This window comes from Micromesistius poutassou (genome assembly GCF_964030765.1).
Source record: "Micromesistius poutassou genome assembly, chromosome: 3".
Taxonomy (NCBI): Eukaryota; Metazoa; Chordata; class Actinopteri; order Gadiformes; family Gadidae; genus Micromesistius; species Micromesistius poutassou.
Window position 1 is genome coordinate 12,231,176 of NC_140273.1, and position 62,467 is coordinate 12,293,642.

Below are 62,467 nucleotides of genomic sequence, written 5' to 3' on the forward strand. Positions count from 1 at the left end.
TACCCCAACGTATTCTCTCCAAAGGCACAACTTACCCTGCACCGGGGGCAAGTTGTGCCACGAGACCACTTTTTTTCTGAAAGCTATATTTCTTAAACAGTTTATTTCAGATCCATAGTTATTGTTGCCAGGGATGCACCACATCCTGAAATATACATACATATTTCATTTGGAGACATTACTGTCATGGCCTCACTTTAAAGTCACTTTGGGTAAAAAGTGGCACTACTCACCCCACTCTCCCCTATATGAATTAGGTCTACAACCTAACCAATCAAACGGTAGGGAGGGAACTACGTCATCTCTTGGCACTCATACACTTTATTACAACTGTGGTGTCGGTGTGTACTGTGCTGAATGATCATTAGACTAGGACCATGGCTGAAGCAGAAAACGATGCGTGTAGGCTACCTTTAAACTTTTGATCTTTAATCATAATGTTCAATTTGGAACTGAATCTTCTTTCATGAACAATTAAGTATAGTAATTGATACAATTGACTGTTTGTGATATAGATAGACCATCATATTTTCCTTATGCGAAGGAAAACATCGAAAACTAAAGTTTTGTTCCCCACTGACAGCAGATGTTGCTCCAGACAGCAAAACGTCAACCGACAATGAAGGTGAGTGACATTGTTATACAGCAGGAGAACATGTAGTCAGGGCTGAACTGCATCGGGCTTACCGCGTTCCCGCTGGGCTAACAGCTCTCGGGTTGAGACGTGCAGAATGCTTTGGAGACGTACCGCGGCCGCACGCAGGCGGAGCTGAGCGCACTGTGCTTGGCCAATGGAAGCAATGGAAGGTTAAGCCCTAGCTCTCCTTTCGGACCAGTCATTTTGGACTTTGGACTAATCCTTAACTGTATAGCGTGGACAACGTCAATTGCCTCTCATCGTCATAAGATGGCAAGCTGACAGTGGCGTACGTCGGCCAGTCTGGTTGTTTAATTGTGGATTTAAGGGTGTTTAATTCTGGCACTGGCAAGTGGTAGCAAATGAATGCCCACTGAAAAGCTATTACTGTTTTGTGGGAAAGCGGGCTGTTTAGGTCTGTTCTGGGTCCAAAAAGTACCAGACCTGGTGGTCAATGGGGATCATTGATCAGTCCAGGGATTTGTCTGGTGGCCAGAAACAGTTTTATTTCTATGTTCATTTTTTATGGTTGGGGTTAGGATTCGTGGTTATGAAACTTGGGAATGGCTGTAAATAGTTATGTTTCTTTACCTTTAAGTACAGAAATAAATATGCGTGCGTTAGCAACCCCAAAACAGCGCCCTAAAAGGGTGCTGCATGGCATGCGCATTAACTTCCTCAAACCTCAGACAAAAGTTTAGCGAACGGAGGCGCAGATAACTGCAGGCCAAAAACAAGACACGACACGCACTTCAGGCAGATGTGTGGTAGATAAACCGCATTTAACACTATAACTTAAATAAGAGAGTTCAAGAATGACAAAAGACTTTATTTTTACTCGCGAACAAGTAAGAGCAAAGCCGAGTTGGTTTGACAAAGAACTGGAGAGCTAGTCACGGGCCCCTCCTTATATCTCCCTTTCTGTCCATCGAGGATGTTGTTATTTACAATATCTCCTGCACACACCATGTTTACAGGTACGACACTAGAATGGGGTGTCCGGCTTGTCCTTGCCCCTAGACTAGCCTCAGGTCACCTTGATCCTTGACCTCTACGTTAGTGGGTAAACACAGATAAGTTAATCAACAGACCTTATGGCACCTTCCATGCCACAGCTAAGAGGAGTGGTGACTTCTTAAGTCTTCTTCGTCTTCTTAAGCTTTTCTTTACCATTATTATTTTATATAGCATATAGGCCAGATGAAAAGTATATGTTAGCATAATAATGTAAGGTAAATTTTCTTCTATATTTCTTCTACTTACCAAGTCCCAATAACATATAACAGTAGTACATTTCTATCAATTAATCTATAGGACATTCTGTCAGCCACTAGACAAGTCGGCATCACATTTGGTTATCAGAAAAAACCTAGCCTTAGTCAGGACTCGCATCCTGTAAGGCTTTTCAGGGTTTTCAACCTGTTTTTAGGTAAAAAAAAAGATTACCAAATGTGGTACCTCATTCAAGTAGTGATCCCTGTAATTTGTACACACAATTTATAAAACCCGTATAATCATAAGAATACAATGTTCAACCTCAGTCCATTCAGCGTACAATTATATCAAAAATGTATACGTAAAAGTAAGAATAATAATCACAACTAACGTAAATATGTGTGATGCAAAATTGAATATCTTCAGCATGCATTTAGAATTAATATTACAGAGTAAGAACAGTAGCATAAGAATACATTTGAAATTTAAATCTCCTTCAGGCATGTGCGGTTTTGAATGGTTCAGGTGATCTTAAACAATACTATGCAATGACAAACATAACCCTCATTGGTTGTTTTCAAGTAATAAAACCATCATCATTCAAATAGACCAGGTATATTGATTCTCTTAGATATAGGTGCTGAACACCTTTAATGACAGGTGGTTTTACTCGCAGTAGTTTCCGGTTGATATCGTATCTTGTGATATTCCAAATTATTTCTCATTGTTCCTCTGGTATACTGCCTACATCGCTGGTATCCTTGCTTCCTTCGTCGTTTTGGTATCATCCTAATCCCTCCTCTATTTGGAAATCTGTTCCTATTGGCATTGTCACTTCGCATTGCTCTTGATAGAGTTATGTCCATTTCTCAACATCTTTTCATAATTTGGTTCAGAGGATTTCCTTCCCATTTATCTTCAAAATATATGTTGTAATTGTAATTGTAAAAACTCAATCCTAAGTATAATAAACATTGCATTGAACATACAACGTGCCTACGGGGAACAGTACCTTCTGTTCGTGTTTTATTTGAATTGACCTGTTGGTTATCGAATTGCTGCTTCCACTCGTCTCTGCACAATTCCCAATTGTATTTAGTATTTATTATGTACAATGCATTCAGATAATTTTTATTGCATAAATAACAGTTATCTGCCTCTATCTGTTTCCCCGTGTATTCCACCCATTTATACCAACTATTATCTTTTGCTTGTTTGAACGACTGGTCTGTTGTTTTCACCCTAATGCGTCCAGAGGGGTCAGGTTTATACTGTTTTAGGGATCTTGTTGTTGGGGAGCGCCCAATACTTTCAAAGTTCTTACTATCCTCAGAATTGATTGCCTGCGCTACAAGAGTCTCTTCAAGAAACATGGGTGTTAATGTTAAGATTTCAGCTGCAATAGTTTCAGACGCAAATGCCGATATTTTGATCTCATTTATCATAATTTCGGAATTGACCATTGATATTGCAGTTGCCAGTGTTTCTAAGTTATTCTCTGCTAGCATTGTTGTTGTCTATTTTGTCTTACTCTGAAAGGTAGCTGCTGTACCATTTGTTTCTAGTGTGGTTATTGGCTCATTCATGATTGTTGTTCCTTCTCTGATGGAAGTTACATTAGTGATTGAAGGTTGTGTAAATTCCTCGATATTAGAAGTTTCGTTAATCTCACCTGCATCTAGAGTCAAATTTAATCTAATAGCGGCTACTAGTGGATCTTTCCCAATATCTCTAACTGGAGCTTGATCTGTCTTATCGGTGGTTATAGTTGTGTTTACTTTTTCATTAGCTGGGGTTTTTTCTGACTCGCTTTGTTCAGGTGCAACAATCTTACCCAGTTGGCTTTTGGTTATACAAGGGGCTTCTGCAATTAGTGTCAAATTGATTGTCATTGCTGACTCTATTTTAGGAAACAAATATTTTTCCATCGTTAGTTTATACTCGCCACTGTCGTAGTTCCATGGTTTTTGTGATTCTACTGTCAAACACCAGTACATTGGTTCTTTCTGAATTTTCACTTCACATTGATTTTTCCCCAAAGCTAATCGACCATGCTTCTGGTGGAAAGCAACTGCGCATAGCATTACGTTACCTATCATGACAGAAAAAGTGATTTGTTCATTAACCTGGTTCAATCTTTGCGGTGGTACCTGAGCGTGAAAGTTCTTCTCTCTGTCCCCTGAACTATTCCTGAATGTCTCTGGGCTGGACTTTCCTGTGTTTCTGTCACACTTCCTTCAGTACCACCCGCTGCTTCTTGGCTGTTCCAGGTCTGTCCGGTTTCTGTAGTTTCATTCTTCCTCTGGATCTGTCCCTGCACCAGCGGAATCTGGCACAACCCGTAAAGGATCAGTAGCAGGCACACCATCTTCAGCATCGTTGTGTGGCTGTTGCTCCTGGCTCGGCTGGGTCTGGTCCTGGGGTAGTTGGTCAGCTCCGGGCGTGTCTGCATCTGGCTCCTCCTCACGCTCCTCCCTCGTCCTTGGTGGAGCAGCTCTGGTGCAGTGGTTGAGGTGGTACCATGTGGCACTTCCTTCCACCTGGATGGCTGTTGGTGTTGCGTTGGTGACTTTGTATGGTCCTTCTCTCCTGGGCTGGTTCCACTTTCTCCGGAACACCCTCAGGTACACCTGGTCACCTGGCTCCACCCCTCTTGGTGGTTCCTCCTCTGGCTCTGGAACTTTGTGTTTCTCTTGGTGGAATATAAACTCATGTACAGCAGTTAATTGTTAAACATATTGTTCTTAATCCTATTTCTAATTGCTCTAACGGAGGTCCCTTATGGGGCCATTGAATGATAGGTGAAGGCATGGGTCGACCCGTAAGTATTTCATGCAGGGTTAGATGTGTCATTCTGTTAGCTTGCATGCGATGACTCATTAGTGCTAGTGGTAGTGCATCAATCCAATTCAATTTAGTGCACAGATTTTGTTGATTTTTTTTTTCTGGAGCGTCCCATTCACTCTTTCCACCATACCTTGTGATTGAGGATGTTAGACGCAACCTAACCTTTGTTTGACATGCAAATGCTGAATCACTTGTTTGAGTGTTTTCTGAATAAACGCTGCACCATTGTCTGAGCTAATCTCAGACGGAATTCCAAACCTTGGCATGACTTCTCTAGTCAGAAACTTGATTACTGTAGCTGCGCTTTGGTCTTTTGATGGGACTGCTTCTATCCATCTGCTGAACCTGTCAATGATAACTAACATGTACCTTTTACCACCTACACTTTTAATCATGTCAACATAGTCCATGACCAAATGTCTAAATGGTCCTTCAGGTGTGGGAATGTGTCCCAACGGAGTAGTAATTGTTTTCCTTACACTGTTTTTGCACATACTTCACACTCATTTAGCTGGTTATCGATCATTGTCTGCAAGTATGGTGAAGAAAAATCTTGTTTGTTAATTCTCCTCAACACCTCCCCCCTTGCGCAATGGTCAAAACCATGCGCATTAGTGATGAGTATCCCCAACAGTGCTGTAGGTGCCAACATCATCCCGCTATGGGTTCTCCATAACCCTGTGGAAGTGCGTACAGCACCCCTCTTCAGCCACATGTTTTGCTCATAGACACCAGCTTTCTCCTGCATGCGGACAATATCCTCATTAAATGATAAACAAACCTAACAACGCCGTTGGTGCAACCACCTTTAAGGTCCCTAACCTTAACTATCTTTGATTGAAACCAATCTATTGGGAAGGGAATTCAAAGCCAGTATATCCAAAACCAAAGGTTGATATTGGTGGGTTTGCCCTCAACCGCCTTAAAACCACACTGTTCCCGAGTTTTAACCGAAAACGTCACATGAGTCTGTATATACCGTGAAAGTCTTATGAACGAAAACGTGACATGCCTCATTCTAAGTCCACTGCTTCTGCTGCCTGAGCCGACATTTCTGACTCCTGTTCCTCCTCCACCTTTCACCTCACCCGGCTCTTCCTATGATGGTTGCAGCTCGTCACTTCATGATCAAGTGAGTCAGTGCTCACAGTGACTCTGCCAAGTAATCGTGACTGTGCCTGCCTTAGGTTGTCCCTGGTTTCAAGGTGGGATCTTACCCGTCGTTGGCTAACCAGCCTTCCATACTGGCTTATTGCAGGATGCCGGGCCTGGGATACAATCAGTTTCCACCCATTAGGTGGTATGGATTGCAAAGTGGAGGAATGGAGACAGATTCTTCTTCCCCAGCTACTCATGCAGCCAAGTGTTTGCGAAACAGAGACACAGCAGGGTGCTTATCCTGTGTGTGTGTGTGTGTGTGTGTGAGGAATAATGGGGCGAATCAAAAAGTAACTTTCTAACAGAGTTAAAAATATTATATTATCAAATGCTAACATTTTATCAAAGCGTTCCAGCAGTGGTATTGGCATTTGAAAGGTAAACCCACTACTTCTGAATGTAAATTGAGAACCTAGCATGGAGGAACCCTTCCCAGCAGATGTAGCGCTAATCTACTAGTTGTTCTTGATTCTATATTTTAATTGATGTATTTTTACTTTTTCAGTTTATTAAGCATTCCAGCATTTTGCATTCCAGTCTTATTCTTATCATACCCATATCTATTCAATTACCTTTTTTAGTGTGATTATTATTATTTATATTTATTTATTTTAAATTTAGAAAACACTGATCACAACTTAAACTTCCTTAAATGCATGACACTTATTTTTTATTCATAATTTTTAGGTTAAATCACTTGGTTAATTGCAACACTGTCTTTAATTGTCCTTATAACCTCCTTTTGAACTTTGATGTTCATCCATGAATGATAACTGTTGTCCTAGGAAGACTAAAACTAATCAAAACTGCACCTGAAAAAGAAAAATAATTAGGTATAATATGAATATCTGAACATCTTTTATAAGTTAGTAATTGGTTGACAAGAATGTAATCATAATCAATTATAGTAAAGACCATTTCCTTGTTAACACTATTGTTTATCTGAAGTATGCTTTCAGTATCCCGTGTGTCTTCCCCCACTCTGAGTAGAGGAGTAACCTCCCTTATTTCGGCCCTGACATACACAAGAAGACAGGCTCACACTCAAACACCTGGTTCTTTCCTCCCCCACTCTTCCACCGTGGACAACATGAATTAGAAATTTGGATAACATTTTATCTTACTTATTTAGTCTAATTGTAGGTATTGTCGATTATCACCTCTAATTTATGTCATCACTTTTTAATATGACGTCTGTTATTACCGTAATTCCTCAAGAAATATTTTATTTGTGTTATCTTTTTGGTACTTAAACCTCGTCAGGTCTGTTGAACTGTGCATTAACTCCGCCCTCCCCGAGTCCTTTTAGGGCGGGTCCTTCTGCTCAGATTGGTGAGAGAGGATTTTCCCTGAACTCTTAGAAAGAGTCCCCAGCGCTGGTTGACCCCTGGACTTCTGTGGAGGAGCGGTGTGCATGCTATGGACAACTTTAAATGCTAATTGTTCATGTTATGGAGTCTAGACAATAACCCCTAGTATCCTTGACCCATAAAGGGTCTTGCCTGTCCCCAGTTGTTGCTCCCTTGTTTTTGCTGTCCCTGGTAGCTGTTGCCTTGCTGTGGTGGGAAAGAGGGGTCATTTAAACACTCTTTTCTAATATGTCCTTCCTGGTTGCATCCATAACATATTAGAGGGCCTTTGCGCTTTCCTTGGAATCCCTGCTGCTGATTGTATCTATACTGTCCTTGGGGTCCCTGTTGTTGATTGTATCTATACTGTCCTTGGGGTCCTTTTTGTTGATTGTATCTATACTGTCCTTGGGGTCCTTTTTGTTGATTGTATCTATACTGTCCTTGGGGTCCTTTATACTGATTCTGCCTATATTCATTTGTTGGACCCCCATTACTATGTGTGTACATGTATGACAGGTGGAGTCTAGACAGGAATCCCTCCAAGTCCTGTGAACTCGGGTGCTCTCTTCTCCCTTTGCGATCTCCTAGGCTCCTCCTGTGACTCGAGTTCTAGGGGGCCTTGTACTGATTTACTACCACTGGCCTGGGGCTCCTCCTCTTCTCTTTCCTGACCCTCAAAGAAGCTCTTTTCCCTAAAGCTGCACTCAGCTCTCATCTTCCTCTGACTCTTTTTTGACTTCTTTCCTCTCCTTTTTTTCTTTTCTACCTTCTTTCTTCCTAGCTTAGGCCCTTCACTAAATTGCCCGTTATCAATTTTCCCATCTTTGTCCCCGTTGTCACTGTCACTAATACTATTGTTATCACTATTTAACTCTCTCCTTGTTTTCCTAATTCCTTCATAACAGTCCATGTGTATGGGTGGGCCTCTCCCTCCCTGTGTGTCACAATCCTTATTTTCTCCATTTAATGTGACCTCCCCTTTTACATATACTGTGCCTGTTATCAATGGGTACAGTCCTATGTTATACGGTGGTGGCTGAGCCCTCGCGGGTAAAGACTCAGTTTTCTCATCTTTATTCACTATTTCCCTAGCTGTTCTCTCTTCTTTCCTCCATCTCTCTCCTTCCTTTTGAAACAAGGCTAGCACTGACTTCTCCCATTTGTCAGAGATCTTCTTTATCTCATCTTTAAGCAGTGGACAATCTCTACCCAAAATCTCCACTGCTGTAGGTGCCATATTAATTTTCTTAGGTGTATAAACACTATTTTTAATACAATTTGTTTGAGTTTATTCTACTCGTTAGTTAAAACTTTTATCTCTGCTGATTGGAATGTGCTCCCCTCCCACCTTTGTCGATTCTTACTTCAGCTCTGCTCTTGGGCTTTTTCCCCCCACCCTTCCTGTTCTCTAGCCTCTCCTTTTCTCCTGATCTGACAAAACCAGGGGGGGTTTACACATCTACTTCAGACAAATCAATTATTACAGATTATATTTATTCCTACTATCGAAGTGCTTTCTATACGCTTTTCCAGCACTTCTCTGTCTTTCTAATTTATTTGTGACAGAATAAAATAAAAGAAAACGGGCTGCACAAGTCTCCGAGGTGACTTAACCCTACCACGGCTTGAATGCAGAAAGAAAACGACTTATACAACTTTTTATAGTTTGTCGGAAAACGGTCAAATTTGTTGCACAAGGTTCTGAGTGGAAATCACTAACTCGCCTTTAATTGCAAAAAAAAATTTGACCAGGTGTTATAGCCAGTCTTTTGTTTAAAACAGGAACGGCCAAATATACAAGGTTCTGAACGTCTTCAATACAGATCGATAGGGCGTTTTTATAGCCCGTCAAAATTTAGATCAACATAAACAAACACTATATGCGCAATTATATAAGGTTCGAAAATATTGCCTACTCTAACATTCCAATTTTCAATTTTGGAATTTTAACTTAATTTAGAATTTGTTTTGTAGTTTGCCAATACTCAATACTCCGCTGCTTCATTAGCTAGGCATAAAGTCCTAGGCTTCTCTACCGCTTGATTCAGTTCAGCTTAGCACAGAGGCGATATCCAATTTTTATACTCCCACCTTTTACTAACCAAGTAAGCTTATCTTATATTGGCAGCATCCGTAGAGTTGGTTCTAGTGCCCCCACAGAACCGATCTCTGACCCTTACTACACGCAAGGTGATATACCTGAGACCTTTAAGCTTTGACTGACATCACTGTCCCTCTCTAACAGAGGCGGTGCCAGCAGGCAGCCCACTTCTCTCCGTCCTCCTTAACTAGAAACTAGCTGTTTTAAAACCAGGGCTAAGGATCCGAAACCTTGATTACCGGAACTTTTACTAAAAAACCAGGATATAGAATCCACGACTCCGACCAACCAGAACTTTTCTCAAAGAACCAGGTTCAAGATAGCAAAACTCTTAATCTACCAGAACTTGCTCAAAGAACCAGGTTCAAGAATCCAAACCTCTCCCCAGCACCAAAACAACTAATTTCCTTAAGGCCGCGACTGAGGCACACTACTGACCCTTAACTCCAATTAGGGTTGGTCAGAAGCAACCCTACAATTCTATCCCACAACAGAATCTGATTTCTGGGGGTGACCTGCGGGCGCTGTCCTATCAGAACCTTCCCACTAATTTGTTCCTCTAGCCGACAGTTCACAGGAATTTCAGGCCTATTAAAATACTGCAACAATAACTATCAATTCAAAACCACAGATCCTTTGAGTTAGTAAACCACAGAGCATGTATGGTTAGTGCGCGCACGTCATTCCTCCGCAGAGCTCCTCTCCCTCTTTCTCTCTTTTTCTATAACTAATGGTTCGTTAATTTGAAGAGTCACTTTACCTGCTGCTTAGCGTTCGGACAGGGCAGGAACAGATCACACAATCTTTCCTATGTAATGATAAGAACGCAGCTTACCTTTTTAAGATGGTGGCCACTCTATTGTGTGATCCGTCCGGACCCCGTCCTGCAGCTCAGCAGCTGGCGTGCCTCTGTTCTTCAATCCTGTTTGTGACGCCAAATATGTGGTAGATAAACCGCATTTAACACTATAACTTAAATAAGAGAGTTCGAGGAGACCGGAGCAAGAATGACAAAAGACTTTATTTTTACTCGCGAACAAGTAAGAGCAAAGCCGAGTTGGTTTGACAAAGAACTGGAGAGCTAGTCACGGGCCCCTCCTTATATCTCCCTTTCTGTCCATCGAGGATGTTGTTATTTACAATATCTCCTGCACACACCATGTTTACAGGTACGACACTAGAATGGGGTGTCCGGCTTGTCCTTGCCCCTAGACTAGCCTCAGGTCACCTTGATCCTTGACCTCTACGTTAGTGGGTAAACACAGATAAGTTAATCAACAGACATTATGGCACCTTCCATGCCACAGCTAGAGAGGAGTGGTGACTTCTTAAGTCTTCTTCGTCTTCTTAAGCTTTTCTTTACCATTATTATTTTATATAGCATATAGGCCAGATGAAAAGTATATGTTAGCATAATAATGTAAGGTAAATTTTCTTCTATAGATGCAGGCAAATTTGCCAAACTGACTGATATGTTTGCTGCAGCACCTTCCGCAAAGGGGCCACGGCTGCTGTAGTACTTCAGAGGGCCCTTCTGGTCCTGGCTGACAGGCTCCTCCAAGCCGGGCGCGCTTGCCGCTTTGCGGGTGCACAAAAAACCTGTGCACACGTGTGAAAGGTTAGGCAGGGCTGGTCGAGGCCAAAATGCCAGTGCCGATTTTGTCCCGGTCCATCCCTGCATATGGTAACACAATATAGTGATAGAAAGGTAACACCGTTTTTGGTATACGCGAGAATCCAAAACGCATCAGAGAAAATATGACAGACAGTAAAAAATACATGCTATTGACTTTATTGACTGAAGAAAGTTGGTGGTGTGATATTTTAATTCATGCTTCATACCTTTCATACACTGTTCCGGCAACCGAACAGAAGTGGATTCCGCTGATGGCAGGTAATATGTTTATACATACATACATACATACATACATACATACATACATACATACATACATACATACATACATACATACATACATACATACGTTGTTTACTAGTAGTTCTGGCCTGATCTCCTTGGTTGTAGTTCTCATCTCACAAAATCGTATTCTGATACTAGTATGTGCGTGTGTGTCTTCGTCTGTGTTTGTGTTTGTGTATGTCGGTGTCTGTGTGTGTGTCTGTCTGTGTGTGTGCGTGTGTGTGTGTGTGTGTTGTCTCATGGTCACTGTAGTGACTTCATTCTGGAGAAGTACAAGATGAATCACAAGCGACGCGGCCTGGCGCTCATCTTCAACCACGAGAACTTTCTTAATAAAGCCAGTCGCCGTGGGACACAAGAGGACTGCAACAAGCTGGAGGAAAGGTTCCACGTCTCTATTGTTTATTATTTGCCTTTTGATTAAAACACAAATTGCCAAAGGGCAGTGGTGGTTGTAGTTCTATTATGTTAAACTTCTTTGGCCTGCGTTTAATTTCTCCACTGTACACTTTCGTGTCATTTTTGAAGCATGTTTGCTGGTTGGCACAATGCAGTAGATTGTTTGGACGACAGGTGGAATACAAACATCTGTACACGGATGAGATCAGGCTGAACCAACTAATTACAACCAGTGTAATGTTCAGAAATCCAACTAATTAAATGATCCTCAGTTGTCGTCTAACAATAAAACAGCCTGGGGGGGTTCCCCCCGCACTACAGGATATTGGATCGTAAATATTGAACATGTATTGATAACAAATATTTGCAATTTTGAATCGGGGAGGTTGTATGTCAGATTTTGGCATACCTTAAATATAATGAGGGGGGGGGGGGATGTCATCACTATATACACACTACAATAAACTAGACTAAACCACACACACGGCTGTGTGTGTGTGTCTGGGTGGGGAAATCCTTTCCTTTTCGTAGATTTAAAGCGTTAAACTTTGAAGTCCAAGCCCATCAGGATCTGAAGAAAGTTGCCGTTCTGGAAAAGATTGGCGCAGGTAAGACACACTTGCTCCATTGCTAACATCAATGAATTTGTCTCGTCTGTTGAACAGCTTCTTTAACTTAAAGCTAAAATGTGCTCTTCCACTAGCGGCAAAGTCTAACCACGTGGATGCAGACTGCTTCATGTGCGTCTTCCTGAGTCACGGCGAGAAAGACAAGGTGTTGGCGTCCGACAAAGAGATTAGCATCGACGAAGTTACTGCCTCTTTCAAAGGAGACAAGTGCCGAAGCCTCGTTGGGAAGCCTAAGATCTTTATACTACAGGTATAATACTCAATAATACTGTAAACATCACTCAATTATACTGTTTATACTTCTAATGTATATACTACTATAATATACTGTATATACTACTCAATAATATTGTATACACAACTCAATTATACCATATCTTGGCAAAAGACTAAACTATAACTTTGAACGTTGGGAACTTTGATTGACAACACTGAGCTAACAGTTTTGGTTTCACTTTTACAAAGTTGTGTAAAGTAACAAAACTACAAAAACTTAATTACAGTACTTAGTAAAGTAAATATTTGCACATATATAATATTTCTGTCAACATTCACTTTTATTTCACTACATAAAACCAATAGAAAAGGTGCTTTTACTCCAATACAGCAGTTGACTCATCATAAGGCGTTACAAAATGGAATCTGAAAATATTTGTCTAATCATGATAATAGCTTATCCTTAAAGACTTCTTTACTTTGTAGTGTTTTGCGTCAATTTAATTTGAGCTTTACCTCAAGGGATTTTATATATATATATGACTTTAACTAGTGACTCTAGTAACCCGTGTCCCTTTCAACTAAGATATCTGTACTTTTACTCAAGTATGTCTTTCAAGTACTTTATACACCGCTGCTTTTACTCCAGGATGACTTTACCTGCCTTTTTCTCCTATATGTAATTGAATTGAATGCTTTGGGCCCTATTATTAATGATGAACATGACCAGTTAGAGAGTTCACTGTACAGTTCCCAGTTCCCATTTCTAAGCAATTAGTATTTTAACTGAAGTAATCCGCATTGAATCCATATAGAAAAAAATCTAATCAAACCGGGACCAGGTGAATAGCTATCCAATCACTAAGTGATACCCAGCCATATTAACTGACCCTGTCTCTGTCCAGGCCTGCTAACAGACCCTGCCTCTGTCCAGGCCTGCTAACAGACCCTGTCTCTGCCCAGGCCTGCTAACTGACCCTGTCTCTGTCCAGGCCTGCTAATGGACCCTGTCTCTGTCCAGGCCTGCTAATGGACCCTGTCTCTGTCCAGGCCTGCTAATGGACCCTGTCTCTGCCCAGGCCTGCTAATGGACCCTGTCTCTGCCCAGGCCTCCTAATGGACCCTGTCTCTGTCCAGGCCTGCTAATGGACCCTGTCTCTGTCCAGGCCTGCTAATGGACCCTGTCTCTGTCCAGGCCTGCTAACTGACCCTGTCTCTGCCCAGGCCTGCCGTGGGTGTGAGTTCGACCTCCCTGTGACTGGCATGGCCGGGGACAGTGACGAAGAGGAGGACCAGGTGGTGGCAGACGCTGGTGTGTTCCACACACTGCCTGCTGGTGCTGACTTCCTCATGTGCTACTCTGTGGCCGAAGGTGAGACAGAGTTTGAATGACGGCCGGGGGCTAGCCTTTCCGATGTGGTTGGGGGATATTAAAAAATATCTAATATCTAAAAGATTGATTCGCTCCCGGAAAGTTAATGTGAAGAAAAACTATTCATCATTAGTCTGAATTCTTCCTGCATTAAAAGTTCTTGACCCTATCAAACTCTAGTCTGTGTACAGCTCATTCAAAAGGATTTGTTCACCTCACTCCCACATGAACCATACCTCTGGTGATAGTGGCTTACGTTTCCCCACTTGGCAAACAAGTAAGCACACACAATGCATCCCCTCATTGTTCAAAGGGGAATTGAACAATGAGGGGATGCAGGAGTGCTTACTTGTTGGTCTGGACTCTGTTTTTAACTTTGTTCCGTTCATTCAGAACACCATATTTTATCTTTAGCATAAAATCAGCGGCTGCCATCTTGGCTGTTTTATTCAATACCTCAACAGCGCTCCCATAGCCATCATACCAAACCTGATTTCGACCTGTTCACCCAAAATTGGCAGAAGTCACACACATAACAAACAAATTTGCAAATCAATGTCCTTTGAAAATGAAAGCATATTTTACTCTGATTTGTGTGTCTATGTGTATAAAACTCAAATCACAATTTTGTGATTTACTATCGCTTTCATACAAAGACAGGTATGACAGTTGACTTTGTGTGTGTGTGTGTTCAGGGTATTTCTCCTTTAGGGATCCCAATTATGGCTCCTGGTACATCCAGGACCTCTGTGAGACCCTGCGCCGGTGCGGAGGTTCCCTGGAGTTCACAGAGCTGCTGACCCTGGTGAGCAGTAAGGTGGCCAAGCGGTGCGTCGAGAAGAGCCAAAACAAAAACGCCATCGGGAAGAAGCAGATTCCCTGCTTCGCTTCCATGCTCACCAAGAAGCTCTACTTCCGACAAAATCAGTAGATGTCAGATCGATAATCCCAAAGGGGTACCTGTGATTGTATAGCCCAGCTTTTGAAAATGTTCAAAATGTACAGAAGTTTTCTTTTTTGAATGATTCGTGGGTGAGTGGGGTTTTATTATCCTGCCTGAATCATTCCCATCATTTGGAACTAATGTGTTGGCTATAATTACAATGTACCATCATATTGAAGTCATAAAGTTACATAGTGCGGAATCAACAATTATTAAGCGTATATTGATTTCCTAAAGGTTCAAACAAACTATATGAAGGCAGAAAGATAAAGTCAATCACTCAAAAACTCAGGAACCATGTGTACCATCTACTCGCCACCATGTACCTGTTCAATGTATAGTTTCTCAACGGTGTCTTTGAAATAAAACCTTATGTTCGATCAAGCTATGACTTTGTGTATCAGTTGCTGAGATTGATTGGGAGCCAGAAAATGTATTGGAGTTGGGGGGAGAGATCATTCTGGTGAAGATCCACAAAGGTAAGACTCACTGACTCTGCTTTGCTTATGTTGCAATTTTTTCGCATCTGTTAAACAGTGTCTTTAATGCGCTGGCTAGCGCAAACCTAAAACTTTCCATCGAAGGGGATGGAATTTTAGAAACTGAAAGGATTCAAAAATGAAAGCTCTGAATGGTATTTCTCAAGTGAAGTAAGTCATAAGTCCGCCCCTTGTCAACATATGTTGCTAGGAGACTGAATTATATATTTGTACTTTGTCATCAGCTTTGGTTTCACTTTCAGTAGTTTTCAAGTCATTTTATCGCCAGCCCAATTGGTTCCAAGTCACAAACGGTGGTACAATCTGAAATAGCTGTAGGCCTACAAACCAAACAAACGATTGCGATAACATTATATACAACTGGTTAAATGATTAATGAGAAATTTTGAACAGATTTTACTTTTACACCTGTAGGATTTATGTATGTAGCCTACGCTACTAAAATATACTGTGTATATGGTCCGTGTACAAAGTATAATTCATTTACAGTTGTTCATGTTGTATAATGAAACAGGCCAGTTTAGGGGGTATTGCCTAATTTCATTGTCCGAGACGTGCAATGCAATTCAGCGCGATAAATATATATAGCCTAATATAGTAGAATCAGGATGTAAGTAGGCTATATATATATATATATATATATATATATATATATATATATATATATATATAGTGGTGTGTTATATCTAAATCTAAATCTTAAATTCATATGTAAATGTTAAATCTAAATGTTAAATCTAAATCGAAATGTTAAATGTTAAATCTAAATGTTAAATCTAAATGTTAAATATAAATATAAATGTTAAATATAAATAAATATAAATGTTAAATGTTAAATCTAAATGTTAAATGTTAAATCTAAATGGGTCGCCAAGTATAAAGCTAAATGTTTAGAAAATATTCAAATTCCCAAGGAAACCACGCCCACTGCAGTGGCTTCAAATCGTACGGCAACGATCGCACGGCCCCGCCCCCCTCCCCCGGACTTGTGGTGAAAGGCAGGCGGGCATGGCCGGTTCTCTAATGCCGCTTTTCCACCGCCAGTACCAACTCGACTCGACTCGACTCGCCTCGACTCAACTCGGTTTGGTTGCGTTTCCATCTAAAAAAGTACCTCTTCAATGTGGGCGGGTCGTAGAAAAGAGCCTCTCCACCATGGGTGGGTCGTCATTAGGTTTTAATCACGGAAGACGCGATTCCCGGGAAATCTGAATCTGATCAAGACTATTTCCTGATTCCCGGGAAAGGTTATGATGGGAAATAAAATAAAATAAAAAGCGCAATGACTGCGCGTCTATTGTTGTCATACGGTAACGTTGATCAAGGCGAAACTTGAGCCCTAGGAAAGGAACGACACTGAAACGAAACAGCGAAACGCTGATCCTCCGGAGCCGGTCCGTGGACTCCAGCCACGCCGGACACACACAACCACGCCCGACACACATAACGACGCGCAGCCTAACTCTAGCCCCGGGAAAGGAGCGACACACACGGCGAAACGCTGATCAGTGTCCCCCTCGGGAGAGGGTTCATGGACTCCAACCACGCCGGACACAACTTAACTTTGAGTGATTATTCCTGTTTACACTCTGCTAGCCAATCAGTGGCCAGCAACCTGTTTACGTCACACAAAAGTACCTACTCCTCTCGCTTGGAACCTCGACGGAGGTAGTACTAAAAAAAAGTACCCGGTACTAGGTACCAGGTACTTTTTTTGCCAATGGAAACGCAAAAAAGGCGTGGCGAGTCGAGTCGAGTCGAGCTGGTACTGGCGGTGGAAAAGCAGCATAATGCCGCTTTTCCACCGCCAGTACCAATGTGCGTGGATGATCAGCTGGTCTGACGAGCAAGTGACGTAGTTCCCCCCCAGACGCGATTGGCTGATACGTTTTGCAAAACGTTTTGCAAAACGATTTGCAAAGTGTTTTGCGGATTGAAATGTCATTTGAATTTTGCAACACACGGAGCGTGGCGAAGTGCATTGCAATCACGGGGACGCTATAGCTTTTCAATTTGAATAAAGGAACTCAAAAAATTGGACAAAATGTTATTCTATTTTTATTGTTATAACTTTTGCAAATTTTATTGAGGATTTCATTGTCACTTTGCATATTAAAATACACTTTGAATAACGTATTTACAAATTACATTATTAAATTGCATAATGAATTGTCAATTGCACAATGTAATGACTTATTGAATTGCAAATTGCAAATTGCATTGCCATTTGAATTTTACTACATATATGCTTCCATAGTACCCTGACGGTGTCAATGACAATCAATCACGAGGAAAACTAGTTAGCACTATCAAAAATAATCACACTGAAGACATGACCAGCCTACTCGGCTTCGGTTACGTTTGCAAACAACATTTTCACCGGAGAAAGAGGTAAAAGCTTAGAAATAAAGCCAACGACATAATCACTGTCACTAGATATAAAGAAAACGTTGACTTTCACTCGATGCTATTCACTGACAGTAAAAAAAAAAAGTTGTTATTGTATGCACTACTGTTCATAGACTACTAGCTCCAGCGCTCCTTGCTGCGTTTCTAAATAGCTCACTCGCTTACTAACCAAAAACTACAAAAACTGGACTTTAACACCATTTTGGAGACATTTCTAACTTTATATACATATCTTGAGTGCTTTATGTACCCATTAATCGACAGTGGTGTTTAACCTGCACATTGGCCTTTAAACAACTTGCAATACGAGAGTCCTGGTTGCACAACGATAATAACAAATTAAGTGAACAAATGAATGATATAGTTGGTTGCATGGTTGAAACTTTTGAACAACTATATTTAGGCTATTTGTTTATTTATTTCGTTTAGCTCTCCTTAAATTAAATTCAAGCTTCAAAACGCACGACTTTTACTTCTAAGGCGAGCTTTACTTTGAAGGCGAGCTGTCTCTGTTTCCGGCTCTCGACTTCCTTGTTCAAATATCATTGTACAACTTGGATAATGGAACAAGCTGACGCTTTGGCGCGCTGAATTGCATTGCACGTCTCGGACAATGAAATTAGGCAATACCCCCTAAACTGGCCTGTTTCATTATACAACGTGAACAACTGTAAATGAATTATACTTCGTACACGGACCGTATATATATAGTACTTGATAATACCATACACACCACTCAATTATACTACAATATAATGTATATGCTACAAAAATTACTGTATATAGGCCTAATACTCAAATTTACCTTACACACTGTTAACATTTACTGTATATACAACTCGGTTATACTTAATGCGACTTAAATATTCAGTATATAATATTAAGATATACAGTATATTTTGGTGGACAGATTTATCCAGATTGTCTCCAGATTGTCACATGGGACAAATCATAATCCAGATACATATGGGCAGGGAAAAAAACCTAGGGTAAGAAAAAAGCTGCAGCTGCCGTCATAACCTCGCTCTTTAGCCATGACAAATGTGTGAGACACACCATGAACGGTTTAAGAACAGTAATTTATTTAACAAAAGGCAATCAATTTAACTAATTAGATTACATTAGATTAGATTCAACTTTATTGTCACTAGCAGAGTACAAGTACAGAACCAATGAAATGCAGTTGGCGTCTAACCAGAATTGCAAAATAAGGTAAACATTGCAGGTAAGCATGTAGTCATTTAAAAGTGCAGATAAGCAGGTAGTCATTTAAAAGTCCAGTGCTAGACAGTGCAGTAATAAGTGTAAACATTTATACAGTGCAAGGCAGTATAAGTAAACAGGTGAACATTGCAGAAAGTGAGATGCAACAGGTAAGCAGGTAACCATTTGAAAGTCCAGTGCTAGACAGGGGGTGGGGGTTTATTCAACAGTGATACAGCCTCTGGAAAGAAGCTATACTTGTGCCTGCTGGCGTGGGAGAGCAGGCTCCTGTATCGCTTGCCAGATGGGAGAAGGGTGATCTGGGTGTTTGGGTGGGTGTCATCCCTGACAATGGATTTGGCTTTGTTTAAGCAGCAGTCATGGTATGTGTTGTGGATGGGGGGGGGGGGGGGGGGGGGGGGGGGGGGGGAGTAGACAGCCAATAGTCCTCTGGGCAGAGTTCACTACTCTTTGTAGTGCCTTGCGGTCGGCAACATTGCAGTTACCGTACCAAACAGAGAAGCAATTTGTAAGTATGCTCTCAGGGGTACAGCGGTAGAAGTCCGATAGAATCCTAGGACAAAGCTGTGCTTTCTTAAGGGTCCGTAGGAAGTGAAGACGCTGATGCGCCTTCTTCACCAGACTGGAGGAGTTGAGGGACCAAGAAAGATTATCTGTGATGTGGACCCCAAAGAACTTAAAGCTAGACACACGCTCCTAATATGGAGGGGGGTGTGTGCCCTGCTCCTGGTTCTCCTGAAGTCCACAATGATCTCCTTGGTGTTGAGTTCCAGGTTATTGTTTTTACACCACGTAGTTAGATGTTGAACCTCCTCCCTATATGCTGTTTCATCCTCATCTCTGATCAGGCCCACCACAGTGGTGTCTGCAAACTTGATTATGGCATTGGAGCCATAAACAGCCATAATCATTAACAAGGTGTGGAGTGTGGATAACAGTGGAATCAGTAGTGTAAGGTGTGCATAAGGGATGATGTTGTAAGGTGCATCCCAGAGGTGGGTGTTTATGTAAAAGCCCACGACCATGTTGATGGAGTAGTGCTTGTTAGCCGCCACAATGAATCAAATCCCAAACCGGTTTAACACCCAGGAGATGGTGTGCATCAGATACACCCAAACCGGTTTAACACCCAGGAGATGGTGTGCATCAGACACACCCAAACTGGTTTAACAACCAGGAGATGGTGTGCATCAGATCCCAAGTTCGTGGAGTGTCTGCAATTGAAAGGAACCATGAAAGGATACATCTAGTGATATATAATTTTGTCAACAAATTCCATGAGAAGAAAAAAAACAATAGATGAGTGATCCTACTAACAAGTATTAGTTCTGTAGCCAAAGCCTGGTGTGGCATAAACATGGACACAAAGCATTTTCATATATATTTATGAATAAAAATAAATGTTCACCCACCAACCCATGGCCCATTTATTGTGAAAGCCCTGCACAGAGCTGGCAGAATTGAGAGCAGAAGCCAGGGTGCGAGTTCTGAGTAGATGCCCTGCAGCCCCCCTCTTTTCCCCTTTCCTGCAGCCTGTTGCTAAATAAAAACAGTCCTTGTTAGAGGGCCCCCCTTTATTTTCTATGGATTATCACATTGAAGAAACCCTTGGAAGTCTTCTGGTCAGTATTCTACCCATAGAGATACTCACTGTAAGGTTATATTTTTGTGTCTCTTGGGTTTATTTCTTGTAATTGCAATGTTTACTTGTGTCAGTTTTGACCATCATCATCATTATTGCCTTATGGATGCCCATGGAATAGGAATAATTGAGTTTTCCAGTACTTGGTCAACACACAGTTTTAAAACAAACAAGCATCTGGCATCGTAGCAATACCTGAAAAGAAGTACTCATTACATTTCCATGCAAAATTTGCCAAACTGGAACATGTGCATCTTTTAAATCATGGTTTAAAACAGTGAAGATGCCATTCACATCTTCACATTACCTTCCCCCTCCTTTAAGCTTGCAAACAGTTAAGCAGTAGATAAAAGGTAAAATATTGTGCAAGTCATTAGTGCTAAATAAACAGTTCAAAAAGTCTATGGTGACCTCCAATCTTCATTCCAAGATCACTCCTTCTTGGCCAAACACTGCACTCTTCACAGTACAGCACTGAGACTTCCTCCATCCAGACCACCTGCAAAATCCGCTCAGGCCTCTGCAGTACCAGCAGATAACTGGGTCTCCGAGCGCCGGCCCTTTCCCTGGGCCACAGACTGGTCCTCATCAGGAAGTCCTCAGTCATTGCTGTCCTCTGCCACTGCTGTTCTGTCAAGGCTTGGCAATAGTTCCCCACAAGGCTGACATCAGCAACAAGGAGTTCCCGAGCTATTCCTCCTTCAGGCTCTGGCCAACCCCACAGGACAGCAGTTCAACTCCACCAGTGATCTCTTCTCCCAGCAGGTCTCGTCTACCTGCTCACCTTTCACTGCGGTCCACCTTGAAGCTCCTTAAACAATGTTTTTTGAAATGTGGGTCCCCTCCACTCAGCTAGAGGAATCATCCCACCACTGCCACCAAATGTGAAAAAGAGTTTCCTTGATGTGCAATGTTGTTGGTAGAAAAACTTATTTTTACTTACAAACAGCACCACAACAGTCATTTCGCTTGCACAACTGCAGTGTCCCTCCAGTGTAGAACTCTGGCCATTTTAAGGAGCACCACAATGGGTGTGGCTCAATTAACGTATGTGTCCCAGCTGCAGACTATTACATCAACAGCCAAACTGGAACATGTGCATCTTTTAAATCATGGTTTAAAACAGTGAACATGCCATTCACATCTTCACAACGGCATAATTATTTATTTGGATTTTGACAATATTTGACTGACAATTCGCCTTTGCAAATAACTTAAACTTACTTAAACGTAAACAAATATAATACATTTTAATAATTTAGATATTGCAATAACAACCAAAACGGCTACTATAGTATATAACTGTTTATTGTAAACGTGTATTGCAACAGGTTGACTCATATGCGGAAGTCGTCGCAAATATGGATGGTATGACCGACAGGAGTGAGCACCAATTGAGTCTCCAGGTGTTACAACCTAACCAATGAGATATTAGAGGTGGGTGGGTCTATGTTTCGTTTTTATATGTTTACTGGACAACGCTAGTTGATTTACAACTCCGTCTCGGTGTGTGCTGGTAACTAGACTACAAGTATGTCTAACGCGGAAAAGGGTGGCTGTAGAGGTAATGTTGACATTTGACTCAAAAACTATTCAAACCGTATATCCATAATGAGCTTGTCGTACCCAGTGATAAAGTGCCGACACAGATTACATTATGCCAGATCGCCAATTGAGTTGTATTTACTGTCAACCTGCCTATCATGTCTGTACCTGATGGGCAAGGCGAGTTTACTCTAAATATCCTTTTACATGAGGGGGGACTCTCATTATTGAATACGTCCAAGTTGTGGAGACGTTGGTTTCTGAGGTTATTTCCCTGTTCGATAAGTTGGCTATGACTTCTTTGGAGAAAGTTGATATCCAAAACGATCCAACTGTTGCGATTCAAGTGCACGCCTTCATGATATCAAAAGCAACCTATATTCACGTCCCGCAGTGCAAGTCAACACTGCCTTGTTGCGCTGATGACTGTCTAGATTATTTATCAATATATGTATTATGTGTTCATATATCAGATGCGCTTATTATAGGTAGGCTATATACGTGTAGTTTACTATGGATTATGGATGCAATAAGAGGAATGTGCGTTGAGAACCATAAATGGGCTGTTACTTCCGCCATGTCCTACAACATATACATTGACCATGGTGAATGTGACAGAGACACATGATTGTGATTGGTTCAACTGATATATGAGCTGGCTAGAGACGTAAAAAATCGACCTTGATACGGATACAATTTAAATAAATGAAATAAGATTTTCGCCAAACTGAAATCTTTCCGTATGTGTATAGTCCCATTCAGATCCACGATATGTTATTTTATTGACGTGGGAAGAAATACTAGTCGTGGACAGCATGGTATTTCGTGACATTAACACATTTTCCTTATAAGAAGAAATAACTTGTTGTTCTTACATATTGACAGGAGGTTTGGCTACAGACAGTAGAAAAGCACCTGGCCGAGCAGGTGAGTGACATTGTTTCTACAGGACCATTTGTATGCATATTGTTACTGAATAAAGTGCTTTCTTGTTTGTCTTTGTTAGGTAACATATATAACATATAGATATATAACGTAAAAAACTAATCTCTACAGAGGGCTATAGATGTGATTAACATAAAAGAGAAGATGCGTTATAAAATAAATACGAGAAGGCCTACCTAGCTTTCTATTGTTATTTATGTTAACGTTGGTTGCCTATGCTGAGCACCCATGTGGATCTTCAATCATTACAACCACTAGATCAAAAGCAGGCCTAACTACCCTCTTAAAGAAAGCCCGCTCTGAGCAACCATACACGACATCAAAAGTTTTCGGTGCCTCTCCTGCTCATCATATCGTAACTCTACGATGTACCCCAATGATGTGACTGTATTGGAGGAAGAAGGTCGCCCTGCTAGGGTGTGGCTTATTGCTCGTTTTTTTTAACAGCATGTTCCATCTTTCTCTGCCTGTCACTGAGCTATTGACCGTGGCCAGGGCTGTGTGCGAAGGCAACAATGGCTGCTTGACCCCTCGGAAGGGTGGAGCAGTCTGCACACCTGCTGTAGTTAAACAGTTTTTAAACAATTGGTCACCCAAAAGGTCAATCTGGTTTTCATGCATTTCTGACCATTTATATTGGATGCTGTGGCGTACACAATCAAGTGGGTTAATTCACACCTCATGTCTTTATGCAACGTTTAGGCAATCTAACAGAAGTGGATGCCTTTTATGGAAGGTAAGATTATTGTTTATACATACTTATTTGTTTGATGCCAGTAGTTCCTGTGGGATTCCTTATTGGTAATTCAGTTTTTCAAACGACAATTTGTGTTTACTTCGGCTTAAACTTTTGTGTGTGTGTGTGTGTGTGTGTGTTTGTGTGTGTTGCCTTATGGTTTCTATCTAAAGTGGCATCTCTTTGGACCCTGCAGAGGAGTACAAGTTCGACCACAAGCGCCGTGGCCTGGTGCTCATCTTCAACCAGGAGAACTTTTTCTGGCAGCTGGGCTTGAACCCGCGCTACGGCACCAATGCTGACCGCTTCAACCTGGAGAAAAGGTATCATCATCGCCTTCCCTCAACCACCCCTGTCTCCCCTTTTATCCATGGGTAGAACCTGTCTAAGCTGGTTTAGTCTGTCAAAGTAGATGTCTATACTCTATGGGATGGTTGTTAACAGCTATGCATGTGAAATTCTTGTTGTAGATTTGAAATGTTGAACTTTGAGGTCCAAGCCTTTGACAATTTGAAGAGGGAAGAAGTTTTGGCGAAGATCACTGCAGGTAAGACACATTGGCTTCCATTCCTCTTGTATGTTCAAAAGCTTCTTTAAAGGTATAATGTGTAACGTTCCCATTTTAAAATATCTTAAAACGACTAGACCTATGTTCTATATTTCGTTTTTAAATTTTTGTAACATAATCTCAAACGTTGCCAACAATTTTCAAACCTAGATAGATACATCGTTTTATGAAAGGGGACGTGTGTCATTTGGTTGCCTGTCAATGCCATCATGTCCCGTTTACCCCTTGACTTCTGGGCAAACCCTGTAAACAGTAATCCATTAGAAAACGACTATTGATAGGATATTACTATAGCAATTTAGCTTACTACGATAGGCTACTATGACATTTGGCTCATGCCAGTCACCAAGCTTAAGCGTACGTTAAACTTCTGAATGGTACAAAAACGTTCCAACACTCATAAAGTTGAACAAAGTTAAAAAAAATTTTTTAATGTTATTGTTTTTACCATGGTTAACAGCGCTAGGCTACCACACAATTTAAATTGCAGCAGAAAGTTAGCTACTGCTATATGGTTAATCGACTCATCTAATAGTTAGTTAAGTTAACGTTACTTTTTCTAATGGCACTTGCAGGAATTTCATTAGAAGGAAATTACATTATGTGAATAAACGTGACCAAACTCTTAAATACATTACCTCGTCCGTGAACATGATTTAACGTTTTATGAGTCACGTCAGATTTTCTCCGGCAATGGTGGGGAAGACAACTCCCAGACAGACGACAAACCCTGTCTTTCTTCTTTATAGGGCAACCCTCACAATCTGCATACACGTTGTGAAAAAATAGTTGCTTCTGCAGAAAAATAGATTAGAAAATAGCAGAGTGTGACCGTCCCCTTTAACTTAAAACATTTCTGATCTTCCACTAGCGGCAGAGTCTAACCACGTGGACGCAGACTGCTTCATGTGCGTCTTCCTGAGTCACGGTGAGAACGACCATGTGTACGCGTACGATGGAAAGATCAGCATCCACGATGTCACCGCCTTGTTCAAAGGAGACAAGTGCCGAAGCCTCGTCGGGAAGCCTAAGATCTTTATACTACAGGTATAATCCTCAATAATACTGTAACCATCACTCAATTATACTGGTTGTACTACTAATGTATATACTTCTATGATATACTGTATATACTCCTCAATAGTACTGTAAACATCACTCAATTATACTGTGTATATTTCTAAAATATGTTCTGCAGACCTGCAAGACCTGCAAGACCTGCAAGGCCACATGCTTGTAATCCAAACCCCTATAGGGAGTCTTTGGGTGTTGTCTCCCAGATAAAATGTTTGTGATTTTAAACATGTAAATGGTGCACACTGAGAAGAAAATAAAGCAGCAAAAGACACAATGTGGAACCTTTTAAAAAGGGTTAGGGGAACCCTGTTTTTAGGATTCTAGGGCCACACCAATGTAGGGCTGCCCCTGATTGACTGAATCGACTCTTAACTTGTCATTTCAGTGGTTAGAGTTCCAGGGCTGAGAGAGTGATGGGAAAAAAAAACTGTTGGCATTGTGCTACGGCTAATACAAAACTGGTATATGAACCAAAATCTCTTTTTAAAAGCACAAGCAACAAACAAAGCTCAACTGAACGTTGGCCTAATATTATCTGGTAGCTATGAGTTAGGACTCCGCCTCTGTGTGTTGCTAGGTGACCATTGGAAATGACTCTGAGACTGTTGTTGCCCCTGGCACAGGCTGTTGAGTCATGACATATACAGTATATTGATAATAAGCCAAGTAGTCATAACATTTCTACCCTGATTTATAACACTGTGTTCATTTTCACTTTGACACCCGCAGGATCTTTCACAATGTTTTAACCTCAGACCTAAGTGTGGGGAGTTGTGGGTTGATGGGTTTTGATTCTCATAAAACACATTAATAGGATTTTGAACAAAAGCTGCTTCAAGAAATACAGAAATACAACAGTCATGAAAGTTGACTTATACTGTGCAGGTTTAATGCTCCAACACTGAAATGTTTTTGTTTCACTTTAACAACTCTAGGATTTTATGACCCCCATTAACTAACTGTAAGAATATGGGCCCATTACACCCACTCACTTGATCTGCTGTTAGCTGTTCCTAACTTCGCCTGTCTCTGTCCACCGCCAGGCTTGCCGTGGGGACCAGCATGACCTGGCAGTGACCCCCATGGACGTGGTAGACAGCGAGGCGAAGGTGAACGAGGTGGTGGTGGACGCTGGTGTCCTCCACACACTGCCGGCCGGGGCTGACTTCCTCATGTGCTACTCTGTGGCTGAAGGTGAGACCGGGGCAGGGCCCAGTGCACTTCACTTCCAGTTTCTTCTCTGGTGTGGTATAGTATGGTGGTGTGTAGTATGGTGTAGTGTATTTTAATCCTACATGTATCTTATTTTCAAATTGGTTGATGGGGGGAAAAAGTGGACAGAAGTCCAATAAACACAATTGAGTGATCAGCTATGTGTGTGTGTGTGTGTGTGTGTGTGTAGGGTACTACTCCCACAGGGAGACAGTCAACGGCTCCTGGTACATCCAGGACCTGTGCGAGACCCTGCGGAGCTTCGGCGACTCCCTGGAGTTCACGGAGCTGCTGACCCTGGTGAACAGGAAGGTGTCCCTGCGCAGCGTGGGCCACGCCGCCGACCGCAGTGCCATCGGGAAGAAGCAGGTGCCCTGCTTCGCCTCCATGCTCACCAAGAAGCTCTACTTCCGAACAAAACAGTAGGCGACCGTACGTTGGATCGCTGAGCCCCTCGTCTCACTTTCATTTACCAATGATTTTAAAGCCCAGCTTTTGGAGCTTTGATTTAAAAAAAATGAAATTTCTCTTCCTGCACTTTGTAACCTTCTGACCAAAGCTTTAATTTCAGTTCAAAGTGTCATCTTTATGACTATTTGAACGAAAGTGATTGCTGCATTGACAATTTGCCAATCGTTTTTAACCAAGTGACGGTTACATCGTGCAGGTTTAACAATGATTGGGTGGAATTCACGTGTTCAATGCATATCTTTGTTATTCATCAATGCTGTGATACCATCTAGTACCTCACCATTCACATGTCGGTACACGTTTGCTCAGTTCCAAATATGATTCTGTTACTATACAGATATGATGCCAGCGCCATTTTATAACAACCACATCTACATCATGAAGTACAGTGCGTTTCTTGTTCAACCCTTGTTATCACAGATATGCTGACGAGTGCAACCAATGAGCCTAACTTTACAACATTTTCCTATGCTTCTAAAGTGTAAAAATACAACGGAAGACGTAGAGACATTAAGACAGAAAATGTATCACTAACAAATATGGGCCTTTTAAGCATATGTCATCAAAAAAGGGAATTCATGTTTGTCTTGTGATGTGGGGCTTTATACAAAAAAATGTCACTGAGCTTGTTTTGCACTCAGTCGGGGTCAAACATATTTTTAGCATAGAGTACCCTCCCTGAGGTACTCAGGGAGTGTGTGTGTGTATGTTAAAGATGTTGGTTTAAACCATGCAACCATCCAACCACTATGTGACACACTTCACCTCTCAGGGAGTCAGTCCACCTGCACACACTGCATATGATACATATGCTACGCATGTGTTTTTATAGTGTTGTGGTATTCTAGCCTTTCACAGGTTTACATTAAACTACATATCCAACAGGTGCCTACATTAAAAAAAAGATATACAAATCATTCCTTAAAGCCTCTGACAAGGCAAATGCGTGTTTTCGTTTTAAGTGTCATTAAGGGCCGTTTATACATCTAATTTGCATTACAACTAGTCATATGAATCAATCTTATGTGCTTTCGGATGCCAGGTTATGTTTGGGATTTAAAAGGCATATGCCGACAACGGCAAACTCTTGAACTAATTGGTGAATCGATTTCTGGGAGTTTGCTGCCCGATAAACCAACCAATCAGATGCAACAAAACCTTTTTTGCCTCCATATATAAAGAATCAAATATATTTATACCATTCCATCTTGTATACATGTTGCAAGGATGTTTGACGATCTGGCATTCATCATGCCATTGATTACAACTCCTGTGGCAGCTACAAAACGAGTATAGACCCCCCCGGCTAAAATAGATGCATGTGCAAACATAGCCTTACAGCTGAAATCCTGGTAAACAGCTTCATATTTGTTTGGACCAATAATCTTGCTGGAGAAATACTAAAAGCCCCTCCGAAAGCTTCATCGATTGGCGCAAATATAAATATTTATAAAGATATCCGTAAACAGCCGTGTCTGGGTATATGGCAATCAAGCATGCCGCGGACACTCCCACACAGTCCTGATCAGAACATTTTATTTTTCTTAACATAAAGTTCTGTTTATTTGTACTCAAATGTTGGTATACGCACAATAAGACATTCAATTTTACATCATCAATTTATTTTAGTTATTTTTGGTAACTGTTGTCGGAGGCTTTAAGAACAACTCAGGAACGTTGTTGTCCATCCACAACAGACTTGAATTGGTTGGGAGGATTCCTTAATTTTCTCTTTTCATAAAACGTGTACCATCAGGGAAAGAATGCACCACAACATAATGTTCTGACAACCAGTTGCTCTGCTTATTGGGATACAGATGGGGACCAATGCATTGGCAGCCTTTACCATTTTGAACTAAAAATGATCCTCTATTGTATATGTTATGACGGTGTCATTTAGTTTGAAGCCCATCGTGGTTTGTGTGTGACCGGATACCGCATGGGGTGTTCCTCAGGTTGTGCGGAATATGAATTATGGGAAGTGTTTGGTTTGAAGGATCACTGAGGTAAAAAATAAACTATGAAACCACGATGACTCAGCAATTTATTGTGTATAGCATTCAACAACAATAACTAAACAATTTATGTATGTGAATGCCCAAAATGACTACAGAAGAGTAGGGACGTTAAAGTATTTATTCCAATGTTATCAGACAGATTGTCTCTGAGTACACTTACCACCTTGAGAGTGTGACAAACATAGTAAGATTTACAGTTGTAGTAAAAGGCACCATTATCAAAATAAATCTGAACAAATATAGGAGTGTTCTCATATCTCGAGTGTGTCTGTATGTGTGAGAGTAATTGTATTCTTTATGGCTTAGGTAGGATCTGCTGGATTGGCAGCTGAAGTTGAGTTGAACTCTGTAAACGTTTCAGGTCGTCCTGAACCTTGAAGCCAGCAAGAAAAAAGCAGCATTAGTATCATAAGACATTATTATATGAATGGCTTTCTTTCTGCATCAAACTAAAGAGTGTTGAGCCACACACCTGGGTCAGCTCATCCCTCAGGCCGTTGTACTGTTCCACGTTGAAGCTCCTCTTTTTGGCACCTTTGTAGAAATAATTCAGGAATTGTCTGTCTTTGGCAGCTGGGTACAGGTAATCCTGGAGAAAAAATAGGAATGCTGTTAATCTCAGCAGAAAAGATAAAACAAGATATTAAATGCTCAAATATTATAGTTGGAGTAAGAGTAGTCTTAAGCAAATGTAATCTGTTTGATTCATCAATACCGTTGTTGACAGATGATGGCCAATGAAAATATTGTAACAACTTGCATGGTGCTGTAAGCAGTGTGCCTTTAGTATAGAGAGAGAGATTTAAGATGCAAGTCATTAGGGGCTGGTAGAGGTTATGGCACCTTTCTCAATGGATGCCTTCAGGTCAGACTGGGGACCGAACCCAGTGCCTTTCAGCTGGGAGTCGAACACCCTCACCACTAGACTATCCTGCTCCTCTGAACTAGAGAAACCCAGTTAATGCAGTCGGCTAAAGCCCAAACAAATATTTTCAGAGTGAAATTAACGGATCATGATCGTAATGGGGCTGTATTTCTTCACTCGCATCAAATAGGACCGGAGACTTTTGTGGACGTGGAAATTTAAAAACAGGTTTGGCCGTCTGGACCAACGGGCTCAAAGGTTCACCTGGTTGGCGAGGACGCAGTAGGCGAAGATCCCCAGGCTGGTGCCGTAGGTGATGAAGTAGGTGACGGGCTCCATGACGTCCCAGGCGTACACCCACCAGGTGAGCCATGCCAGCGCCCCGCCCTGCAGCGACAGCAGGGCCATGCCCCCCCACAGGGCCCTGGAGGACTGGGACTCGGCCTTGAGGGCCAGTTCAGCCTTCACCTGAAAGGTCCGGAATACAGCTGGTTAGCAGGCGGCGCTTTCTCTCTCTTGATGGGCACCGTTAAACACAGAAAGGTATCGGCTGGTTTTCAATGTAATCCGTGTGCAAAGTATCGAACCAACGTGGACTCGTAAAGAAACTCTCACTATGCACTGTTTGTGCTTATTGACCACAAAAGGAAGGAGTTTAGATTTTTAGGGTCATTTTCCAATGGAATACCCAAGTGCTAAGTGCCATCATGGTCAACTAAACTACTATGAAAGATATATTGTGTGAGATAAGTTGTAGCTATGTGGCTTAAACATTCACAGGTGGATAACTTGATGCTGATCAAGATACTAGCTGCTGTTGCTGCTGCATCTACCACTACTTCTGGCCGTTCCACACTAAAATATCGATACACAAAAAATTTATGTTAAGGAAAATGGTAAACATAATTTTGCATACTAAGATCTGATATCCCCTTGAACCACTCTACTGAAGAAAATGCATGAATAAGGTATCTGGAAATAAAAAAATATTCTTAACAGCTGGTAGAAAAAGCTACCACAAGGAAATGGGGTAAAGTGGACCCCCTACCCAGTAACAGTGGAAAGAGAGAGAAAATCAACATAATGGACAAACGGACGTTATTTATTTGAGATTGCAAGAAGCACAGCTTGAAGAAAAGGACCTTAAACGTTTGACAAAGTATACAGAAAGGACAAATGATTGAGTTGATGAACGAAGATGGAAGAGAAGGACAGACTACTAAAATGGAACTCGCAAACAAAACCTTTAAGTTGCTTTAGTGTGTGTTTGCATGCTCATCCGTTTTACAAGTTAATAAATGTGGGAATCAATTTAAAAAATAATGAAAAAGTTGCTGTCGGTAAGATATAAGAGCTATTATTTGAACCTACTCTGTTGGAAACGGCCTACTCTGCATTAGTGTGGGAGCAGCCTACCGTCTCCAGGGGGGACAGCTGCTGCTTGAGGCTGTCCAAGCGCTCCAGCAGGTGCCTCTCCTGCAGGACGTGGTGGTCGGGGAGGTGCAGGGCCGTGTGCAGGAGGTGCACCACGTGCTTCACGTCCCCCATCTCCATGGCGTGCTCGCGGCGGCCCCCCTTGGGCCCTGGAGAGGAGGAAGGGGAAGAGGTGGTCTGTAGGGCAAGACTGTACACAGAGACCGGTTTATCACCACAGCCATGGGGGGGGGCTTACCTCGTTCACCCAGAGCAGGTATGAACTGTATACCAGCGGTGCTCTGGTGGGTCGCGACCCTTTAGTGGGTCACAAGGTCATTTTGAGTAGGCGGCTGAGCATATGCCAAACCTTAATCTTTCGAAAGAAGCCCATGAATTAACTCATGTTTCAATGTTAATTGAAATGTTATGTGTGTCAATGGAAGGGCTGTGCGATTACTCTAATTTTAATCGCAATTTCGATTTTTGGGTCAAACAATCTCCAAACTAAAATTATCTATAGAAACAATTTTCTTATTTTTTTTTTTTGGGGGGGGGAATGTTTTATAGAAATCGCTGAACAAATTATTTTCTATTTCAACATTTTGTGCATTTTTTAAGGGGAAATTTCAAAAGCAAGCTTAAAAACCACCCTCTGTATTATGATAAGTAAATATCTTAATTCAATTACGATGCCACTCAAAGATGAATTATAATATTGAATTGTCGTCTTAATGTAACTTTTATATAGCCCTGAATTGTATCTATTCATGCCAAGTCTCTGAGTACATACAAAAGCGCTATGTGAATCAAATGTATTATTTAGTATTAAAGGGTTAGGATTGTTCATAGATTTTTAGAATATTTTAATATTAATTCAGTGGCAGTGGGACAGTTGGGATAACGCACACTACCAGTCAGTTGCAGCGGTATCAGTAGACTACAGGTGAATCAGCGGGCGTAGCCATACCTAATACAGGCGTCTGCACATGATAGGAAGCGTTGTTGATGACCAGCTGGAAGTCCTTGTCCAGCAGCGCGTCCAGCAGAGTGGTGTTGGCCACCCGCGCTCCGTCTGTAAAACCAGGGTCAGGACGTCTTGGGTTTAGATCAGGATTTATCTAATAAACCTCAAGGTGTCATGTCCCGTATGGAGGTTGGTGGACGGCAGATCTCATGTAACATATAATAATAATAATAATAATAATAAGACACTGAACTCCCATTTGAGTGCGGAAGTCAGACTTGTTTTCCTATCGCATCGAGTGCATCCGATCAAGTGCAAGTGTGTTAGTGGGACTTTAGTGGAACTGTACACCCGGAGCAAGACGACTTACCTGCTCCTGAATGACACGTATCCCAAACAATTCACTTTGGATAAAAGTGTCAAGTGTGAACGAGTAAATATCAAATACAATCATGAAAGTGCAATCTTTTTTTCTTTATCAACACAAAAACTGAATTACACCTTCTCAATCTAGATAGTACCATTCGTGTCTTGTTGCGGGTTTCATACCCTTTGAAAAGACGGAGGCGGTCTGTATTCCATGGTCCTCCTTCTGCAGATCAGCGATGAGGTCTCCTACACTCATCAGCATGGGCTTGAGGAAGAACAGACATTTCTCTTTCCTCGAAGGCAACGGCACCTCTAGCACCAGGCGGCCATAGCGGTACTTCAAGGACGCATCTAGGAAACAACAGAAGCAAGGTTTCGTCTTGAGTCATTGAGAATTACAATTAAAAGTGGAACGTTTTTATTGAAATTGATGTAGTGACGTTGAATTACCACTTGAGGGCGTCGCTGCGCTGCAGAAAAAGACCTGATGCCGAGGGAGTAGAATAGGTTGCCGCTGTGGAATCTAAAAGAGAGGGGAGAGGATGGTTTAGATCAGTGTTTCTCAACCTTTTTTGAGCAAACGCCCCCCTTACCTTACCCTGATCCTCTGGCGCCCCCCCCCCCATTATTATTGTTAAAAAAAAAAAATTTTTTTTTAATTGCGACACCCGTAGGTAGGCTATATCCATTACCAACTCCACTCCAACTCGTGCTACATTGCTTGAATAAAAAACTTCTGTGCCGTTTTGGTTTCTTCTGGACAAGAAGATGTGTATTCAGAGTTTTATTAAAAGGTTTTATTATTGAGCTATTGAAGTTTAATACGTAACAGTGCTTGTGTACATTTTTATTGGTTATTGAACCGTTAACCCGCAAACTTGGGTTCAATTTGTGCACGAAAGACTCCCTTTGTTTACGTGACGTTGCCTAGCAACGCTGCGCAAGTTAAGCGCCTGTAACATCAGTGTTAAATGCGTATGTGCCGGTTGGTGTGCGTACCTTATGAAAAAAAGTGTTTATCGGTTCGCAGACGTAATGAGCGACGTTGCAGTGGTCTACACGTAATGCGCACATTATATTGTTTACAATTAGCATGCTAAGCGGAGTTAGCTTTATTCACGTCTTATGTTGCCTTACTATGTAATATGGAGGAGATTCATGTTGCTTAGCGTAATGCCCCACCGCTTGCTTTGCATTTCCCGCAAACCAACCAGTGGAAGTCGGGGGAGGGCGAAACAGTTTCTGAAGCACCACGCTACTGCGATGAGGCGGGTTTGTTTATCGGCGTTACTATGGCGATCATGACGGCACTGAGCATAGAGTAAAAGGTAGATGAGACGATAGAGGGGTTAGAAACCCATATGAAGATAGGCTTTTTATTTCAGTTATCCTATTTTTGCACCGAAAATATTTGAAAACCATGAAAGGTCCCCTGTGTTCGTTCCCAGCGCCCCCCTAGGTTCTACGAACGCCCCCCAGGGGGCGCTTCCGCCCCCGTTGAGAAACCCTGGTTTAGATAAACTATCTACGTCCGTCAGCATGTTTTGCTTGAGTTTTCACAACTACGTTTGATAGTCAAATGACCTCAGACACATTTAAAAAAATAGTAGTTACAATAAAACAACACCAGCACCACACCCTAAACAAATTCACCAATGGTAAACAGAAAAAGGTGGAATGAATAGTCAGATCAGTAAGTTATCTGCCAACAGATGGCATGCCTTTCCTACTCTGGCAGCAGATGTATAATACAAAAATAATACACTTGGCTGAATAATATGCATCACAAATAGAAGGATGTCCTTGAATGTTGAGTCTCCCATTTCAGATAGTTTCATATATAACATCAATAACATACATTTTAGTTATATAGAAATTTTGTTAAAGAAATGCATTAATATTCAATTAAAGTATGACCACAAAATTAAGATTTAATCTTGTGTTTTATTTAGGGTGTAGGCCAATGGTGACATGTGATGAAAACACGATTTGAATAGCTTCCTGAAGTGAGACAGTCGCATTTCCATTATGGAAGTTGTGTGATCCATTGTAAACAGGCTGATTATTCAAACTACTTCAAACGATTTAACCTGATAGCTTTATGTGCACACACACAAAAAAAAGAGGTCCAGGGCAGTGTCGGCGCTAAGGTGGGGCATTTGGGGGCCGTGCCCCCCCCAGCGGTCATTAATGCCCCTCCTACCACAGGTCATGGCGTGGCTAACAAAATTTTTTTTTTTTAATACAATGTGCAAACTGTAACATAAATAAAATAAAATAAATGGACGGGGAAATCGCATCATTTTGGTTGTGCATGCATAGCAGGTTAGGCTTAGTGAATGCTCATTGGTTGCAACAAAAGTTTTATAACCAGTGGCAGGCCTACTTAATGCATAAACTGTTGAGAGGTGAATAAACTATTTCTGACATATATCAGAGGTGGGTAAACTGCATTTATTTGCGTTTAGCCTCCAAGACAGCCCTCCGCCTTTTATTATCGTCTTTGTGTGTGTGGCTACATAAACTGTGTGCATAGGGCTACTACCACATAGCCTCGACAACAACAAGAACAACATATTGTTGCTAATAATAATTAATAATTAGCCTAATAATAATAATAAAGAAAAATGTGTTTAGTTTTTGATAGCATTTCTGCTGTGTTTGACTACGAGGTCACCACTGCATTAAAATATTTCTCAAACGGCAGTGCCCCCCTGCTGGTGACCCATGCCCCTCCAGTAGATATGCTCTGGCGCCGACTCTGGTCCAGGGGTCATTCAAAGCAACCAGCATAACCACACAATGAGTTATTTGCTGTATTTTTCTTTTGCTTCTTCTTTCTTTTACGGCATGAAATACAGCAAATAATCTGACATTTAAATCTAGGTCAATCACCTCAAATATTTGCTACAATTCTCCATGTAGTTCTTCCAGAAACAGATTCAATGAACACTTTGGTGTGCCATGAGATCATAAAAACCAAATCTCCATAAATCAGAACTTATGGAGATTTTTGTCAGGATCTGACTTACTTACTCTTTCACAAGCCGTGGAGTCCAGCAGTAAGTGCCGGTTGTCAGATCAATATCACAATAAAAAGACACAGCCCTGGCGTTCAATCGACCCAGAACGAGAACCTGCTGGGCCTGTATACCTTTACCCACCACTGCTCTCATGATGGGGGGTTGTCAGCAGGGAAACAAGCACTGTGGCTTTCTATACGCGGAGTGGAAAAGGTTATTTGACGCCTCTTGAAATCAAAAGGTACTAGGTTCCCTTCCATCCCCATTACCCGCAGTCCAAGTGACCTTTGAGTGAGATAGCCAGCCCCTACCTGCTCCTTACTGACAGTGTCTGCTAAATGACTGAATAGCAAAGGCAAGACCTGGGCCATGTCTGCTGGGCCAGTACAATCATTTAGTGAGTAAAATACCATTGGGATATGGAGGCGCTCAGTGGCTCAAGAACCTGCTAAGGCCTGTGTCAACAATGTAAGAAATACCAAGTTTGTTTCTGACCTGTTACTATGTTAAATGTTATTCCCCCATATCAACATGTGTCTGTTTTCATTGTCCCGTCCAAAAGACGAAAGCCTGTTAGAAAAAAAATCTGATAATGGAGCAACATGTTTGGACCTGACACAAGACAAATAATAGGCAGCAGAAACAGTAAGCCCAAATGCACTTCCAGAGTTGCTTCATCTGGGACGATATCCTCAGGAAATCAAGTGTTGATTATAAAGCCTTTAGCATACGTTTTAGGACAGTGGATCCAGTTGAACCAAGTGAGATTAGAGGGATTTTCAGGGACCAGGTACAGCAGACGCACCTTGTCAGAAAGCTTATCTGGGTGACATGGAGGGGAGTCAAGGACCCACGCCCTGTTCAGAGGGAGGACTATATGAGGCCAGCCCAAGGTGTTGCTCAACAGATAGTCATTGCAGCACTTTGCCCTTTTCCCACTGCAGCCATCACCTATGTTCAAAAAGTGCCTCACGTTTTCTCCACAGATCAAATGGATTTCATTCATTCTTTTAATTGATTTGATTGCACTGTAGGTGCAATTTGCATTTTAAATTATTCAGACACTTTTATTTCAATATTTCTGTACAAAGGTGAACTGGCTGCAGTGGAATAGGTAGGCCGACGTAGTGTAAGTCTCACTGATGTTCTTTTTGAGGGTGACATTGAGAGAGGAGACGGACTAAGCATATACCATCAACTGTAGTTTGCAAACCATGTTAACCTATATCACGGTTAATAAAGATGGTTTAATGGAGAAGTGGACTGGTATCAGGCAGTACCAAACAGATGGTAAAAATCTAGAGAGTGAGAGGGCGGTGGGTGATAAATAATTATTGATTAGGACTGGCAGTCAGTGTCCAGGTCAATCCCAGCTCATGGATCAATAACAATCAGTAATAATAAGGTCCCAATCACGTACGCCTGTGGCACATGCTCACATGGCCAACCAATCAACGAGCTGGCCGCCTGAACTCATTGAGTCAGCGTGTGAGACGGAGTGAGCGAGTGCCAGTGGTGCGCACTGAGGAAATCTGCAGTCCTTGGCACAGTAGGGTGTTAATCACCGGAGAAAACTGTAGGACAAACACTGGGCGTCAGCCTTTCTGCTGACTGACTGAAAGAGAAACCCAGCCCGTAGCGGCTAGGACAATCCAGCAGTCTTTGGTTCCACGCTGAAAGGGTTTGAGCCTCAATGCAGTCAGGGGTATTATTCAGCAAGGACACCCTAGCTTCGACCTACTCATTAATGACATTTATCTGAAGTCACTTTGAAATGAAATGAAACCGTCTGCTAAATGCCACTACAGTAAAGGGTATCTATCCTCAGTTGTTCTAGTCAAGCTGTGGTAGGAGACGGCTCTGTGGTGGTCGGTATAGCTGCAGAGAGGTGAGCTGAACTGCCAAATCCAACAGATGTTTACAGGAAGTGGCTTTAGATAAAAGCGTCTTCTAAATTAATGTAACATAATGTAATGTGTTAAGCAGATTGGATGAAACACTTGTGCACATCCGCAGGGGCTACATCCATGTGCTTGTGCTCTGGTTAATAGCAGTGACGTGCACGGATGAGGGGGTGCACGTGCAAGGGCCAGGTCATTTAGTTCATGGATGACCCTGGGCAAAGTATACATGCTCAGATGCACAAATATCATTTGGATGTCTGAAATGTCTAATGGATGTCATTTTTTGGTAGAACCTAGAGCATTCAGTGTGTAAAAGGGAAACACACTGAGGGGTCTGAAGTCGCAAAGTGCAGTTGTAGAATAGATCAGGAGTAGAACATAGCCGTGCGATGCAGCTCATTGTAGCTACCTTGTCTTACAATTGATAACAGACAGAACCAAAGTGTTCGAGTGTGAGAGAGAGAGGAATGTAGAGTGGATTTCATTTTACCACGTGGAGTCCACTAAGCGACACCAAAGGACATCTGTTGTTATATTATTATTATATGTAAATATTATTATGTTATGTCGTACAGTGTTTCCCCTAGATTTTTTTGTAGCAGTGGTGCTGTGAGTTGGTAACCTAGCAATGCTAGGGGGCATGCTAGGGGGGGTCCGGGGGCATGCCCCCCTGGAAGAAAATTTTGAAAAATAACCCTTTAAATGGTTACTTCTGAGGAAAAATTTACAGATTGAGCTTCCAAATATGACATAAGAACCAACAGAGTCAAGGTATCTGCTGAGACCAGATCATTGTGCAAATGTGCCTTGAACTTGGCAGAAACTAAGTTCATCTTTTATGTTCATTTTCAGCTATTTCTTTGATATTTATCATAAGCCTTAGTGAAAATAGATGATTTCTTTTTTGCAGTGGCGCTGACAATCCAATCAATGCATATAGGGGAAACACTGATGTAGTAACATTCCAAATAAATAACCGCATTTGCCAGGTTCACAACACAGGCGTTGCAGTGAGACCTACGGTTAGTTGCTCCTTAAAATCATCTCACACACACACACACAGACACACACACACACCTTCAAATAATCCCCTATATAAGTAATCACAGAAATAATGACAACCCCTCATTCAATCCCACACACACAATTCCTCATCCAGTCATCATCACAAAAGCCCTCATACAATCACCATCACACACCATTTCTCATATTTCCAAAACCATAAACATCACACCATACTTTATCCAATCACCATCACCATCACAGAAGTCCTCATCCAATCCCACACACAGAGCAGAAGCCCACATCCAATCAGCCCAGTCCACGCCTCCACACCATATGTCCTATCAGAGCCCTGTTTCCACATTAATATGGATCTATATTCCTCCAGCTCAAGGTGACCGTCACTCACACACACACACACACACGTGAACCCACGCATGCCTCCCCTCTGGAAATGAGGCATACTCTACATTACATGATTGCCTCCACTTGATTCTGCTCCTGAAGTAGCAGTATTTCTACCAAATATGATAAACACACACACTCATTTCCATACATTACTTCACCAGATAGCAGTGTCAGAACAGAACCAGGGTTCAGAGAGGAATGGAACAGTCATGGGTGAGAGCCAAGCAGCAAGGGGATAAACCTCTCTCAAGATGCTTGTGCGTCCCTGTAGGCACTGCTCAGGGCCATCGTCATCACCCCCCCTTCCCCCAACTCGGCAGCCTAAGTCTCATTACAGCTGCTGTCAGGTCTGAGCTACGACTATAGCCTGAATCCCAGCCTTGACACACGCACGCACGCACACACACACACACACACACACACACACACACACACACACACACACACACACACACACACACACACACACACACACACACACACACACACACACACACACACACACACACACACACACACACACACGTTAAAGCAAGGTTGTGTTGACAAGGCTAAATATGACTAAATACAGTGGACCTTCTTCACAATAAAGAGAAAGAGCAATACGTAGACAAATATACAATACTATTCATTATTTGTTATTGGCAGGTGCTTCTATCAAAAGCACTGAACAGCATGAATTCTGATACATGTCATTAAGGAGCAAACATGGGAATAATTGAGATTAATATTTTTCAATTTACCTCATCATTGCCCGCAGGTCACTGATAAACGGGTGATAAATCAATACAATTATCCTTGTTTAAATGATAAAAATCTAAGCAAATGTCACATGACCAGACCAGACCAACGGCTACATAGAGTGAAGTCAGCAGCCTACACTGGGATAAGAGCAGAGAATACATTACTTAATGCTACATAGCCAGTTCTGTCCAGCTCTATCCCAGCAGGCGAACATCACTGTGCTCTGCTGGCAGAGCATGCATAGGAATGGGCAGTATGTGTGTGCATGTTTGTCTGAGTGAGTGAATATAGATATACTGTATATATATATATATATATATATATATACATACATATATATATATATATATATATATACATACATACATACATACACACACATACACACACACACACACACACGTATGCACGTATGTGTGGTTAATAACATGGGGCTGCTGTCAGGAATAGAGAGACTAAATTACAGCCCATGAGCGCAATGACAAAGAGCAGGGGCGACGGACGGATCATTACAATGATTTGTACTGAACAATTGGTGATCATGTGCCTAGAAGCGTATGCCCTTTGGAAGGGAATGCATTCATTGGAGAATTGTGGGAAGAAGCTTCTTTCCTGTAGTGGCCAGTGAAATGGCCTCGGTACCCTATGGAGGTTCAAAGCACTATGACACACACCATCTGAAAACAAAGGCACTTTGGACAAGCAGGTCTGACAGGTCCCTGAGAGCTGTGCTGAAGGGTGATCCGGAAGGGGTGGCGACGCTGCTGTCTGTGTCTGACAAAGGCTCAGGGATTTACACATGCTTTTACTGCAGTGCAGAGAGAGAGAGACGGAGACAGAGGCAGAGAGGGAAAGGGAGAGGGAAACGACCCCTTTTAGAACACACAGACAAAAGGACTAGACACACTTCCCTACATGTGAATCATACCAGCAGTGCACCCCTAGGAGCCACAAGATAATGGAGCTAGAAAAGCTGCAGCTAACAGCTGCTGAGCGCACAGACCAAACCATATGGAGAACTGGTCCTCACATCTTGTTCTGGGTAAAAACAAAAGGATAACTCATGCATGCAGTCTCTTGCATCTCTGGCCGCTCGCACCTCCTCTGCTGTCCCAGGGACAGACTGCCTCGTAAATCACAGCTGCAGCTGCTTTTGACCATGTCCATTAGAATAATGGCTCCCCGCCACAGCGAGTAAACACCTGAGAATGTTCCAGTATCTTCTAAAAAGCAACGCTGCTTGTACGTGCAAAATCCTGCACGTACAAGCAGGATGTGAGAGGGTGGAGAGGGTTTGGATGCAGTTTAGTTTACAAACCTCCTTACCTAAGCGCAAGAGGCGAGGCACTTGGCAGGGGCCCGGGGGTTTTGGGTTTGAGCCTGAAGTTCTAAATTGGGGCTCTGGAGTTTTGGATTAGGGCCCGGGGGATTTGGGTTGGGGCCCGACAGTTTTAGGGTTGGGCAACACTCACTCATACAATCGAAAAGTAAACGTAAACAATGGGATCGATTGCAACTGAAAAAATGTTAGGAAAATATTCTTCTAAGCCTGTCAGGCTTCCCGGTGCTTCACAACTCGTGATTCCGGGAAAGCTTGGCTTGTCATTTGTAACCCAAAAGGAGCTGCGGGCAGTCGTTTTGAAGCTGCCTTGGTGGTCGTATTGTCCCTGCTGTAGAGAGAGAATTTTTTTTTTTTTTTACAGAAAACCCGATCAACAAAAACCGTACCTTTCAGTCAAGATGAGAAGCAGAGTATTCAAAGGCAAACCCATGTGTCTAGTTTGCTGAGAAACAATATGTCATGAAAGAGTTCAACTTAAGTCGCCACTACTACAACTGCACTGAATATAATGCTAGTTGTTGCAGTTAATGTTGGGCCACTGTTTTTCAGTTTTGTGCCATCATTGAATGATGATGTGAGCCCTTTGCGCTGAAAAAAATAAGAATCACTCATGTGGCTTTTAAAACAAACTATTTGTGTTTGTCATTTAACAAGAGCATCATGTTAAAAATGGCATTTTGAGCATGGAAAATATGAAAATAATGTATGTTGGTTCAATTAACATACATAGGCTATGAATCTGAATGATTTTTTTAGGTAGTGGACATCCCCAAAATGCACCAGAGACCCCCAGACCCCCCATCTGCCCCACAGCACTTTGATCACCAGCCACCACTGATACAGGCATACTGTATCTACACATAATTTGTTCTTATTTTTTTATTATTTTTGAAGCTTCTCTCATATCCGATTAGGTGAAGAGCGCGGTCATGTGGCCCTCTGATGGTGATGATGAAACATTGTGGCCCTCTTAATCATGAAAGTTGCCCATCCCCGGTATAGATGCATATTTGCCCTCATTAACAGCTGACAGGGTTTCTTATGTTATGAACAGGAATTCAGGTCACCTGGGAGAGAGGAAGCAAACATGGCCTCTTAGCTACACATAAAACCTGAAGCAGCTTTGTATACATCGTCAGACACCATAATCCTGTCTATAAAGACCCGGAAGTAAAACGAAGGGTGAAAATAATAAACACGTTAGCCTGTCCCATCAATGCATTCTCATGCCAGTGCTGCTCATGGCTAATGCAATATCGCTTATTACATTAGATGCGATACGGTTTATCGCTTCATACGTATCAGAACACCGCGATGTCTATCGGTATTGCATTTCCCCGACCCCACAATCCCCAAAGGAAAACTGCATTTAGTTGTGGCATCCAGAGGAAGGATCACATATCCCACAGCAGTCAACCCCCCTCACGCTACTCTTCCGCAATGTGTTCTGTTGACTAAGTAGCCTCAGTAACATTAAATATTGCATTGCACATCTTGAACAATTAGACGAAAGTGCATATTTCCACCTTTGCTTGTGTAGTTATGGCGAAATGCCACAGGGTTCCGGCTTACAGAAAAATAAGTGTTGAAATATAAAACTTTGTTTGCAATAGAGAAAAGTAGCCTACACGGAATCATTTGTCATATCCCGAAGAGCTACTATTGTTTCGAGTTACCCTTCTGACCTTTAAGCCAACGTTGAGTTGATGATTTAACTCCAATCTCAACGAGAGTTTATATTAATCTCCTCGACTTACCTTGTTAAGTAACGTCGCCGGGCGAGTCGATCTACAAGCAGCATCAAACAGCTGAATACTTCCGAAAAGTCGGCTCCGGACTTTGGAGAACATTTGCGTCGAAGCCATCACTGAATCCCACTACAGTCAATACCCGTGTCTTTGCATGGTCGGCGGTCGAATAACTATCGAAACTGATCTCAAGAGGTGCCAATGTCCCAGTTTTCCGGATAGAGGACTTGACGCCTCCTGTTCCGCGTTTAAGATCAAAATTGGCGAGATGAGAGGGAGGTACAGCCCAGAGCACCCTGGTGGCCAACAGATCCGCACATTCCTCTTCCTTCACACGTGAGACAGCTGCCAACCCTGCTCCCCTCGGTTAGGTCCAGTGTAGATGTGACTGTTAAGGTAACTAAGGAACTGTATCGTAATTGTGGAGCAGAAAGCCTAATTAAAATGCGTTCTTCGTTGTTGTTGTTGTTGTTATGGTGTTATTATTAGTGGGACAGACGCACCGGATAGGGGTGCAATTTGGACTGCCAGAGTGGAAAGGCGCGGAGAGGTGGCCTCCTGCCATTGTACGCGGAACGAGAGGGAGGAGCTCGCCGAGAGAGAAAAGTTGACGCTCCAGCGTTGAGGCCAACGCCCTGTTCAGACCCCAGGCGGCTTCCCGCGGTACGTTCCGCGCTACATTCGCGTGCAACGGAATGAGGTTTTGACGTTTCGTTTAACCACAATTACTAGCCAGTGTTGTGCAGCCTAGAGTAGCTTTACTCAGTGCGGTTAGGTCTATTTCCTTTCCTAAAATAATGACATTTTATTAATGTAATTTATTCTCACATAGAGTAAGTAGGCCTAGGCCTCATATATGCTACCCATTAGTTTACTTGGTGTTTTTGCTTGACATTAAGGGTACATTTAGTCCTCTCAATATACACAACGGCTCATCTAAAATGTCCTAATTCATTGTGTAGGACTGTAGCAGAGTGATATGATATTGATATAGCTTTCAATTGGATAGCATAGCACCCATGGGCAGGGTTATGCATGTACTAGTTCAAAATAACTAGTTAATTGAACAAGTTCATTTTTCTATGAACTTTGAACTGGAAATCATTTAGCTATTTGTGCTATGTTTGCAATGCCAACCTGAGCATAAAAGCTTAAACCAATTCATCATTATTCTAGTTTATTTTGTTAAGCCATATGACGAATCACAAGTATAATTTGTGAAAATGAACATGTAAACTCCAGCATGATCTGTGTTAGCCCAAGCAATAAAGTCACCCCTTCTTTTTTTGTAGCTTTAGAAGAGATAAGCCAGTCAGACGCTAAAGAGGCAAGACTGGACAACATATTTAATGTAAAATATAAAAGACAGAACAAACGTGATAGATAGTCAATTATATAAAATATAAAATATTTGGTCAGAGCAGCAGTTCAGCCGGTCTGATGCTGCTGGTGAACCCGATACATGAAGAAGACAGGACTGAGGGGACAGGTAGAGAGGACTTAAAAAAATATATTTAAATTATTTGATATAAGATAACCCACACATAGAACTGACATGATGCATTGAAATGATCCCAAATATGTAATGGATTAACATTGTATGTTTTATATAATATAAAACATACAATATAATTGATAGTTAAAGTAACAGATCCTTGAGGTGGATTTTTCATTTGGCAAACGTTGATCCAATATCCAATAATAAAAAGGGATAGTACGAGTTTCGTGCTGTTCATTTATGCAAATTCTTCCATCACTGGAAAAAAGTGGGCCGGTATGGGCCTGAAACTCCCGGGCTGAAAATGGGTCCCACTCCGGCCCTGCTCACTCCCACAGTTTTTCTTCGGTTTCTAAAAAAAGCTGTTAATGAACTGAACATGAACTAGTTCAAAACTGAATTGGTGAACTATATACGTGAATTTATTAATTATGAACTAAACTTTGAACTAGTTCATGTGAAGTGTGAACTTGCACAACCCCATGGGACTACCTTCTTTGTGCCCCTGCAGACATGGGGAGCAAACCGCTCATTTTTGTACCTAGCCTAGCTCCACCTCTCTGGACCTTTTTACCTTTTGCGTTGCCTCCCCTTGTTCTTATGGATGGATCTGCTGGCTCGTGCATGGCTGAGCCGCCACATTCATGCATTTTCCCGGGTCTTATTGATTCTGCCCCTATTTCACTGGGTGCGCCGGGCAGACAACATCCTGCTGTTGGTACTCCACACCGGCCAGGGAAAGTGTGATTTCCGTTACTCCACCCGTCTTCTCAGTCCATGACTAAAATTGCCTCCCTTCTAGCTAGCTCATGGGCTGAGCTCTGTGCCTTGTCCATCAGTTGTCAGTGCTTACACTGGAATACCGAGGGAACAGGGGATAACTCTTTGGACTGACCCGTCATTCCTACTGAAGAGACTGACCACTGGTTATGTGAACCAGCCTTTTAGTTTGGAAGCATTGGAGCCTCCTTCACAGGAGAGCAGGCAGGATGGCCTTATGGTGGCCTGAGGTCCTATGTTGACAGGACGGCTGGGTTTCTGCACGCATTGTTTGTGAGCGATGCAGGAGTCACTAGGGCACAGTCATCGGTTATGCAGGCTAACTGTGGCTTCCCGTAATCCTGTGGTGACCGGCATCTTGTCGACTCCACCAAAGAGCACTTAAAGGGATGCCTATGGCTTCCTCCTGACCTAGTCGGTACAAGTCATCCAGGAATGAAATGGGAGGAGAGTTAAGTAAGGTAACCTTGGCTTTATGAATTGTGGATGACTGCTGGAGATTGACTTAAATCGGATCTTGGCAAGAAGATTGCTGGGTGGGCGTGCCTTTGACGCTGGAGTGTGTAGCATCATGTCACTCAGGTCCCAGGGGATTAAGTTGGTATGAGGTATTCGACCTGCACGACCCGGCGAGCGATGGATATCTTAAGACACATTTAATAATGGATGTGTACGGTGGGTTCCCCCATTGCTTTTTGTTTTAGTTTATTAAAACAGAGCTTACAGCAGTTCTGTGCAATCTGTGTGTAATACAATTTTCCCTAATATACACCTGGCTTCTAAAGAATTGCTTTATAATACCTAAGTTACATAAAAAGTTCCAGATAGGGGTGTCTGGGATGGTCTGTGACAGGTTTCTTGCTCTATCACTGAGTGATGAGGGGCAACAGCTATGTTGGATTTTCATTAGTTTAGTTTGGTGACTTATAAAACAACCAGGGTTAGGAATTAGTGACCAGTAAACCATTTCTGGCACAGAGGTTAGGGTTAGGGTAAGCCTACATGATGTTGTATTTTCGGAAAGCTGTTATGTGCCCTACATACACCTACTGCAACTTCCTGCTGAGATGGCTCTCTATCTCTTCTGAAATTAAAATGATCTGGTTCTGAAGAACATAAACGTAACTGAAAATATCTACTCCAAATAATAGAGACCATGCAAAGGAATTATTATTCAATGAGTCAAAAGTGCTTGCATTTCAATGGGTCTGGTGCTCTGCTTTAATTTGGTGGATGAATAGAGTCAGGGCGATTGAATAGATATCTGCAATTAATATGAAATCCAGGGCAATTGGTCTGAAACCTCTCCCTTTGACAGCGATCCAGGATATACTATTCAATTTGGCAGATGAAGCGTTGGCCCAAGCATACTGCAATCATGCTAAGCTACACTATTTCATCTCACTAGGTAAGGTTTGCCCAGTTTGTGTCATCCTCTAAAAACTCCAATGTCATTGCTCATTTGAGTTATTGATTATTGTATTGATCAATTCTGTTTGGTTTGCCAAAATGATGCTAGGAAATCACATTGCATTCAGCTGGGCGTAGTTTTCTTTATCTACAATTACTTAAAGTTAGATAAAATGGTAAGCTGACTCGAGTGGCCTACCTCCTTATTGATTATACATTCCAATTTAGAGATATATTAAAAGACCTTTCCTTAAGGGCTGGCGACCCCATCTCCTTCCATAATGAACCATAATGAATCAATTCAACTCAATTGTATTTGTTTAGCACTACATTCACAGTCTCAAAGGGTCTCAAAAGAAAATAAACCTTGACAGTACAGAAAAAGCATCAGTGATCGTAAGGACGGTCAGTGGCGGTCTTACCATAGAGGCATAGGTAGGCGGCCGCTTGGGGCCCCCATAGTAGTGGGGCCCCCAACCAACCTCAAAAAAAAAAAAGTTTTTAAGTACACAAACAGAGACGAAGCAAGACGAGTCTAAACGCGAAAAAATAAAATAAAAGGTTAGGAAAAGGGTTAGGAAATAATATGGTATATATTATGGTATATACTGGTATATACCATATATTATGGTATATACTGGTATATATTTGGCCATTTCATTTTTTAAATTTTAGGGGAAGCTGAGCTTCCCTTGCAGTCTTAGAGAAATCGCCACTGCCCCATACATATCTTCACCTTGGGCCCCCAATTTGCTAAATCCACCACTGTCGGTAATAGGTAGGGAAATCTGTAATGCTAGTACAAAACAAAGAAGGGTGGCACAAAAGCAAACATGTGGTTGTGCTGTGAATCATGTAGTCTTGAAGGCTAAAATAGAAGGCCTCATGGCCTCTGGCTATATGTAGTTTGAACCTGTTGTGAAGGGTTGGTATACGACCCTATCTATCTAGTTGGTAAGACGTCTGCATTATGAGTTGATTATATAAATGCCTGAATGGGAAAGTGACAATTATTTTATAGGCCTAGATAGACCTTATTACTGTAAGCCTTCTGCTATACTTTTAGTAAGTATATCATCCTAAAAATCTATTTTACAAAGTTAAGCTGTTGTGGTTACATTTTTGATTGGCCTGAGCATGTATTTATTCGGTTTAAGCCTCAATTAGTGAAATAAATGGTATTTAGGCCTAATGGTAAATACTCTTGGATATTTGGCTCCATCTTGTGGTAGGCCACTATCGCATATCCTTAAATCACGCGTACAAAAACGGTCGAGCTAATATTCTTTTATAAGTCTCATTAAATAGTACATGAAAGTGCTATTTTAAGTGTAATGAAGGGAAAGTTGCTAAACGAATAACCTTGCGACCGTCCGCTTTTATCTCTGTTAGGACATCAAAGGATTGTGGAAAATATTGGAATGCTCTCTGATTAATTGAAAGACATTGAGGAGAGGAGAGGAGAGAGACTGGGAGTGAGGGAGGGAGGGGAGTTCACATAAACAGATCAGGACAGAATAATGATGATGACAGCAACGTAGGCCTCTCTCTCAGTACCTGTGAGAGGCAGATCCTGTGATGCCTGTTTTGCGCCAAGGGCGGTGTGCGGTAGGGGAAGGCCTATATCGCAGCAGAACTGTTGAAATGTCAAACCGAGGCGTGAGGCTGCGAGAGGGACGGGCTGTTGTTTGAAGTTGGTGAGCGCGGAGACACGCGGGGATCGCTGGCTGAGGTAATTGAGTCTGACGGGCGATGATAATGATGAGGCGAGGATCAGCGTCTCACGTTCTTCCCCCCTGCTGTTCGCGTTCACTCTTCCTTTCTACTAATTGACCGGCCGCGTCTCCCCCGAGCCCTTTGTTATTTTTTGTATTATTAATAATTCATTGATAAATAATTCACACCCTTGAGAGAGAGCGCTTGGACCCGCAGCGTTAATTGAGCGGTGTGTGTGTATGTGGAAGGGGAGGGAGCAACTACAAAAGTAAGAAATAAGCCGTATAAGCCAAAGCCGAAAGTTTTGTGTTGCAAATGCCATCTATTCATAATTGTTTTGTTTTTTAGCCACGGCAAAGTGTGTGTGTGTGTGTGTGTGTGTGTGTGTGTGTGTGTGTGTGTGTGTGTGTGTGTGTGTGTGTGTGTGTGTGTGTGTGTGTGTGTGTGTGTGTGTGTGTGTGGAGCAGGTGTGTAGTGTAAGATTGGGGAAGGAAGGGGTTATGTGGGGACATAACCCGTCCCCACCTGGGCTGTGCTGAAGCAGAGGGTGGCGGAGGAGTGCAAAAAAACTGTGACACGGCCGCAACATCTAGCTTGCAGAATCAGGTGCTTCAACACATCAACACACGGGCACAGTAATGGATGTTGTATTTTCTAACCCTAACAAAAAGGAATGGGTATACGTTTGTTAACAACTCAACTCTTTGTATCTGTAAACTTTCCTATTTTTTTGCAGAATCTATCTTGTGTAATCTGAAGAACATATTTGTTGTTATGACTGGCCTACTCATGACAATACTCAATACTAATATGAATATATTTGAAATTGAAATGGTATGTTTAGATCCGAACTATAAACATACGGTTTGCTGTTTGTTTTCTGTATTTCTGTAGGCCTACGCCTTTCTTTCGGGTTATTCGTTTGTAAAGTGCTGGTCAAGAAATCGGCAATGTATGGTCATGTCCACTAGATGTCAGTGTTAGACCAAGACCTACTATTACGCGCTTCGCTCGATCGTTTTGAGGAGGAGGGCTTGGGGGTATATTTGGAATCTAATGCATTGCTCATGCTTAATTATTAATGCGATCTTTCATTAACATCATAAACAAATACAAATGGCAGAGTGTAGAGGGACCGTGGAGAATTCACAGTGCCAAAGAATGCTGTGATTAGAACATCCCTGGTCTCACCCAACGTCCCACTCTGTCACCTAATCAAACCTGTGGACAGCTTGGACCTGTGTTTCTCTCTGGCTTCTTCTTTATATATATATATATATATATATATATATATATATATTTAAAATGGGGCTAACTGACAAGAGAATCATTTTTGCCTTTTTGCTTGCTCTATAATAGTTTATTTCCATTTTCAAATAATTTCACCAAATAGAAGGCCTATAAACAACTTCCAAATGTTCCAGCCGATCTGGCCGGCTCTTCAAACCACTAGGCATGTAGGATATAGACTGCATAAGTCTCTTTAAACCACTAGCCACGTAGGATAAAGACGGCATAAGTCTCTTTGAGAGTTTTAAAAGCAACATTTAACTTCTCCTAAAAGTTTTGATTTCTGGGGTGATTTCTTAGGCCTAGTCAAGTGGAAAAATATAAATGTAGCCGGGGACATAAAAACAAGTAAAGGGTAAAAAAAAAAACAGCGATCTCCCTGGTTTGCATTTCTATGGGGAATGGTTCATCCAGTGATGTTGGAGGGGTCCACGCGGCTAGCGTTCTCCAGCTAGCGTCGAGTAACACACACAGCCCGCCTTTCATGCTGCGGTCGTCTGGGAACGGGATAAAGAGGGCCGGTAGTGAGGGGATGTGTCTGACTGTGCTCAGTGTAAACACACTGCGTGTATTTTTGTAGACATCGTAGACTTCGTCTAATCTAGGAGTTACATCAAAGCCCCCTGTGCCTCCTCTTCTTCGGCTAAACTCTTCACTTGGATACGTGCCTTTGGGGGATTCTCAGGATTGGAAAAAAAAGAGAAGAAAAGATTGAGAAGGAGAACCAACAAATACACCAAAAAAAAAAACATGTTTGTTTGCTTTTATCTTTCTCAGAACTGTTTATTCTTTACAAATTAGCGTTTGGAGAGGGAGAGAGGATCGCTTTGTACACCGATGGATTCAAAAAGACACTTAAATAAACGGAGAGAACCGTCCCTGAAAGTCGAGAGACAGAGAGAGAGAGAGAAAGAGAGAGAGAAAGAGAGAGAGAGAGAGAGAGTCCTCTCCCCGCCAGAGTGCGATGCCAGTCTCAGAGACATGACGTTTGGGATGGCAGGCGTGGCTAAGGGTTCCAGGACATGTCAGCTAACATCAGATTAACAAATGGCTTGTATCAGGCTGCTTTTGATCCATTTTTCATGGTAAAGGGGAGTGGTGGTGGTGGCAGCGGTGGTGGTGGTTGGTCTCCCATGGATGCTGGGGGACGAGGGGCCGGCGCCCCGTCTCTGGGCTGTAAACAGGCTCATCGCGGGACGGGAGCCTTGCCGCGAGGATAGAGAGCCGAGGCCCGAAGAGATTCCAGAGAGTTCTGAAGCCAGGATTGGTGAATAATAGAACAAAGTGAGGACTAGTCTTCTGAGCATCCACTGCTCTTCTAAGTCCCAACATGCTATGGAAATATGGATGTGTGTGTGTGTGTGTATGTATGTGTGTGTGTGCACGTGCGTATGCATATTTATCCATGTATGAGTGTGTGTGTGTGTGTGTGTGTGTGTGTGTGTGTGTGCGTTGAGAACCCCTGAAACCATTGCACAAGTAACATTCACCTTTTCCCACTCATCAATTTAAATTTCGGGCAAGAACATCGCTGCACAATTATACCTTAAACACAAAGCGTTACCAAACCTGCACAATCTACTAACCTTTCCAATGATGAAACATGCAGTCATCCTCCCCAACCCCCCCTCCTCCCCTTTTGTCTTTCTTTTTATTTCACTTTATGAAAAATTCACCAAAGCCACCTTTCCCCTCCCCCATTCTCCCTTCATCACCCCTGCATCTTCCCTGGCACTGCAAGCTCAGAAGTGACGTACAGTCAAGGAGTGCGGTAAGGAATATTCAAAGCAAGTCCCACGGGCGCTCTTTCCCCCTCTCTCACTCCTCTCTCTAGTTCTCTCTCACACGGGGGTCTCCCCCCTTTTCTTAACCCTCTCGTCGCCGCTCTGAAACCCAAACTCGTTGGATGTCACACGTGCCGATTGAAGTTGAGCAACTCGCTCTGGCTGCCTGGCCGAGCGATAGTGCACACTTCATTAGAGCTGTCAGTCAGGCCCCGGGACAGGGCCTCGGGGCTACCCTCAGGGCCCAATCAATGTTGGGGTCCCTAGGAAGGCGCCATCACGTACCTCATAAGAGGAAAGTGAACCAGCAGCAGCATCGGCCCCAAACCAGCAGCACCACCACCGCCCACCAGCGCCTCATCTAGTTTTGTCACTCATCTGCTATGGATCAGACGATCAGTAGAAAGGGTTCCACAGACCGCTGGGGTCTTCTGAAGAGCTCGACGCAAAGGCTGTCATCCCTCATTTTACATCACTGACTTTTAGAAGTGGCAGGGGTATGGACGTGCTTTCTGTGAAGATCTGCTGTGTGGCGGTGATGCCCTAATGACTCAGATGTTACAGTTCGTTTACATCTCTTGTACAAGTTGTCAGGCCTAAAAAAAAGAAAATTTCTCAGAGGTCGGTTTGGGAAACTTTGTTGTTGTTTTTTTGTGGGGGGTTGGGGCGGTGTATTTATTCGCATCACTTCAGTTTCCTCCCACTTCCAATTACAATGAGTCACATGCTGCAAGCAAAACAAATGAGCCGGCAGGCGTTCCTCCGGCCAACAATCCCAGAGCCGCTGGAACAATGCGATCTCCCCGCAACATCACGGTCCGCATTTCAAATACAGGAGCAAACAAAACCCAAACAAAACAAAAAAAAAAGGAACCTGTCTTTGAAGAGGCACGAACGCTCAAACTGCCAGAGTTCCTTTCAACAATATACACCGCGCAATATTCTCAGCACCGGCATGTTATTCAGAAGGGGACATCCAAATATTTGGAGAGAAGGAGGAGAGATGAAACGGCAGCAGAACAATGGGACTTTGGTGCTGTGTTATGGCGTCGGTGCACCTCACCCCCACGCCTCTTTGTAGTGGCCGTGTCCCCAGGTTGTCCACTCCCCCCTCCCTCCCCCGCCCCCAGCCAACCCTCCCCCCACCCACCCACCCACCCCCAGCTTGTTCAGAGCCCAGGTGGGGACCGGGGACCCTATGTCCCCACAAACCCCCTTTCTCTCCTCCCCAACCCCCTCCCCCTGTCTTAAACACACCTGCTCCATCAGTGACACACAGACAAATAGAGACACACGCATGGACACACATGCACGCACGTACGAAAACACACACGCTGAGTTGAGTGCATGCACACAACCAAATATACACGAGCATGCACCCCCACTCAAACACACAAACACACACACACACACACACACACACACACACACAGAATCACATGTGTATGCACACACAAAAACATGCACACGGTATTGTACAATTTAGCTAGCGAACGTTCAAAAGTATTTACGCTAAAAAAGTTTGGGCTACATAAAGTGTCGATTTCCTACAGCAATATATGCATACTTTCATACATATTCATCAACATTATATATTATTTATGGTATACACAATCAGCCCTGTCAAGAGATGTAGATATCTAAAGAAGCATAAAAGATGAGCTAAATTTATTCAGACAATTCCCCTTAAAAAGAAGTGGTATAAAAGATCTCTTAGGAGCATACAAAGACACAATTCCAGGGGGTTGGAAGAAAAGGCTCTGCCATTTTATGTGCTTTAAAATGTCACTGCGTCCTCAAAATACCTGAAGAATGTAATTCCAAACATTTAGCTATCTGTTTTAATTAATCCACTTCAATCAATGTTGATGCTGCTTACATGAGCCATCACGCAGTACCAAAACATACCACTTAATGTCACTGTGATTCCCCAAATACAGAAATTAAGTCAAATTAACAATAAAGTAATGTTTAGGTTTCACGTTCCACCCATTAGAATTGTTCCCAACTACATCATTGAAATGAGCACTAGATTTACAGTTGAACACTTTCACTGCTGTTGCTACAAGTTACTTTGCAGAAGGTCCACCTTCCACTAGGAGCGTGGAGGGGAGGGGGGGGAGCACAGAGTGGCATCAGCCACCGCCCTCCCCCACTGGCTACTGCTGAGTGAACCCCCATTTGTTGGCCATGATCTTCACTTATATTGTGTAACTGTGGGTTGATGGAAAGCAAACCTCATCCTGCCTGGAAATGGACTCCAGGGTTCACTGGTTCACTGGCTAAACTCTTCCTACAACTCTTCGTTTGACTTTCATTAGCCTTTTTTTGGGACGCAGTGGTGGTGGGGGTGTGTGTGCGCTTGGTCAGTGTGTAGGGGCGGTGTCTGGGGTAGGTAATCCCTGGTGATCGGTCCTAATCTGTCTCAGATAGGATGTAGAAGGCAACGGGAGGTGGAGAGGGGAGGGGGGATTAAAGTGCGTTGTCTGTATTAACTCACCAGCCTTGAGCCTCTTGAACACGCACTGCAGAAATAGCTTGGCTTATGCACGGGTATGGTGCGGTGTGAATGATTGTTCACTGAGTGTCTGTGTGTGTATGTGTGTGTGTGTGTGTGTGTGTGTGTGTGTGTGTGTGTGTGTGTGTGTGTGTGTGTGTGTGTGTGTGTGTGTGTGTGTGTGTGTGTGTATGTGTGTGTGTGTGTGTGTGTGTGTGTGCATGTGTCAGCAACTGTGTGCATTGGTGTGTGTGTGTGTGTGTGTGTGTGTGTGTGTGTGTGTGTGTGTGTGTGTGTGTGTGTGTGTGTGTGCATGTGTCAGAGACTGAGTATGTGAGTGTGTGTGAGTGAGTCTGTGTGTGTGTGTGTGTGTGTGTGTGTGTGTGTGTGTGTGTGTGTGTGTGTACATGTGCGCTTATGGGTGTTTAAGTGTCAGTGTGTGTGTGTGTGTGTGTGTGTGTGTGTGTGTGTGTGTGTGTGTGTGTGTGTGTCAGTGTTAGCTGCTCTTAGTTCATGCTAGCCCTAAAGGGCAGGGCAGTGTGTGTTGGTCTATTGTATCAACAAATCCCTGCCCAGTGAACCCTGTCCACCCAGTACTGCTGGACCTCACAACACAATGGCAGTCTCCCTTGTTCCTACTTGGTCCCCACAAGGTTCATGACCGGGCACATACAGAAGTGGTCTGCACTGTCAAAGAGGCATGGGAAATGTCAACAAAGTCATTTTTAAGTGTCCCTTGTGTAAACCACGTGTAAATATTGTTTTTGTGATTATCGTAGAGAAAAAGATAAATTTGCTGTTGTTGTTGTGGATGTAAGTCAAACTCATCTCATGTGCTGAGTGGGAGCCTGGCTGGGAGCCTAAGGTACCCAGAACCCGGGCAAACACACGCCCTCACACACACACACACACACACACACACACACACACACACACACACACACACACACACACACACACACACACACATCCTCATACACACTCCCCCTCACACAGGTACGCTCCCTCACACACACGTCCTCACACTCATCCTCACACACACACACACACACCCACACACACACAAACACACACGTCCTCACACACACTCCCACTCACACACTCACACACACTCATCCTTACACACACATCGTCACACACACAGAGGACAGAAAGGCAGGCAGACAGACATCTCAGAGACACAGGCAGCAGCTGACTCACACTCCATCTGTCTTCAGATGGAGACGCTATGATTGATTTGTTGATTGATCCAGGCTGTAGGACACTGTGCTACACAAACACTTGTGGTGGACTGGAGGTGGTAACCTCCACCCACACCCCCATCACTGTCTCCAGCCTCCACCTTCCCCCCAACCCACCCTTCAGTCTCCTGTCAGGGGAGGGTCACCCCTCTGAGAGAGAGAGAGAGGGAGAGAGAGAGGGAGGGGGTGAGAGAGATGTGTGGATGCAGTTGTGTTTATGTTTGGGAGATTAGCAATGATGAAAGAATGCCTTTTCATGTCTGGTTGGGCCCCTGCCCAACGCCCCACCGTCTCACAACACACCCACACACACACACACACACACACACACACACACACACACACACACACACACATACCCACACACCCACACACATGCACATGCACATGCAAACGCACACAAACATGCACACGTGCACACAAAGACACACACCCACACACATGTGCACTGACACACGGATACATACACAAAGTCACCTACAAAGACAACGCATCACATTGTTTTGGATGGAGATAGTCTGTAGTGATTCAACTGTTTACAGATATGCATACGTCTATGCTACAGACACATTGCCTAGGCAACAGCCCTGTCCTCCCTATCATTAGACACAGAGACATGACCGGGTACTGCAGTTAATCTAAGTAGTACTGACTTTAGCCTTATCTTAACCGTACCCTATCTTTACCCATTCAACATCTGTCATATCAATGTTGCTTTGAACAAAATTGCTCCAATGCACAGTAAGTGATAATACATTTTCTCTTAGCTGCGAGTCATAAAGCAGACAGTTTGTAAATACAGGACGTCTGAAACACACTGATTTTGCCTGTATTTCTGTCTCTCTTCTCTCCTCCACAGCCATATGCTTGGACTTGCCTTGCATTAATCGTGTCTCCAGTGTCTGTGATGAGGATGTGATTGAGTATTTGTGTTTGGCTCCTATCGCTGGGAGCCACAGTGATCAATCAGCTCATTCAAACACACTGCTCTGACAACCCAAACATAAATTGTCTAATTGCAAACCTGTTATTTTCTTTCTCTCTCTCTCTCTATCTCTCTCTCTCTCTCTCTCTCTCTCTCTCTCTCTCTCTCTCTCTCTCTCTTCATCTCTATATATCCAACCATCCATCTATTTGTCTATTTGTCTATCCATCCATCTGTCTTTCTGTCTATCTATCTATCAATCTCTATATCTGTCTCTGAGTATTAAACCTAACCCTAGCCCTATATGTTAAACCTATTGCTGACGCAGTACACTAACATTAGTGAGTTTAGAGTTTTGAACCCTCACACTAGTGCTGAGCTTTGAACCCTCACACTAGTGCTAATCATTAAGCCGGTGTCTCCGTAGCGCCAGCGCTAAGTCGCGCGTTACATCGTCTAAAACTCATCACTCACAGTTTGTTTAAACAGGTATCAGCCTCTGCTGCATAACCCCCCTTTTCCCTTTATGTAAAGCTTCTACTTTTTTTCCCTTGACTGTTTCACAACAGCAGAGGCATTCAACTCATTGACAGAGAGAGATGGAGAGAGAAAGAGTAAAGAGGGAGAAAGAGGGAGAGAGACACAGTGTTTGTGTAGCGACTCGTGCCTTCTGACTCAAGCCTTTGATATCTGCGACTGTACCAACGTCTCCGTCTTTGTTGTCTGCGCGGGGAAACCATCCATTCATGAAATGGTTGATTGGTTGTAATTTCATTTCTTGCCTGTTGTGAAGGACGACGGGGTGTACAGAACACCCTGCCCTATAGAAACACATTTAGTAGGCTGAAGTTATGAGGGCAGGAACTTCCGTTCATTCTTTAACCTCATACCACTTAGTCCTGGTAAGGGCTGAAGCCTATCCTAGCTAAGTGTTCTAGGTATCCTGGCACACACACACAAACACACATCCTCATGCACACACACACACACACACACACACACACATACACACACACACACACACACACACACACACATGCACGCATGCATGCACACACACATACACACACACACACACACACACACACACACATATGCACACACACGCACACATACTACATTTACATTTAGGGCATTTAGCAGATGCTTTTATCCAAAGCGACTTACAATAAGTAAATTTGTCATAAGAAGTGAAACAATATATCGCCGTCGGTACAGTAAAGTTCATAGAACCAAGTGCAAGTACTAACAATCGCCAGGCTAACCCCATTCCCCTCATACAGCAGTGATAGCTAGCTACTGAACTCTGAACAGGTGGGTTTTGAGTCATTTGCGGAAGCTGGTGAGTGACTCTGCAGGAGTCAGCAGGGAATCAGCAGGGAGCTCGTTCCACCACTGTGGTCCCAAGATAGAGAAGAGTTGTGATTTAGCTGATCGACCTTTGGTTGCTCTTAGTGATGGCGGTACCAGACGTCCAGCTGAGGTAGTTGAGCGGAGGGATCGAGCTGGGGTGTTTGGTTTGACCAAGGCTTGGAGGTAGGCAGGGGCAGTTCCATCGACTGCCTTGTATGCCAGTACCATCATCTTGAATCTGATGCGGGCTACTACAGGGAGCCAGTGGAGGTGGCGGAAGAGGGGAGTCACATGGGAGAATTTAGGTAGGTTGAACACGAGGCGTGCTGCCGCATTCTGGATACCCTGCAAAGGTTTAATAGCAGAGACCGGGAGTCCAGCTAGGAGCAAGTTGCAGTAGTCCAGGCGGGAGATGACCAGCGCTTGGACTAGAAGCTGAGCTGCTTCCCTTGTGAAGAAGGGCCATACTCACACACACACACGCACGCACACACGCACGCACACACACACACACACACACACACACACACACACACACACACATGCAGGCACAAACATGCAGGCACAAACAGACACACACTGAAACACACACACACACACACACACACTCATGCACACTCACGCACAAACACACAGGTAGGTGGTGCAGGTATGTTGATGTTGCCTGTGATGAGAGAGAAGGACCTCATCCAGGATCTGGACTTCAGATCTCTGTAGTAGGAGACCACAGCTGGACCCACCACACAACTCCATCACGCTCCACCACACTCCACACTGCTCCACCACGTTCCACCACGCTGTCATAACAAACAAAGGGAACTGGCACTACAAAGATGGCCCCCATCTAAAGAAAGATATTTATACTGATCTATTAAAAGTCGTATAGAAGGCAAGGAACAAAGACTGCGAGGAAGTGACAAAAAACACGAAAAAAAAAAATAATACACTATATTAAAACAGAGATGTATTTTTAGGGTTGCTGTAGGGACATGCAGCAGTAGTGTTACAGACCCAACGGATCTATTTGTGAACACATAGAAGGCAAGGAAAGAAGACAGCTAGGCTACATTTGATTTCTACCACTACTACAATCAGGTTAAATGTCATGAATTCTCTCATATTACAGTTGAAGTAAAGACAGTGCCATAGAAACTTATTAGGTGGGGAGGTGGTGGTGCTCGAGATGGAGGTGGTGGTGGTGGTGCTCGAGGTGGGGGTGGTGGTGGTGGTGCTCGAGGTGGGGGTGGTGGTGGTGGTGCTCGAGATGGAGGTGGTGGTGGTGGTGCTCGAGGTGGGGGTGGTGGTGGTGGTGCTCGAGGTGGGGGTGGTGGTGGTGGTGCTCGAGGTGGGGGTGGTGGTGGTGGTGCTCGAGGTGGGGGTGGTGGTGGTGGTGATGGAGGTGGTGGTGGAGGTGGTGATGGAGGTAGAGGTGGTGGTGGAGGTGGAGGTGGAGGCGCTGGTGGAGGTGGTCTAGCTGGGGGCAAAGTTATACACACACGCCGGCAGGTTGGCTCGGTGTCAGAAAGCAAAGTGATACACCATGTAACCTTCTTGTGAAGAGAAAAACATTATACACTTGAGGATTAGAAAAAGAAAAATCTAAATTGCTCCGAGCTCCAGGATTGGTTGGGACAGCTCATGTTGCAGGCATGTCAATCACAGGTGAACACCAACACCAACACTCACACACACACACACACACACACACACACACACACACACACACACACTTAGTGACACTCAGGAATGTGATGTCATACATGGCTTTGCCCTCAGCCTTCAGACGCTACGTGTAGGTAAGTGTGCAGTCTTGAGTGTTTTCTTCTATTGTATGTGCTTCCATGAGGGGGAATTTCTGCCTACACACACACACGCACGCACGCACACACACACACACACACACACACACACACACCCCGTGAGTGCCTTAACCTATATAATGCGTATTCACTACGCTTCATGCTAATGCAGACATTGTAGCTATCCCAGGCCTGCACTGTACAACAGGCCCCCTAGAGTCCTCTACTCAGTAGAGGAACTCCTATCCCTCTTCTTTTCTCCCTTTGTACAGTAGAGTGTACTGTACAAAGGGAGAAAAGAAGAATGATAGGAGTTCAGTCCCTCTGGATACACAGCCATGTGATTGTGATACAAATAAAGCAGAGACACAACTCCGAACCTGGGCATCTGCACGTAGGAGCGAGGGTCTCTGTGTACAGAGAGGGTGGTGGCGGCGGTGGTGCTGGGTCGGGGGGAAGGGGGGCGGGGGGTGGGGGGGGTGGTGGTGTGGTGTGGGAGACCGGTTGGCACTGTCGTTGACCCCTCTGCGTGTCTTCCTGTCCGGGATCTGACCCGCGGTGCGAGTGGGGCCCTTATCTGGTCAAACTGGGCAGAGGGAGTGGGTGAGGGTGGGGGTTTAGGGGGGGCTTTGAAGGCACGCTTGTGTGACGATGCAATCAGGCAGGCAAGACTGCTGCAGGGTCACAAACATCCTCCACCCCTCCTCTATCTACACCTCTCTCTTTCGCTCGCTCGCTCTCTCTCTCTCTCTCTCTCTCTCTCTCTCTCTCTCTCTCTCTCTCTCTCTCTCTCTCTCTCTCTAAGGGGCATCCAATCCCATCCAGTTTGTGTGTATGCATGTGTATGCATTTGTCTATGTGTGTGTGAGTGTTAGTCCGTCTGTGTGGTGTTTGTGTGTGTGTGTGTGTGTGTGTGTGTGTGTCATCAGAGGTCACCTCCCGGCTCCAGTGTGTGTGTGTGTGTGTGTGTGTGTGTGTGTGTGTGTATGTGTGTGTGTGTGTGTGTGTGTGTGTGTGCATGTGCGTGTGCATGTGTGTGTGTGTGTGTGTGTGTGTACAGCAAAAGGTCGTGTCCACCCTGTGCGGGAACATGGCCCAGCAGCATCTCCCTCATCACTGATAAGACACTCAGGGGCCGTGATGCCTCCTGGGATGTGTTAGAAATTTTCCACCCTGGACACACTAAATAAACACAGGAGATCAGGCCCCCGATAGGCTCTCCTGGGAGCCTATCGGGGGTTCTGTCTTCTTCTTCGTCGGTGCCCTCTGCACGGAGGAGGCGGATAAGACGTCCCAGAGGTCAGCCCCGAACAGATGAGCTCAGATCAGGTGGATGATCAAGTGGTACAGCGCTCTGGATTGGACTGTACTAGTGGGTGTTTGTTTGTGGTGTGTGTGTGTGTGTGTGTGTGTAGTGGTGTTGGATGACTATAAGTCGGTTGTGTGTGTGATATTTTCACCTTTACATCAGAGGATTTGAATGGCGTGATGTGCCGTGGCAAACTGTGTCTGTTTTGTACACGTTTTCTTTCTGCATTACTGAAAATGAAAACTGGTTTGGTTCACATACAGTAGCTAGGTTGCATGTTGCGCAACGTGTGCACAGATTCTCCTCAATTTATTATATAAATTAATATATTTATAAATTTTGTTCTTCCTAATTCACCTCGCTCCCCCCTTTGATGTGCGATGCAGCGTCATGTCAAATGTGGTCTGCGCTGTAGCTAGCCATCTCTGTAGCTAGCCATCTCTGTAGCCAGCCATCTCTGTTGCTAGCCATCTCTGTTGCTAGCCTTCTATGTAGCCAGCCATCTCTGTTGCTAGCCATCTCTGTTGCTAGCCTTCTATGTAGCTAGCCATCTCTGTAGCTAGCCATCTCTGTAGCCAGCCATCTCTGTAGCTCTCTGTGTAGTGGCACTAGCCCTGTAGTGGCGCGCCCTGCTACTCACAGATATTGATTCGGATTAGCTTTTGCCTCATCGGGGGGGATTGCAAAAACAAGGTCCCTTCTCTTCCCTCCCTCTCTCTCCATTTTCTCCTCCTTGTCTTTTCACTCCCTCTCTTTCCAGCTCTCTCGCTCTTGCCCTCTCCCTCTCCCTCTCCCTCTCCCCCCACCCCCTCTATCGTTCTCCTGTCACATCACCACGCCAGCCTTTCCCTTTGATGTGCCCGCTTTAATTTGGAGCTTAATGGAATCTGCGTTGCCGCGGCAGCCTATCGGTGGCACCATCACGCAGATATCCCAGGATGCATTGCTCGGTGCCTCTGTTCGTTCTGGTGAGTGGGTGTTGAGATAGCTGTGAAACAATGAGGAGAAGGGAACCCATGTTGCCCCGGGGGGGGGGGGGGGGGGGGGGGGAGGGTGGAGGGAAGGGGGGGACAGAGACTTCACCCCCCCCGCCCCCCCCCCCCCCCCCCCCCATATTCTCCAGCCAATCATGTCGTACAGCGGAAGATTCCAAAAAATTACGCAACATCTAGCGCCGAAATAAACGACTGACCAAATATGAAATAAATAACAATAATTTCATTATTCATGGTCATTTAATTTATTCATAATTTGTGTTACCACAGCTCATTATTTTTTAAAGCCCCCTAAATGTCGCGAGTTGTCTTCAGTTAGTTCAGAGCTGTTCTAAGATCTCTGTCTGCTCTTCTGAAACAACTGAGCAGGCTAGCCTGTGCCTCTTCTACGCCATTTCTGCTTCCTCCCAATCTGTGAGACTTACATAGGTTTATCTGTGTGCCTGAATAGTTACATGCGGTGGCAGCCTATTGCATCCTTACCGTCATTTCCTGTTTGTAGTTTTGCTGTCATCACCGAATCTCTTGCAACTCGAAGCGGGGCAGGAAGTTTAGTTTCTGTGTAACCACCCAAGCCCAAGCGATAGGCATCCTCACGTACGATGCCCTAACCAACACCTGCACCTTCATGACAAGTATTGGAATTCACTCCCGGTTGCTCGGATAACAGCAGCGGGTAGAGGGTCAACCCAGGCGGTGCGCTGCCTGACAGGAGGTCCCCGTTCTGGCCACCCTGCCAGGCTGCCGGGGCGTCTCTACGGTGGTAGACAACACAACACGGAGACTCTTTATCGAGAACAGATCTCAGGGATATCACACACGGTGCTTCACACCTCTCCTGAAAGCCAGAGTGAGGGAGGGGTCGTAAATCAAAGCAGGTGGTTCCCCCCCCCCCCCCCCCCCCCCTCCACACACACACACACACACACACACACACACACCACACAC

At 43.4% G+C, this 62,467-nt stretch overlaps 3 protein-coding genes across 6 annotated transcripts; 2 read left to right on the forward strand and 1 right to left on the reverse strand.

The window, feature by feature from the left end:
* The first annotated feature begins 328 nt into the window (after positions 1 to 328).
* On the forward strand, positions 329 to 15,174 carry LOC311341229 (caspase-6-like). 3 transcript variants are annotated; one of them, XM_084466127.1, is made up of 8 exons: positions 329 to 402; positions 587 to 625; positions 11,183 to 11,204; positions 11,484 to 11,615; positions 12,162 to 12,238; positions 12,334 to 12,509; positions 13,700 to 13,847; positions 14,543 to 15,174. In XM_084466127.1, the coding sequence occupies exons 1-8, from the start codon at positions 378 to 380 to the stop codon at positions 14,776 to 14,778; spliced, it is 855 nt and encodes a 284-aa protein (XP_084322253.1). In that variant the 5' UTR covers positions 329 to 377; the 3' UTR covers positions 14,779 to 15,174. The 3 variants fall into 3 exon arrangements, with proteins under 3 accessions (XP_084322253.1, XP_084322252.1, XP_084322251.1); XM_084466126.1 differs by having other exon boundaries at positions 350 to 402; positions 584 to 625; XM_084466125.1 differs by lacking the exons at positions 329 to 402; positions 587 to 625; positions 11,183 to 11,204 and having other exon boundaries at positions 11,282 to 11,615.
* Positions 15,175 to 22,048: 6,874 nt separating this feature from the next.
* On the forward strand, positions 22,049 to 29,149 carry casp6a (caspase 6, apoptosis-related cysteine peptidase a). Of its 2 annotated transcripts, none has more exons than XM_084465926.1 (8): positions 22,049 to 22,129; positions 22,996 to 23,037; positions 23,758 to 23,791; positions 23,965 to 24,114; positions 24,262 to 24,338; positions 25,231 to 25,406; positions 26,480 to 26,630; positions 26,839 to 29,149. In XM_084465926.1, the coding sequence occupies exons 1-8, from the start codon at positions 22,099 to 22,101 to the stop codon at positions 27,072 to 27,074; spliced, it is 897 nt and encodes a 298-aa protein (XP_084322052.1). In that variant the 5' UTR covers positions 22,049 to 22,098; the 3' UTR covers positions 27,075 to 29,149. The 2 variants fall into 2 exon arrangements, with proteins under 2 accessions (XP_084322052.1, XP_084322053.1); XM_084465927.1 differs by having other exon boundaries at positions 22,090 to 22,129; positions 22,999 to 23,037.
* Positions 29,150 to 29,222: 73 nt separating this feature from the next.
* mcu (mitochondrial calcium uniporter) lies at positions 29,223 to 43,394 on the reverse strand. The gene is made up of 8 exons (XM_084465925.1): positions 42,932 to 43,394; positions 33,202 to 33,274; positions 32,932 to 33,102; positions 32,386 to 32,490; positions 31,419 to 31,585; positions 30,267 to 30,470; positions 29,610 to 29,726; positions 29,223 to 29,510 (listed from the first exon to the last, which is right to left on the reverse strand). The coding sequence occupies exons 1-8, from the start codon at positions 43,037 to 43,039 to the stop codon at positions 29,433 to 29,435; spliced, it is 1,023 nt and encodes a 340-aa protein (XP_084322051.1). The 5' UTR covers positions 43,040 to 43,394; the 3' UTR covers positions 29,223 to 29,432.
* Positions 43,395 to 62,467: the final 19,073 nt, after the last annotated feature.

Excerpts from the sequence above, each read along its gene's own strand:
- LOC311341229 (XM_084466125.1), top strand. The coding sequence starts at position 11,371 with ATGTGCGTGTGTGTCTTCGTCTGTGTTTGTGTTTGTGTATGTCGGTGT. Across the intron at positions 11,616-12,161 it reads TGCAACAAGCTGGAGGAAAG|ATTTAAAGCGTTAAACTTTG; the intron begins GTTCCACGTCTC and ends TCCTTTTCGTAG. Across the intron at positions 13,848-14,542 it reads GTGCTACTCTGTGGCCGAAG|GGTATTTCTCCTTTAGGGAT; the intron begins GTGAGACAGAGT and ends GTGTGTGTTCAG.
- casp6a (XM_084465926.1), top strand. The coding sequence starts at position 22,099 with ATGTCTAACGCGGAAAAGGGTGGCTGTAGAG. Across the intron at positions 22,130-22,995 it reads GGAAAAGGGTGGCTGTAGAG|GAGGTTTGGCTACAGACAGT; the intron begins GTAATGTTGACA and ends ACATATTGACAG. Across the intron at positions 25,407-26,479 it reads CTAAGATCTTTATACTACAG|GCTTGCCGTGGGGACCAGCA; the intron begins GTATAATCCTCA and ends GTCCACCGCCAG.
- mcu (XM_084465925.1), bottom strand. The coding sequence starts at position 43,039 with ATGGCTTCGACGCAAATGTTCTCCAAAGTCCGGAGCCGACTTTTCGGA. Across the intron at positions 32,491-32,931 it reads CGCCTCCGTCTTTTCAAAGG|ACGGAGCGCGGGTGGCCAAC; the intron begins GTATGAAACCCG and ends CTGGTTTTACAG. Across the intron at positions 30,471-31,418 it reads AGCTGTCCCCCCTGGAGACG|GTGAAGGCTGAACTGGCCCT; the intron begins GTAGGCTGCTCC and ends CGGACCTTTCAG.